Source organism: Salvia splendens, chromosome 17 (assembly GCF_004379255.2).
Source record: "Salvia splendens isolate huo1 chromosome 17, SspV2, whole genome shotgun sequence".
In the NCBI taxonomy this organism is placed as follows: domain Eukaryota; kingdom Viridiplantae; phylum Streptophyta; class Magnoliopsida; order Lamiales; family Lamiaceae; genus Salvia; species Salvia splendens.
In genome coordinates, this window is record NC_056048.1 from 21131702 (window position 1) to 21201607 (window position 69906).

The 69906-nt window shown below is 38.3% G+C and overlaps 10 protein-coding genes and 1 pseudogene across 21 annotated transcripts in view; 7 read left to right on the top strand and 4 right to left on the bottom strand.

Annotated features, from left to right (window-relative positions):
* The first annotated feature begins 816 nt into the window (after positions 1–816).
* LOC121774454 (uncharacterized mitochondrial protein AtMg00810-like) lies at positions 817–1425 on the top strand. The gene has a single exon (XM_042171326.1). The coding sequence runs from the start codon at positions 817–819 to the stop codon at positions 1423–1425; it is 609 nt and encodes a 202-aa protein (XP_042027260.1).
* A 7418-nt stretch (positions 1426–8843) lies between these two features.
* On the bottom strand, positions 8844–12033 carry LOC121774947 (serine/threonine-protein kinase WNK1-like). Its single transcript, XM_042171865.1, has 7 exons — positions 11507–12033; positions 11353–11390; positions 11001–11228; positions 10648–10868; positions 10415–10572; positions 9888–10332; positions 8844–9635 (listed from the first exon to the last, which is right to left on the bottom strand). The coding sequence occupies exons 1-7, from the start codon at positions 11579–11581 to the stop codon at positions 9283–9285; spliced, it is 1518 nt and encodes a 505-aa protein (XP_042027799.1). The 5' UTR covers positions 11582–12033; the 3' UTR covers positions 8844–9282.
* Positions 12034–19171: 7138 nt separating this feature from the next.
* Positions 19172–20362, top strand: LOC121774948. 3 transcript variants are annotated; one of them, XR_006045069.1, is made up of 3 exons: positions 19172–19980; positions 20050–20145; positions 20233–20362. XR_006045069.1 is itself a non-coding variant. In XM_042171866.1 (3 exons), exons 1-3 carry the CDS (start codon positions 19580–19582, stop codon positions 20242–20244), a joined length of 498 nt encoding a protein of 165 aa, XP_042027800.1. In that variant the 5' UTR covers positions 19172–19579; the 3' UTR covers positions 20245–20362. The 3 variants fall into 3 exon arrangements, 2 of the variants coding, with proteins under 2 accessions (XP_042027800.1, XP_042027801.1); XM_042171866.1 differs by having other exon boundaries at positions 20061–20145; XM_042171867.1 differs by having other exon boundaries at positions 20085–20145.
* Positions 20363–25230: 4868 nt separating this feature from the next.
* On the top strand, positions 25231–26859 carry LOC121774686. Of its 9 annotated transcripts, none has more exons than XR_006044982.1 (3): positions 25231–26039; positions 26109–26204; positions 26292–26421. XR_006044982.1 is itself a non-coding variant. In XM_042171545.1 (3 exons), exons 1-3 carry the CDS (start codon positions 25639–25641, stop codon positions 26694–26696), a joined length of 492 nt encoding a protein of 163 aa, XP_042027479.1. In that variant the 5' UTR covers positions 25231–25638; the 3' UTR covers positions 26697–26859. The 9 variants fall into 9 exon arrangements, 5 of the variants coding, with proteins under 5 accessions (XP_042027479.1, XP_042027483.1, XP_042027478.1 ...); XM_042171545.1 differs by lacking the exon at positions 26292–26421 and adding an exon at positions 26691–26859 and having other exon boundaries at positions 26120–26204; XM_042171549.1 differs by lacking the exon at positions 26292–26421 and adding an exon at positions 26691–26859 and having other exon boundaries at positions 26144–26204.
* Positions 26860–28928: 2069 nt separating this feature from the next.
* Positions 28929–32570, top strand: LOC121773326 (annotated as a pseudogene).
* Positions 32571–34597: 2027 nt separating this feature from the next.
* Positions 34598–37957, top strand: LOC121773819 (phosphatidylinositol transfer protein 3-like). The gene is made up of 8 exons (XM_042170733.1): positions 34598–34654; positions 34721–34850; positions 34930–35047; positions 35271–35359; positions 35438–35484; positions 35562–35650; positions 36954–37087; positions 37418–37957. Exons 2-8 carry the CDS (start codon positions 34764–34766, stop codon positions 37871–37873), a joined length of 1020 nt encoding a protein of 339 aa, XP_042026667.1. The 5' UTR covers positions 34598–34654; positions 34721–34763; the 3' UTR covers positions 37874–37957.
* A 9114-nt stretch (positions 37958–47071) lies between these two features.
* LOC121774455 lies at positions 47072–47980 on the top strand. The gene has a single exon (XM_042171327.1). It carries the CDS (start codon positions 47072–47074, stop codon positions 47978–47980), a length of 909 nt encoding a protein of 302 aa, XP_042027261.1.
* Positions 47981–48783: 803 nt separating this feature from the next.
* Positions 48784–56016, bottom strand: LOC121774735 (chloride channel protein CLC-d-like). 2 transcript variants are annotated; one of them, XM_042171609.1, is made up of 23 exons: positions 55363–56016; positions 54761–54833; positions 54405–54626; positions 54284–54330; positions 54105–54203; positions 53579–53653; positions 53254–53342; positions 52924–53064; positions 52765–52835; positions 52598–52677; positions 52360–52509; positions 52116–52172; positions 51962–52036; positions 51680–51831; positions 51103–51238; positions 50691–50822; positions 50510–50587; positions 50373–50428; positions 50183–50269; positions 49940–50099; positions 49729–49830; positions 49597–49643; positions 48784–49339 (listed from the first exon to the last, which is right to left on the bottom strand). In XM_042171609.1, exons 1-23 carry the CDS (start codon positions 55549–55551, stop codon positions 49264–49266), a joined length of 2394 nt encoding a protein of 797 aa, XP_042027543.1. In that variant the 5' UTR covers positions 55552–56016; the 3' UTR covers positions 48784–49263. The 2 variants fall into 2 exon arrangements, with proteins under 2 accessions (XP_042027543.1, XP_042027544.1); XM_042171610.1 differs by having other exon boundaries at positions 49940–50096; positions 55363–56015.
* A 5451-nt stretch (positions 56017–61467) lies between these two features.
* Positions 61468–63957, bottom strand: LOC121774456 (zinc finger MYM-type protein 1-like). The gene has a single exon (XM_042171328.1). The coding sequence runs from the start codon at positions 63955–63957 to the stop codon at positions 61468–61470; it is 2490 nt and encodes an 829-aa protein (XP_042027262.1).
* A 1858-nt stretch (positions 63958–65815) lies between these two features.
* Positions 65816–68305, top strand: LOC121774457 (zinc finger MYM-type protein 1-like). Its single transcript, XM_042171329.1, has one exon. It carries the CDS (start codon positions 65816–65818, stop codon positions 68303–68305), a length of 2490 nt encoding a protein of 829 aa, XP_042027263.1.
* Positions 68306–68352: 47 nt separating this feature from the next.
* The window catches only part of LOC121773674 (cation/H(+) antiporter 4-like), a 2260-nt gene continuing 706 nt past the window's right edge, over positions 68353–69906 (bottom strand). Inside the window, exons 2-3 of the mRNA XM_042170580.1 lie at positions 69079–69906; positions 68353–68988 (exon numbers count right to left, since the gene is read on the bottom strand). The exon at positions 69079–69906 is cut by the window's right edge and continues 174 nt beyond it. Of these exons, the coding sequence (XP_042026514.1) occupies positions 68353–68988; positions 69079–69906 (1464 nt within the window). The remainder of the gene's footprint in view (positions 68989–69078) is intronic.

A 69906-nucleotide genomic window follows, 5' to 3' on the forward strand; every position in this document is an offset into this window, starting at 1 on the left:
TCCTGAAACAAATATTGAGCCAAACTCTAATGACCAGAATGAGGCGGAAATCTATGATCTGATGGAACAACATGTGAGTGAAGGAGTAGGAGGATATAAACTACCGCCGAGACCCAACAGAGGAGTTCCACCAAAAAGGTACAATCCTGAGGTTATAGGGAAAAATGCCAAATACTCAATAGTCAACTTGGCTAGAGGACAACTCTCAGAAATGGCCCACGCATTTGAAGCTGCATTGTATGAGGAGGAAGAAATCCCTTGCATTGTCGAGGAAGCCTGGAGACACAAACATTGGCGGGAGGCAATGCTGAAAGAGATGGGTGCTCTAGAGCGGAACGACACGTGGGTAAAGTGCAAGATACTAGACGGAAAGAAGGCAGTCGGTTGTAAGTGGGTGTTCACAATCAAACAGAGACCAGATGGTTCCATAGAAAGTTACAAGGCTCGGTTTGTAGCAAAATGGTACACACAGACATATAGGGTAGATTATGATGAAACCTTTTCTCCAGTGGCGAAGATGAATACCATCCGAGTACTATTATCAGCTGCTGCAAACAGAGATTGGCCACTACATCAATTCGATGTCATGAATGCTTTCCTCATGGTGAACCTGGATTCTTAGAAGGGTATAAGGAGGGAGAAGGATGTCGACTGAAGAAAACATTGTACAGACTCAAACAGTCTCCAAGAGTCTGGTTCGGAAGGTTTACTGAAGCCCTGACCAAGTATGGGTTCAAACAAAGTCAATCGGACCATACCCTATTTCTGAAGAAGTGAGATGGTCGACTGACGTGCCTAATTATCTATGTGGATGGCATGATTATTACTGGAGGTGATACAGAGGAAATCGAGAGACTTAAGGGGAGCCTATTCCAGGAATTCGAGATGAAGGGCTTGGGGAACCTTAAGTACTTCTTGGGGATAGAGGTGTTGAGATCTGAATGGGGAATTTTCTTGAGACAGAAGAAATACACCTTGGATATTCTGGCTGAAACAGGACTTCTAGATTGCAAACTGGTTGACACACCAATCCTAGTGAATCACGACTTACAAATCTCAGAAGGCGCGGAACTAGCAAATCAAGGCAAATATCAACGCCTAGTTGGGAAACTCATCTACCTTTCCCAAACTAGACCTGATATCTCCTATGCAGTGGGGATCGTGAGTCAGTTCATGCATAGATCACAGAAGGATCACTATGAAGCAGCATTAAGAATCGTCAAATATCTCAAGGAAACTGTTGGACATGGAATAATGTTCAAGAAGAACAAACAAGGAGGGGTCTACGGATATACTGATGCTGATTGGGCGAGTAATCCAGTAGATAGGAGATCGAAAGTTGGCTATTTCACCTTTGTTGACGGTAATCTAGTCACTTGGAGGAGCAAAAGCAGAAGGTGGTCGCTCTATCCAGTGCTGCAGTAGAATTTAGGGGATCAAAAGTGGACTAATGGATATACTATGGCCGAGAAGATTGATGAAAGAAATTGGACTCACTCCAGAGAAGAGGCTACTTTTTTGTGACAATAAAGCAGCAATCAGTATCTCTGAGAACCTAGTGCAGCGTGATAGGACCAAACATATCGAAGTTGATAGACACTTTATCAAAGAAAATATCGAGAAAGAAGCAGTGGAGCTACCCTTTGTTCGATCAGAAGATCAGTTGGCAGATATACTCACCAAGTCGGTCAACTCAAGAAGCTTCACGAGTGTACTTCGCAAGTTGAGCTTTGGAGATCCCACCACTCAACTTGAGGGGGAGTGTTAAATAAGGAAAAGAGTGTAGGAGGTCAATCACAATGATTCTCCTAGAATAGATTGATACAATTAGGGAATTGATTGATACCATTATTATTAGATTGATATCTTCCATTTATACATTAGTGTAAAACCTATTTAAAGGGACACAATGTAAAGCAATAAACATCAAGAAATAATATCGATCATCATTCTCCCTACTCATATTCTCATTTCTCCCAAACTATGCCTGATACACCATTCAAGACTGGTAAGATTCAGCTTCACCAACAATTAATTCCATATTCTTTGATTGATATATTTTATATGATTGTAGAGAATGTGGATATATTCCATTTGGTTGAGACATCATCTCCAATTCTAGTCATGTTTTTACATATGTTTTCATCTACTGTAAATGGAAAATTAAAATTTCCATACAAGTTTGGCCGAAGAAGGTGAAGTAAAGACTTGTTTAAAGAGTACTGTCGAATTTGCATACCAAGAATGTTTGACGGCTATACTCATTTTATCCCAAGTGTTATTGCATGACAGTTTGGATTGATTTTGTTGCTGTTGTGTTTTATCGAACAAGATCCTATGTTTTGTATTCATGTCTTGGTCTTTTGTCTGACTATTAGATTATTGTCACTTATATTTTGCGATGGATTAATGGTTTTCATTTGTGGTGTGCCTAACACTTTTCATTTGTTTTCTTTTAATTTCCTTCTTTTTCAATTCTCTTCCTCTTCTTCTGAATCAGTTGTGAAAACGTGGATATATATTATTATGGACTACAAATTATAGATGTTGGATAATCTCAAACTCAAACACAACTAGTCTTCCATCCCTCTCTGTCACATACAACCCCCTCCCTGTCTTTCTGAGAAACTATTTTTTGTAGCTCACATCATTGACCCGACTTACACGAAACTTCATCGTACGAGTGTGAAGCAACTCCAACACCTCGACACATTCAACCAGATCCGAATCAGTTACCAGCAACACCCATTCCTCCTCGTCGTCAAGCAGTCGCGGATCCAGACCCCAGAAATGGCGGGGGTGGAATTTAATATTATTTTAATAATAAAATATATAATATTATATTAATATTTAAGTAGGCAGCTTCGTTAATAAAATATAAACATGCATTAGCTTGCAAATACGTATTATTCATTTAAAAATATAAAATTGTGGTAAATATTATATACACAATCATCATAAATATTACATACAAAAGTTTAAGTAGAGTAGTAAATATTTAGATTTAAAAAATATTTAAAATGTTTATTTTGTTACATAGATAATAAGAGGCATGGATCACAAATTATAAGTATGTTAGGACAAAAAAAAATTTAACACAAGATTAAAAATGATTTTAGCTAAAGAATATATATAACAACATAAAATATGCAAATTAGTAAATATTTAGATTTCATAAAGTATTTAAAGGTATTATTTTGATAATAAGAAGAAATATGAGTTGATAAAATAAAAAAAAGTAAAGAATGAAAAGGTATTATTTTGATAATAAGAAGAAATATGAATTGATAACATAAAAAAGTAAGGAATGGAAAAAGTATGTTCTTGTTGAGGGTTGAACACTAGACCTCTTAGTTAAAAACCAACAAACAAACCAATGGACTACTACATTTTATAAGACAATTGTTGAAAACAAATTCATTTCTACACTCCACGGAGGGAGCGGATATGCTATTTTCAGCTCGATTCAAGGGAAAGTTTAGGCTCTCCGAACGGCCGGGAGGTGGCGACCGCCCCCTATATCCACCAGTGTCGTCTAGATACCTGAGCTGGAACTCCCCTGTCCCAAGTTCGAACCTCTTCACCACCTCCGAGTACAGTTCAAAGCACCCTGCCAACGCCTCAAACTTGAACCTCACTGTGTTTTCTCCATACGTAGCTTTCACTGTGATTATCGCAGCACCTCTTTTCACATGTCTAGTTTTATCGAAACTACCAAAGCTTGATGAACTGACGTTCATCGTCGGAACAGATTCAGAGATGTCCGACGATGCCTGGTTTCTCGTACCAGTCGTACCTTGTCAATCTCATCACCAGAGCATGCCTTCCAACCACTGTTCCCAACTTGGGGAAGGAACAGATCGTGTGGATCCATTGATGGAGTCATCCAAGGAATCATGTTCAAACTAGCCGGCCATGACAGACTCATGTCTAATGCAGCCAACTTAGATCTATCGCCAACACCGCAGTTCAATACGTCTTCCGTATCTAGAAGACATTCTTTTTCCCTTTCAACATCAATGACTACACAGGCTGATGTGGTTTCGACAACGGCACCTGATTGTGCGGACAAACTAGTTCGACCGCTCAGCAAAAGATTTCTACCACAGTCGAGATCTACACCTGGAACAGATTCAAGCATGCCCCGTATCTTCTTCAAAGACCAATCGACCTTTTTTATTTTGCGGAAAGGCCATCGAGCGATTCCATGTTGCCTGCATATCCTTTTGAGAGTTGTAGGACACACTACAAAGATTTAGGACGAAATCAAGTAAGGCTCCATTGGGCAACAACAGCCAACAGCGGCGCTGCTGAGCAGTGGTGACTCGTCAGTGGGAAACAACCAGTAGCGGGCTGCTCGGTGTAGGGCAGCTGGCCAGCGGGCTGAATCAGGGCATGCTTTTGCGGTTGTGTGATAGGGCCCTCGACTTTCAGCCCAACGAGGCCCCATTCTCATCCAGTCTAGACTGCAATCGGCTCATCACAAGGCACAACCCAAGCCTTGGAGAAATAGATATCATGAAGATGCTGCATATCTTTTATTTTAGATCCATATCTTTATGCAATCTTAATATTTATTTAATCACTAGTTAGCATTCATATAAATAGTACGCACATCATTATGCAATTGAGAAATAAAGTTAATTACTTGTTCTCATTCCCGGTTCTAGTGGAAATCGCCCCTAGCACCTCAACTAGGGTTTATCTTTTCCTCTATTTGTTCGTTCGAATCGGGGTCCTCAGGCTCAATAGGTCAAAGACCTATCAGCTGGTGCTTCCATTGATTTACTTTTTTCCCACCACAAACCATCGCCTCCAAAAATTCTGTCAAATTCTCTCAAAGGTTCACACCACTTTCTCTCAAATCTTCATCACCCACACGTCCGATGGCGACGAAATTCGATCACGAATCTTTCGCACGACAACAAGATTCAGTTCACAAAAGAATTGAGGAAAGCCTCGCCAAGCTCATAGCCGCTGTCACTGGGGAGCAAGCGAAAGAGCCACCCGACCTAGTCGCGATGCCTACGCAAGGTTGGTCGTTGCCGCCATCGGTCACAAAAGCACTCCTGGGTGTCAGGCCCGAATCCCTACCATGGATCAGTCTCGAACCACCACGTTTCGATGGAGAGAACGCCCAAGATTGGATCCGTAAGAAAGTACTATAACCACCACTACACACCGCTAGATGATCGTCTCTATCTTACACAATATTTATTCGATCACCCAACATCAGATTGGAGAAAATATTGGGAGGTTACTAACGAAGGTAAGAGTTGGGATGATTTCTTATTGGCACTAGAGCAGCGCTTCGATCCTGAATTTTACAAACCCTACGCGGCGAATGCCTCACCTAGGCAGTTTATGGGGACGGGATGGACCGGTCGTGACCAGCCGAAGCCCAAACGCACAACGGCGTGCTCAGACGCGAATCGGGAGCCCGATCATCGGCAACCGCAGTATAAAGAGGAGGTCTCGCAAGTAAGTGATGTCACTCATTTTGCTGCTCAAACTTTGAATGCGAATTCTAGCCAAAATTTTGTTAAGGGAAGTGGTCCCAAGACATTTTTTTGCGATGGGAGTATGAACAAGAACATGTAATCAACCAACACCATTGTTTCTAACAAGAGTTGTGCTCACACAATCATCTATGATCAAAGTTTAGATCCAAATAGCAAGGGCACATGTGAAGTGGAAGACTATGTTACCGATAATGTAATTGATTCTGGGAGCGTGGTTGTGAAGGCTAAGAATATTATTTTTAATGCCGCATTCAGTTCTGGGCAGCTAGAGGAGGACGTTGCTATGGAGGAAATAAATGGTGATGATGCCTCTCTTTCTATTGAATCTGCTTATTGTATTAAAGATCCAAAATATACAGCAGGTCCGAAACCATTATTTAGTGATGATAGGAAGTCTTGCCTAGAGCCAAATACTTTGCTTGGTGTTGGAAGTCAAGACGTGTTCAGGCAGGAACAAACACTTGCTTCTGATGCCCGTTCGATCCCTCCGCGCAATGCGGTGACACGTTTGGACGAAAGCTTTAGTACGAGTTGGACACCGCCTGGTTTCCGAATAGCCGACTCAGATTCATCTATATCCTTGGGAGATGATGATGATGTTAACAATGCTTTGGGCACGCCCCATGCGGATTCAAAGTTATATTCTCTTGCTAATTCCTCCAATGTTGTTTCTGTTGCACTATTATATGAAGGTGCTTGCATTTTGGACTCTAGTACAATGCTTGAAGCGGAGAAGGGTATATTGGATATCGAGGAATTTAGTGAGCGAATTGGAAAATCGTCGATTGGGCCTTCGCTTCTGTTCAATCTTGCGGTGGAGAATTGCCTCTTGGATTTGATGGATTCCAAGGCAATAGAGGTGACGTATCGTGGAGATGTTGCATGGAGATGTGCAACTCTTCAATCGAGCATCACTCTTATTCGCCCATCATTTTCAATCGGTGAAAAGTTTTTAGGGATGGATGCTAAATGGTGTTTGGAACCTTTATGCAGGCATGCTCACCTTCAAGTCAGTTTACATGAATCGGTTGATGACGTTCAGTGGGATCATGACTTCGATCCAGGAGGTTCTTTGGTCGTCAAATTTGTTTATAAGATCATTCATCGAGAGCAAATATTCGGAGTTTATTGTCTGATGCAAAACGCCTTGGAGTGGTATCGTGATGTTTCAATTGGTATCAGGAGTCGAGTCCTTCAAGTTCGGTCTTCCTTGTGTCGGTTGCATTCGGTCTCAATTGGTTTAAAGAATAAGGTTACTGCAATGGCTCCTAGATGGGAAGAATATAAGGGTGTCATAGTTAGAAATACACCCCGAAATTTGCTTGTCATGTTAATGCAGCAAATTCCTTTCGGACCTCACCTCCGAGCTATGTCTTTTGCAACAATTTCTTATTAGCAAACGTATATGCAAGGTGACATACCAGCTCCATCTACCATTTGAGAGTAGAATCTGCGATCTTTTTCTCATCTCTCTACTCCGACTAAATGTGTCTCCCTACACATCAACACCTTCGCTGCCTCTACCCAACGAATTCCCTACTATTCGCCTTGAGGACAAGGCGATTTTCAAGGGCGGGGGAGTTGATAGGGCCCTCGATTTTCAGCCCAACGAGGCCCCATTCTCATCCGGTCTAGACTGCAATCAGCTCATCACAAGTCACAGCCCAAGCCTTGGAGAAATAGATATCATGAAGATGCTGCATATCTTTTATTTTAGTTTCATACCTTTATGCAATCTTTATATTTATTTAGTCACTAGTTAGCATTCATATAAATAGGAATAGTACGCACATCATTATGCAATTGAGAAATAAAATTAATTACTTGTTCTCATTCCCGGTTCTAGCGAAAATCGCCCTTAGCACCTCAACTAGGGTTATCTTTTCCTCTATCTGTTCGTTCAAATCGTGGTGCTCAGGCTTGATAGGTCAAGGACCTATCATTGTGCTCTAGGGAGTCCGTAAGTCGACGCTCCATATAGCGGTGCTAGATCAGGTCCACCAGTGTAGGGCTTCTGTTCAACTGGCTGGTAGTTTTGGTGGGGTGGATTTGCGACGGTGGTCGCTTTAAGCAGTGGTTCCCAACACGAAGGCGGGCGAGCCGGGGGCTGATCATATAGCTGAAATCCGAGCAACTATTGCTGGATAGGCAGATCCGAGCAAGTGGTCTGTCGAAGCCTAGTGTGATGCGGCTGCTGGTATGCGATCGACGAAAGCCCAGCAGAATTAAAGGTTGGGAGATTGTGCTGCTGAAGCAAGATGGGTTGATAACCGTCGATAGGGTAACTCAGGGGTGCGGCTGAGAGCGGCTGACGTTGGGCCAGTGGATCCCAGCAAGTCGACTGTCGGGGCAGGTTGTGTGGTACGATTGCTGGTAATCGGGCTGGACATAATTCCACGATTGTCCGTTGGGCGGGTCTGGTAGAGGACGCGGCTACGTGACAACAGTTGCAACAAGCCAAGAAGGTTGTTCGTGGTAGGAAATCGCTGGAGTTGTATACGACAAGGGAAACTCGTCATACTCGTCCAACATCTTGTGCATTCTGTTGCAGGCAACCAATATCTGGTCACATAGGTAAGATAGATAGATTTCATCGTTAGAAGTCATGGTGAGATCGCGATGAAAGCACCAGTTGATAAGGGAAAAACCCTTATCAAGGGAAGAAGATAAAGAAAGTCGCAGAGAAACGTCGCTCTGTCGGCAATCGAGGATTTTAGACGGAAAACTAAATAAAGATAAAAGACAAATAATTATGATTTCATTCATTCATTGAAAAGAATAACAATAGCCCTATTTATAATATTAATACTAACTTAATGAACAAGAAAACTAATATATGGAATAGATATGCAAATTCATAATTAACTAACTAAATAATAATAATAATCATCGAATCACATGCACCACCATTAAGAGAATACTTGAAATGATATTTAGTCATTCATTGTGTATCATTTTAGTGATTTTAGTCATTCCCAAATTTGATAATAATTGGAGCTCGAAATAGCAAGAATTGGCTCGAATTAGGGCTCAACACAATTGCCGCTCAGTCTCGGCGGGCGTCCACTGACTGCATCTCAACAGACTGCAGACTGGTTCTCGGTCTCTCGGCACAACTCTAGGCAGACTGTTGGGCGTGTTCCGAAGCGGACCGATGGCTTGTGTTCTGATGGGTGGTTCCAAACGTTGCCTCTTCCATTTCTTCACCCTTTATAGTCTTTTAACCATCACAACTCAATAAAATGTCAAAATATCAAAGTATACCATATAGGCCATATAAGATCACTATTCATATGTTATACATTTAAAACAAGTCAAATCTTAGCCTTAAAAACATATAAATTCCATATTTATCAACCAATCTTTGATTTGGATGAACTGCATTAGTAAATAGACTGATCAAATCAATATCAGTATTTAATGTTATCATATTAATTGCTGATACAAAATTTTCATATTCTGAGCATTCAGTGTGTGTACCTTCTTCCACTCAAGCTCACAATCTACACAGCTGCACCAAAACTATCATAATCTGAGATCTTTCCCTAATCCTTAGTACTTGTATATGCTTTACATGCCCGTCGCCACGTCTGAGCGAGCAACGGGTGAGGACAGAGATGCGCTGCAACGGACTACAAGAGCTCGTGTGCTGGCTCAGAACCACCCTCCCTTCATTCCAGCCTCGGTTGAGACGAATGGCAAGCCTTTTGCTTCCTCAACTGTCAAGTTGTTATCACATTTCATCTCCGAAGTCAGTGTGCTACTGCGGCTCGTCCCCTTCAAATGGGTACGTAATCTCTTCAAAACGTCCGTGCACGGCCCCACATCCGTGTTTCGGGCACTGAAGGACTTGCAAGGAGTAGCCTGCTGCATCGGAGCCATCTGAGGTGCAGATGTGGCAACGGTTTATGGTCTTGTTGTTGGGACTGCTGTCTTCAAAACCGACCCCACTCCTCCACTCGGGCACCAACAAGGCGATCTCCCCGTCTATCATCTTGGCAATCTCAGTCACGTCCTGGTCCATGATGTCCAGCTCCGCCACCATCTCGGTCGCCACACACAGAGCTGTGTCCGTCTCAGTGTCGAACGGGAAGTAGATGTTGCGAACGGGGCCTGAAATGTATAGATCAAACATCCATGCTCACCATCAACAAAAATGAACTAAACTACTAGTACTTCTTTTGGCAGCAAGAAACAAGAATTTAGCAAGGTTATTCATCTCTTCCGTTGCGATTCTTGATTCGTGCCACAGTTACAACGTTATCCAAAGTTTGGGATTTCAAAAAATACCATAAGTTGATGACAGTTTTAAGAAAAACATTTAAGTTGATAAAACAGAAACTATACTTGTCACAAATATTTTACCTTCTTTGTCTGCGATCCTGAGACGGAGAAAGATGTTGTCGTCATCTGTTCTCCTCCCTTTGATCACCACATCTACATTCCCCCAGTGGTCTTCCTCCTGGCTCGTGAACAGTTCGATCTCGTTACCCTCATACTCCACTGAATTGCAGTCCAGGTCATTCTCCGGCTCATAGCCAAGAAAGTTGTTGCAGCCATTGACTAAAGAGCTGTTGGTGCTATGATAAGTACTCATAAGATGTTGGCTCAAAATGGGGCCTAACTCGTCGTAGTCCCTCTGATAACCTATTGGCGGCCTCATGTCATAAATGTAATCATCTATATGAAGAAAGGGATCATTGAGAAGCTCCCACGCAGACAACCTATTCGAGACGGTTGCTAGGCATTTCTCAACAAATGTACGAACCTCAGCATCCTCGACCTTGTATAGAGCCTCAGGTTTCTTCCCCTAAAACATGAAGTTAGAAAGAACACTTCATCACACGATACAGCAAACAACATTCATTCCCGACACAGGTTTGAGTCCTTACAGAGATCACTTTCTTATAAATTTGGGCTGGGTGAGTGCATTCACTATACGGATACTCAAACGTCACCATTTCCAAAATGCACATTCCAAAGGAGTAAATGTCAACTAATTCGTTGTATTCCTCCTCGTACACCTCTGGAGCCATGAACTCCGGTGTCCCTATTGAAGAAATTAAGCATCAACACATTTCATCCCACCAACGACATTTTTCAAGAATCTTGGAATTTTTTTTACCTACACAACGAGCAGCATGCGATTTCCTGAGGATTGCAGCGAGGCCAAGGTCGCCAATCTTGACCTCCCCTTGGTTCCCGTTGATGAAGATGTTGTCGCACTTGAGGTCTCTGTGAATCACGGGAGGATCATGGCTATGCAGATAGAGTAGGCCTTGAAGAATCTGCCTACACCAATGCTTTATTGCTCTTATATTCACCCTCCTATGCTTCAACCTATACCTATTTAGTCCAGATCAAGAAGAAACATTAACTAAGCAACCTAAGACACATCACATATCAACATAAACATTAACTAAACAACTCAATCAATACAGATCAAAGACAGCAACCAAAGACAAGATCACCACTCACTGTCTGAGGGTGCCAGAAGTGAACATTTCGGTCACGAAATTGATGTTTCTGTTAGCCGTATCGACCCATGAAGTGCATAGCTTCATGATATTCTTGTGTTTCAGAGTCTTGAGAAGATGTATTTCACAATACAGCCTTTCAAGATCCTCAGGGCTCTGCAGAAAATCATATAGCTTAACTTGGTTCCAAGCTACCTCTATCCCTTCATACTCATCAAAAGCTCTATAACTGCAACAAATAAAATAATGAAAAATCTAATAAGCCCAGAAACTAAATGAACTGTGATATATCTAAATGATTCTCTAATTTCTGCAGAAAAGGGCTAATGTGATGACAATCATGATATACATACACAGTCTTTGAAGCCCCTTTTCCAAGAATCTCATTATACTGCAATCATAGACAAAATCACAACTCAAATTAAAGTTTTTGTTGTAAAGATTATACATTTCACAAATTCAAGAAATCACCAAGAAATAATGACATTCAAGAATTTGAAAGCATACCCTTCCATATCTCCCAGTGGGATCAACTTCCACAAACTCAGAATCTTCTGAATCAAGATCAATAACACCATTCATTCTCCACACTTATCTAGAGTCTAGAGCCTAGAGAGAGAGAGAGAGATTTCTAACTCAAGAATCAGCACAAGGGATCTACTTCACAAATGGGGGCTAAAAATCAAATATTCAACAAATGATTATTGAAAAAGGTTACACCTCTAAAAATAGAAAAAGGCACCCCCTTTTTCAACTCCAACGAATAACTCTATCCCTCCACTCCCACCTCTCCAAATCCCCACAAAAAGACAGTTTTTTTTTTCCTTTCCCTTTCCTAGCTTAGCTCCTTCATCACTTTCTATCTCATCACGAGCAGCAAAAACAAAAAAAATATCAAACCACACACGCACTGCACACACTGATTGACCCACGACTACACCTTTTTCTTGCTAATTTGTGTGTATAAATTTTATATATACATAATTCTTCAAGATAGACAGGGCTGAAACAGCTTGCTAGAAGTGGACCAACAACGTACAAAGGAGCAGTGAATTAAATGTTTAAATTAATCTTCTTGTGTATGTGCCATCTGGCAATGACACAAGTGGCTTACCTTAAAATATTGAAAATTGTGTAATTTAAGGAAATGAATTTTGCATTTCCATGAAATTATGCTTCAAAATTTTCAAGATTAAGTCTTGATTGGGATGGCTGTACTTCAGCTGTGTACCTTGTCCATCTGTCTCTAGATTGTGTTTCAAAAATGATTTTTTCCCTTTTATTTTGTGTTTGATTAATTTTTTATTTTTCAATTGTGGATTGGGGTGAATTTCGCATTTCCATGAAATTATGCTTCAAAATTTTCAAGATTAAGTCTTGATTGGGATGGCTGTACTTCAGCTGTGTACCTTGTCCATCTGTCTGTAGACTGTGTTTCAAAAATGATTTTTTCCCTTTTATTTTGTGTTTGATTAATTTTTTATTTTTCAATTGTGGATTGGGTCATTTCACAGTTCACACATTTACAATTTTAAATATAATTCGATCATTGACCGGATGTGAATGAAAAATGAATAGTCCATTCATCCCAATAAGTATTAAACGTTTGGTTTTCGGTACGAAATTTTATATAGTGTTGTTTTGTGAGTTAGAGCATCTCCAGTGGGCGGACATCCCACTAGGACATCCACTAGGACATCCCAAAAACACCTCCTGCCGCGTCACTAGGACTTCACATCCCACTGCCATATTAGACTAACATTCTCCTCGTTCTTACTTTACAAATTGTATACTTCGTCCATCCCAACTTAAGAGTCCTAATTAGTTAAGGCACTGGTTTTAAGAAATGTAAAGAAAAATGAGTTGAATAAGTTAATGGAATATGAGTCTCACTTATATATATTGCTTTTATAAAAAATAGTTTAATTTCTAAAAATTAAAGTTTATCTTATTCTTTACCTATTTTTTCTATCCTCTTTTACACTTCACTCATTTTTCTTCCTCTCTTTTATTTTACTTATTTTTTCTCATTCTCTCTTACATTATCAATTTATCATTAAAACTCGTGTCATCCAAAGATGAGACTATCTTTCATAAGAAAGGTAGTATAAAGAAAACAAGTACTATCATTTTAAAATGAAAATGATCAAATATTTTTAATTGAATCTATATACTAATTTCCATCATTGTTAAGTAAAGACAAATAAATACTTATATCCAAGACTTCAACCCAAGATAGTTGAGTCGTATTTCTTTTCAATCATAACAAAATAATTAGTTTTCTTTTTGGCAAACAACTTTGGTTTCCATTTCTCTCTCTTTTGCTTGCATACTTTATTCTGTCCTTATTATACCCTTTAAACATCAATTTTTCATATAATAAAAGAAACGTCTCAACTAACTTGGAACGGATGAATTACATAATTAATATTGTGTTTGGTATTTTCAATAGATAATACTTCATCTGTCCTGATATAGAAGAAGCGTTTCGTTTTGAACACTCGTCTTGAAAAAATGATATAACTAGTTAAAGTAGAAAGAGTAAAGTAAAAGAGATACTCCCTCCATCCGCGAACAGGAGTCCCGTTTTTTTCATTTTAGTCCGTTCGCGAATAGGAGTCTCGGTTTAGTAATATGGTCCCACATTCCACTATCTTATTTCACTCACATTTCATTTAAAACTAATATATGCAAGTGAGACTCATATTCCACTAACTTTTTTCCACCCACTTTTCTTAACCTTTCTTAAAACCCGTGCCACCAAGAAATGAGTCTCCTAATGGCGGACATATGAAGTAATAATGTAGATATGAGTCTTGTCTACATTATTATCTCTCCTCTTTTACTCTCTCACCACTTTAGCATATTTTTTTGAGACGAGTGCTCAAAATAAACGCTTCTACGGAGTATATTTATTTTGTGACGTGAACCATTAAACTCAATGCTATAAAATCAAACAAAGAACAATTAAACACCAATCTTTTTTTTAGAATGACATATTAGACTAACATTCTCCTCGTTCTTACTTTACAAATTGTATACTTCGTCCATCCCAACTTAAGAGTCCTAATTAGTTAAGGCACTGGTTTTAAGAAATGTAAAGAAAAATGAGTTGAATAAGTTAATGGAATATGAGTCTCACTTATATATATTGCTTTTATAATAAAATATGAGTGAAATAAGTTGGTGGAATATAGGGCCTACTCAGTGACGGAACCAGAAAATCAAATAAGCCGGGGCTGAAAAAAAATAAAATAAAATTTAATTTAAAAATAAAAATAAATATAAATATAATAATAATAATTATTATTATTATTTTCAAATAATACTCCCTCCGTCCGCCATTAGGAGTTCCAGTTTACTCCCTCCGTCCCAACTAAGTTAAGTCGTATTCTTTGGGATGTCCCAACTAAATTGAGTCATTTCCCTTTTTGACAAAAAACAAAACATCTAATCACTCTTAATTTATTTCATCACCTACTTTACTCTCTCTTTATTTCTCCTACTTTATTCTCTCTTTATTTCTCCTACGTTATTCCTTTTCAAACCCAATTTCTTAATCCTCGTGCCCAAAAGTTTTGTCTCAACTTAGTTGGGACGGAGGGAGTATTATTTTAATCCATCGACCATTAAGAGTCCCGGTTCACTTTTACTAAATATGGTAGATACACTTCACTTTCCACTCACATTTTATTATAAAGCTAATATATAAAAATGAGTCTCACATTTCAATATCTTTTCTCAATCACTTTCCTTTATATTTCTTAAAACTCATACTGAACTTAAATGGAATTTCTAATGACGGGCGAAGTTTAAATTTCTTAAAATTTATATTGAACTTAAATGAGACTTCTAATGACGGGCGAAGGGAGTATTCTTTTAAGATTTTGAAGATAGTTAGATTTGAAAAAAAAAGATAAGTATTTGTCGAGCAATCAAGTAATTGTAGTTCCATTTCTATTGCTTTACAATCAACTAAATAATAGTTAATAGTCCAAACTCAACAATTGGACAAAAGTCATGTGCAATGTATATTTCAATACTAAGATGAGTATAAAATATACGGAGTATAATTATTTATTTATATTATTTGATAATGCCTTCCTCATCATTTTTTTACTGTTGAAAAAATTCTATGTTGCAAATTTGGTTGAGATATTTGCAATATGCTTTTTATTATGACGATATTAGTATATTTTGATTTATAGTATATTCTGATTTCATAACTCATTAGGTAAACTATTAAATCTAAAATTAATCTGAGTAAAATATAAAGTAGAGTACTTACTAATTAATTTAATATTATTGCTTGTTAAAAGTTAAGATAGCTTACAGTGCGTCAGAGACTCAGACATCATTTCCAAAAATTCAATTCTCTTTCTTTCTCTTTCATGGTCTCCATATCTATTCCTATCTCTATTTCACGTACCTTTCTTCTTCCCCATCTCTCTACAAATCATACAACAAGAACAATATTATGGGTACTCTATTCAATATTCACCCCAAGAGCGGGGGCTTGTCCCTTACTAGTTCCGTCGCTAGGCCTACTTACCATTTATTGTAAAAGTGAAATATGACTCTTAAGTTGAAACGGACAAAAATGGCAAAACATGACTTAAGTTGGGACGGAAGGAGTGTTAAATTAAAAATCGTGTCCAATTAAAATTGCACTCTCTTGCGGGATGGTGGGAGTATACGTAAATGAGATCACTTTAACGTACAAAATGAAAAATAATACATGCACGTTTGATTACTATCATCATACAAGATGGAATATACTCCACACCAAAGGATGGAATTGAACCCAAACCCTTTCGTTAACGGATAAATTCGTGATAGTGTAAAATGTGCTTCTTACGAGTCAGCTCATGATGGAATCAAATCATAATATACTACTCTTTTCGTCCATGATGTATAGTCCCAATTTGATTTTGCACATGTTTTTAAAATTGTGAAGGAAAATAATGGAAAGAGTTAGTGGAATATAGATCCTTCTTTTATATAGTACTTCCTCCGTCTCAGCTTAAGTGATTGACTGCTTTTCAACACGTGTTTGGAAAAAATGATAGTAATAAATAGTTAAAGTGAAGAGAAAGTAAAATAAGAGAGAGAATAATGTAAATAAAGCTCTTTTCTACATTATTATATCTTTTACTTTGTTTTCTCTCTATTTTAATTAATTTATCTATCATTTTCTTAAAATAATGTCCAAAAAGAAATCAATCACATGAGTTGTGACGGAAGGAGTATTAATTTTATAAGAATTTAGTGGAGTATGAGCGCCCATTACCTAAATTATAAAAAAAGAAAATGAGATTTTAAATTGCGAATATACTTAGATTAGCAAATTGGAACATTATTTTGTACATATAAAATACTCCTAGATATAGCTAAAAGATTAAGATCCTAATCCTACCTCAGATTTTTCAACCAAGTCAAGTGGTGAAAGTTTGAGTTTTTGGTTTTCGTACATTTTATTGATTAAGTAGTAATTGTATTTAAGTCTCCCAAGTCCCAACCATGCTATTCAAATAAAATAAGAATTTTCCTTTTTAGGGAAAGTAAATATGATTTTAAAAATTAAGTTTGGTAGATTTTCTGCATGTATCATCATCAATCAATTCTACCTTTGGAAAATCCTACCGAATCTTAATTTAGTGTTATCCAAGTATTAACGTCACCTTTGAAGTAATATTTTAGTCTTTTAGTGACAATTAATTCAACTTGGAAACTACAGTGAGTTTATTTATTTGTTTAATTACTTATTTGATGAACTAGAGTTCAATTAATAAAGACATGAGTTTGACTGTTGATTAGCCGTTCATAATTGCAACGTATGGGTTTTTTCTTCTAGATAGCTCAAAAGATTTGAATTTACTTTTTCGTTTCATAATAGTATTTTAAATTTGTCCTAATTTCTTAAACTAAGCAATTATTCAATAAGTATCGTGTTAATTCACATAAGTTGGATACCGTCACAAAATAAAAGTTACATTTTACCATTTTAGTCCATCTCACAATAAGAGTCATATTTCACATTTATCATAAATAGTAAGTAAGTTCATATCCACTAACTCATCCATTCACATTCTATTATAAAACTAATAATATAAAAAAATGGACCTCATATTACACTAAGTTTTTCAATCTACTATTCTTTATATTATTTTTTAAAATTCATGTTCACACCAAACGTGATTTATATACTCCGTCCATTTAAATAAGTATGGCCTTTTCTCATTTTCACTCGTCTACAATAAATGTGGTGTTTTTGTTTGAGTATATAATCACACTCATTTACTTATATTTTAAATCTTATTTATTCACACTTAATATTTTAAAAAATCAGCGGTTATTTAACAGTCGACACCACACTTTTTGATGTTTTCCATTCAAAGTTGATATAGGAGTACCAACAATTTATTACTAGTATAATATATATTTCTATATCTTCATTCCACATTTGTCTTATCATAGATGGTGAAGCATGTAATACAAACCACATACATACCCATGTATGTATTATTGCACATGCAAGATGCAACTTCACATGGCTTCACATGAACACAACATGACCCTTGAAAATTGGATATTTTATTCCAAAAAATTGTCGACATTTTACCTAATTCACAAAAAATGCTTGTTTATATCCTGTACAATAATATTAGTAATATACACAACTATATATAATGAATGACTTGAATCTCTCAATTTACTGATGGGAGGATAAGCGTGGTACTAATTGAAAATGTAGTTGTCATCTAGTACAAATGTATTATGTATTTATAATAATAATAACAATAATAATAATAATAATAATAATAATAGTAGTAGTATACATGTGTTATGTCACGACCGCATTTTCTAAGGATAGAAAACACGGTTGATCGCGACTAGGGGAGGATTAAAGAAGCGGGGAAGAAAGGGGAAAACAACACAAATCGACCATAGCTCGAAACAAACGGGAATAGCTCGAATTAAAATCAGAGTTTTGAACAAAATAGACTTGAGTCTTTTAAGATGCACAACGGAAGCAAATGAACGCGGTTCCATGTATGAAGACATGAACCTCCGAGAGTCAAAATCTGACTGAATTAAATGTCTTGTCTCAATAGCACTTCCTCCACCACTTCGCTGCTCAACCTGCACATTTAGAAATATATGCAGGGCTGAGTACAAAAAGTACTCAGTGAACACATTGCCGAAGAATACACATATACATTTGAAAATATTGTCAAGCCATCATCACAGTAACACTCGGGGTGTTGTTGAAAAGACCCGAGCTTACTAAAAATATCACATTGGGTTGCAACCCCTTTTTCCGGTACTTAGCCATATCTGATCACATTGTGCCGTCGAGATGGTGTTCTCACACGGTCACCTTCTCTGCCCATCATGTCAGAGGATTCCATGTACCGGGAAGGTGGCCACCTTCCACGGTCATCTTCTCTGCCGTTCACAGTCAGAGGTTCCAAGTAGGGACACCACCCTACTAGGACTCAAAATCGAATCGATTCACATATATCATCTTTCATAATTCACTTGGCCTTAGCCAAACAGATAGGCACCATACACAAAACATTTATGGCAAGACTACATCTTTAAAAATCATGAACATGTGTTCGTGTTTTCACAAAATACGATTTGTATTTGTCGTATAAGAAAGCTCACCTCGACTGCTTAAAACCCCTTAACTTGAATTTTCCTGACTCCACCCTTAACTCACGGAGATAGCATTTTGAAAACAAATAACGTACTAATAAGACTCGAGAATTCACATACTTATAGGAATGCATGCTCCTACTTTATTTCTTTTATCATTTGTTCACCGTCAGAAGAATTTTAGAAACTTGCATATTAATTAAATTAGAAAATTTAATTAACAACACTTCTTTATTAAATTAATTATTTCTGTGACTTGAGAACTCCGTCTCCCTCTTTCTTTCCATTTCCTTAGCGGCCGCCCGAGGCGTCGCGGGGCGATGCTGGTCGGCCGCTTACGCCCATAATTCCTCTGTTGGCTCCTCGTATTTTCCATCACGATGTCAAATTAGTTCCCAAAATTTATTCAAGCGCATAACTGAATTATCGCAACTATTTCCCTATTGTTAAGAAAATTATATATTCCGGACTTGGGATAAATTATTCATACTTCAATTATTATTCCGGAATTTAATTAAATAATTTCCCACAAGGAATTAAATTATCAGCCCAAAGATTTATTTTAACCTGGCCCAAGTTCTTATTTTATTTTCCAGGCCCAACTAATTATTTCACCCACCTTAAAACTTCTAAAGCCTAAAGAAATTTAAATGAAGCCCATACTTTAATAATTCATCCAATTCCAATTAATGAGGCCCAATTCCTAAAAGAAAACAAAAGGCCCAAAATTAATTATACTCCCCCATTCTCCCTCACGCCTATCTCTCTCTCTTCTTCTCCCTCTCTCTTCTTCTCTCTCTCTTCGGCTAAGCTGGGAATTTCCCAGAATCCGTCGCCGTTTCCCATCTCACCAGCCACCGCTGCCGTTGTATAGTCGCCTCGCCGGAGCTGGCTACTGATCCTTTGATTTCGCCGGAGATGGCCACTGATATCAGCGATTTCGCCGCCGATTCGTCGTCATCGTCCAGCCACTGCAGCCGCTGCTCCGTCGCCGCAGGAAGACGCGGTTGTCGTCACCGGAAGCCGCGACGCCACTGCCGTCGTTGCTGCGCAGTCACCTCACCGGGAAGACGCTGCTCCCGTGCGTCCAGACCCCTCACCATTGCGTCGACCCCCACGCCGGCGGCCTCTGCTCGTCGGTCAGCTACTGCTCGCCCCTCCGTCGCACGCCGTGTGGGGTCACCACTGACGTACAGCAGCGCCGAGTCCGGTGCGTGCTGTCGCTGCCTGTTGTTGCTGTCCGGTGGCTGCTCGATGGTCCCCGAACAGCTCCAAAACGACACCGCGCAGCCCCGAAACCAACCCGAACCACCCCGCAAGTAAAGTTCTTACATTGATTTTATGAAATTAAAGTTCGATTCTTTGATTTGGTGATTCAGTTTTATTAGATTGGTTACAGAGTTATGATATGCACAAACTCTAGGCTATTGCAGAGGAAATTGATATACCTTTGTAGATTGGGAACGAATTGGCATGAAAAAGAGGTTTCTGCTCTCGTTCTCTCCTCTCTTAGTTTTCTCATATTTTCTTAGCAGAAGTTGAAAGAATGGGTGTTGGTTTTCTTGTTGCAGAGAGAAGAATAAATTGATTTGAAGTGAATAATACAGGGGAGGGGAAGTGAATAATACAGAGGGAGAGGTGGTTTGGATGTAGTGAGATTTGCATAAAAGTACATATACATGAAAGATGGCAAAGTGGCGTGTATCTATATGCGTACTTACCAAGTTAGTGAAAGTGATGGTATAGCAAGTGGTCTGACAGAATTTTATCACAAATATTCTCATTTGTCACGGAATGATTGTATGATACAAATTTTATCTTCAGCATTAAATGAGCTGTCAGAAATCATTGATCCTCTAGGATCTGCTTCCATTTTTTTTTAATTAATTTATTTTTATTATTATTATTTTTATTTAATTATTTAAGTAATTGTTTATTGATTTGTTCACTTGTTTATTAAATTTTGGTGTAGGTATAATCGGTTCAAGTCCGTGGTTGTCCGCGCTGAAGTACCCGATTTTCTTAGAACGCAGGATGTATAAATTAAATTTTGTTGGACTTTTGATGGATGTATCGGACATCAAGATTTTGAATTTTGGGATCTTATTTATTTATTTATTTATTTAAGTTTATTATATTCATATATGTGTAATATATTTACATGTTCTATTCACTTGCCTGACGTCAAAACAAACAACAACTACAATCTATCGTAGCTCAGATTTAATTACATAAAAGTCACTTATATAGATAATCAAGCTAATAATATTGTTTCTAATAATATCGGCTTAGCGGGTCGTTACATTCTACCCCTCTTAAAAGAAATTTCGTCCCGAAATTTAGGAAGTACTTAGACAAAAAGTTCGACATACTTCTCCTTCATTTTCTCTTCTAGTTCCCATGTTGCCTTTTCATGTCCGTGGTGTTTCCACAAAACCTTCACTGTAGTAATCGACTTGTTCCGAAGCTGCTGCACCTTTCGGTCTAGTATTTCTACCGACTTTTCTTCGTAACTCAGGTTAGGCTCTAGGGAGATTTCCTCGTGGCGAATCACATGTTTTGGGTCGAACACGTACCTTCAAAGTTGGAAGATGTGGAATACGTTGTGTACGTTCCCAAAGTTGGGTGGTAATGCCAAGCGAAATGCTACTGGGCCCACTTCCTCCGAAATTTCATAGAGTCTCACGCGAGGAAATATAGAGTTGATCTAACCGTTTTAACTTTGATAGGAACTGAATTTGGGATTCCAAGAGAAATATTCGAATCGTTCTTGCTTTGTGTAGGCTCCAAGGTAGTCATAAAAATAAAACGATTATAATTATTTTAATTACGTGAGTGTTTGGTTCACCACAAACTTTCACCAGTAGCTTGCAACAAGGGTTTTCATGAAGTGCAAAGACTAGGCTCAATTGGGCTCATTATGCTCACTCCCAGAAAAGAAAAGATACAACTTCAAAGGGCTTGAGCTATACCCATAGAACTTGAGAATTTTATTTTGGGAAGAGCTTGTCAGATGGAATAAATTGCGAAAGTGAGGGTATGAGGAAGAGAATGTAGATGTCAACAATAGGTTGCCAATAATATTCAAAATGAACAATCAAGTAGAAAAGTTTCAAGTATCTCCAGATGATAACAGGAAGACCTGAGATGGTTGGTTACAAATGGATTTGAAAAGAAGAGGAAAAACAAACAATTGCAATTTGCTCGACAACACTGTGATAGAAGATCATATCAATGAAATTTTTAGAGTTTATAAGCAATTCAGGGAAACTAACTAATAAAGAGAGCAACAAGAGGAAACTAGCCAAGGGATAAACAATGTGCCAGCTTTAACATGGAGCTTGCAGAAAAGCTCAAATCAAGAGACAACAGTCATATTTGAATTCAGAAGATGAGAGTACTCATGTAAAACAAAGAGCTTGTCCATAAGTATGTCTGAAAACACAAAGGGTCAAATTAAAAGGTTTAAGGTCTCACCAGATGGCTGCTTCAATATAGTAAGACTGAAAATGATTGGGATCAAGTGGATTTGAGAAAGAAGAATAGCAAGGAACTACTCTTTTGGGTCAACAACATCGTGATACTATATCACGTTAATGAATTCACAAAGTTTATAACCAAATCACGGAAATTAACTAGTAGAGAAGACAACCAGAGCAAACTAGTTCGGGGAGAAAACAAATTGCTAGACTTGGAGTTGCTGAAGAGCTCAAAGCATGATGGAATAATTGTAGTGGAATTTAATAAGAGGGAAATACTCATATAAAATAAAGAGCTTGTCAAGAAGCACTTTTGAACACACAAAAGTCCACTAATGATCTTTGAATAACATATTATCATTGAAGAAACAATTGCTTAAGAAGCATGATCATTCTGAAGGCTATAAATAAAGTAACTCCTAGTATAGGAGTTTGGTGGCAAGAATTCAGAGAGTCAAAGTATTACTTTTATACAGAACGAGTAAAGAAGGACCATAGTCACTGGAGGTTATCAGGAAACATGAGGGAGCAAGCTCAAAACTGAAAGTGATTCACAACCTTGACATAGAAGAGGGAAAATAATTACCTTGCAAAAAAGTCATTTAAGTTCTTAATTCAACAAAAGTATTTTGATCAAGGGGGACGTGAGAAAATGGAATTCATGGGAACCCAAGTAAGCGCTGCTGTTGAATCTTCTTGGTTAACTACAATAGTGATACTCCCTTGTTTAATTCTTTATAGAGAATGGTAACTGAGTTATGAGAAACTTTGGTCACAAGCTATTTTCACTTTACGATCACGTCAGATGACCATATGTGGGGATTACGACTCTTGGTACTCTCGGTTCGTCATAACGCCCATCCTCGTAACACATCGTTTCTGTTAACTTATTATTTGCAAGACTAGATTCTTTGTCTACGTTGCAGTCAATTCTCTTGCTAAATATGTATATATCACTTAGTTGGGTCGAAGGTACGACCCTTGAGAGTGATTGGATTGTCACAAAAGACAAAAGTTAACCTAGATTATTCATGTCATTGGGACGTAGAGAATGACATCTAACCCCTACCATCTTTCTAGAACATTGTTTTATTCTATGTCGGATTGCTTTTCTCGTGACGAAGTTTCTTTCTTATCCCGTCCTTTTCTTTTCGTCGCTCAGGAAAGCGAGAAATGTTCATACTGTACTTCTAAGTTCGAGTTCATATTATGTTCTAGAAGGAACTCATAACTAAGTATTCTAAGTTCTTGGAAATTTTGATTTCCCCATTCTAGCAACATGATTGAATGACTAACTCAAAAGAGATATCATTTCACCAACTCAAAAAAAAAAAAAACATCATTTTAACAATTGGTACTAGACTCATATACTTTATACTTTCATATTCCATTACCTTTTTTTTTTTTTTTAGGAAAGTTGCTCCTTTTATTCATACATTCACAATCTTTAGCCAAGAAAAGACATATTAACTCTTTCTTTAAGCACGTTACCCAATCAAGAAACATCAACTCTTTCTTTAAACTCAATATTTTCATATGTTCACTCAAATTAACTGCATGAGCTATTTCTCCATTTCACACTTTTAAATATCTTGACTTTCTTTTGAAAAAAGAACAAGTTACCTTTTTCCTCGTTGAGCGCAATGGGAGGGAAGTGCTAAGAGCATTTTCATCGATTAGACAGTCTACTGGAACAAGTCTAGACCAAAGATTTTCAAAGAAGACTCTCGGTTTCAGAGCGAGAAAGATCGCTCTGATACCACTCTGTCACGACCGCATTTTCTAAGGATAGAAAACACGGTTGATCGCGACTAGGGGAGGATTAAAGAAGCGGGGAAGAAAGGGGAAAACAACACAAATCGACCATAGCTCGAAACAAACGGGAATAGCTCGAATTAAAATCAGAGTTTTGAACAAAATAGACTTGAGTCTTTTAAGATGCACAACGGAAGCAAATGAACGCGGTTCCATGTATGAAGACATGAACCTCCGAGAGTCAAAATCTGACTGAATTAAATGTCTTGTCTCAATAGCACTTCCTCCACCACTTCGCTGCTCAACCTGCACATTTAGAAATATATGCAGGGTTGAGTACAAAAAGTACTCAGTGAACACATTGCCGAAGAATACACATATACATTTGAAAATATTGTCAAGCCATCATCACAGTAACACTCGGGGTGTTGTTGAAAAGACCCGAGCTTACTAAAAATATCACATTGGGTTGCAACCCCTTTTTCCGGTACTTAGCCATATCTGATCACATTGTGCCGTCGAGATGGTGTTCTCACACGGTCATCTTCTCTGCCCATCATGTCAGAGGATTCCATGTACCGGGAAGGTGGCCACCTTCCACGGTCATCTTCTCTGCCGTTCACGGTCAGAGGTTCCAAGTAGGGACACCACCCTACTAGGACTCAAAATCGAATCGATTCACATATATCATCTTTCATAATTCACTTGGCCTTAGCCAAACAGATAGGCACCATACACAAAACATTTATGGCAAGACAACATCTTTAAAAATCATGAACATGTGTTCGTGTTTTCACAAAATACGATTTGTATTTGTCGTATAAGAAAGCTCACCTCGACTGCTTAAAACCCCTTAACTTGAATTTTCCTGACTCCACCCTTAACTCACGGAGATAGCCTTTTGAAAACAAATAACGTACTAATAAGACTCGAGAATTCACATACTTATAGGAATGCATGCTCCTACTTTATTTCTTTTATCATTTGTTCACCGTCAGAAGAATTTTAGAAACTTGCATATTAATTAAATTAGAAAATTTAATTAACAACACTTCTTTATTAAATTAATTATTTCTGTGACTTGAGAACTCCGTCTCCCTCTTTCTTTCCATTTCCTTAGCGGCCGCCTGAGGCGTCGCGGGGCGATGCTGGTCGGCCGCTTACGCCCATAATTCCTCTGTTGGCTCCTCGTATTTTCCATCACGATGTCAAATTAGTTCCCAAAATTTATTCAAGCGCATAACTGAATTATCGCAACTATTTCCCTATTGTTAAGAAAATTATATATTCCGGACTTGGGATAAATTATTCATACTTCAATTATTATTCCGGAATTTAATTAAATAATTTCCCACAAGGAATTAAATTATCAGCCCAAAGATTTATTTTAACCTGGCCCAAGTTCTTATTTTATTTTCCAGGCCCAACTAATTATTTCACCCACCTTAAAACTTCTAAAGCCTAAAGAAATTTAAATGAAGCCCATACTTTAATAATTCATCCAATTCCAATTAATGAGGCCCAATTCCTAAAAGAAAACAAAAGGCCCAAAATTAATTATACTCCCCCATTCTCCCTCACGCCTATCTCTCTCTCTTCTTCTCCCTCTCTCTTCTTCTCTCTCTCTTCGGCTAAGCTGGGAATTTCCCAGAATCCGTCGCCGTTTCCCATCTCACCAGCCACCGCTGCCGTTGTATAGTCGCCTCGCCGGAGCTGGCTACTGATCCTTTGATTTCGCCGGAGATGGCCACTGATATCAGCGATTTCGCCGCCGATTCGTCGTCATCGTCCAGCCACTGCAGCCGCTGCTCCGTCGCCGCAGGAAGACGCGGCTGTCGTCACCGGAAGCCGCGACGCCACTGCCGTCGTTGCTGCGCAGTCACCTCACCGGGAAGACGCTGCTCCCGTGCGTCCAGACCCCTCACCATTGCGTCGACCCCCACGCCGGCGGCCTCTGCTCGTCGGTCAGCTACTGCTCGCCCCTCCGTCGCACGCCGTGTGGGGTCACCACTGACGTACAGCAGCGCCGAGTCCGGTGCGTGCTGTCGCTGCCTGTTGTTGCTGTCCGGTGGCTGCTCGATGGTCCCCGAACAGCTCCAAAACGACACCGCGCAGCCCCGAAACCAACCCGAACCACCCCGCAAGTAAAGTTCTTACATTGATTTTATGAAATTAAAGTTCGATTCTTTGATTTGGTGATTCAGTTTTATTAGATTGGTTACAGAGTTATGATATGCACAAACTCTAGGCTATTGCAGAGGAAATTGATATACCTTTGTAGATTGGGAACGAATTGGCATGAAAAAGAGGTTTCTGCTCTCGTTCTCTCCTCTCTTAGTTTTCTCATATTTTCTTAGCAGAAGTTGAAAGAATGGGTGTTGGTTTTCTTGTTGCAGAGAGAAGAATAAATTGATTTGAAGTGAATAATACAGGGGAGGGGAAGTGAATAATACAGAGGGAGAGGTGGTTTGGATGTAGTGAGATTTGCATAAAAGTACATATACATGAAAGATGGCAAAGTGGCGTGTATCTATATGCGTACTTACCAAGTTAGTGAAAGTGATGGTATAGCAAGTGGTCTGACAGAATTTTATCACAAATATTCTCATTTGTCACGGAATGATTGTATGATACAAATTTTATCTTCAGCATTAAATGAGCTGTCAGAAATCATTGATCCTCTAGGATCTGCTTCCATTTTTTTAATTAATTTATTTTTATTATTATTATTTTTATTTAATTATTTAAGTAATTGTTTATTGATTTGTTCACTTGTTTATTAAATTTTGGTGTAGGTATAATCGGTTCAAGTCCGTGGCTGTCCGCGCTGAAGTACCCGATTTTCTTAGAACGCAGGATGTATAAATTAAATTTTGTTGGACTTTTGTTGGATGTATCGGACATCAAGATTTTGAATTTTGGGATCTTATTTATTTATTTATTTATTTAAGTTTATTATATTCATATATGTGTAATATATTTACATGTTCTATTCACTTGCCTGACGTCAAAACAAACAACAACTACAATCTATCGTAGCTCAGATTTAATTACATAAAAGTCACTTATATAGATAATCAAGCTAATAATATTGTTTCTAATAATATCGGCTTAGCGGGTCGTTACATGTTATCAATAAAACATGTATATACGTTTATTTTTATTTTAGGATATTGACACTTAATATTACAAAACTTTCCAAAATTTTATTTTTTTACACGAACTTTAAACCTAACATATAATATCACGAACTTATATAGTTATTGCATTTTTATCACCCATGACAAAATCCGATATATTCATTTTGTACAGTGCGATATAATTCGACTTTGTATCAATAAAATATATATCATGTGTCATTTTTTAGCTGCAAAATCTTGGCGTAACTCATTATTCTCTTAAATATAAATTATAAATAATTAAAAATAACATTTTTCTGTGTCATGTCATCTAAAGAATTAAATGTATATTACACAGTGACATCTGACCAGCCAAATCAAGATTTTCGTGGTCAAGAAAATGAATGCATGGCATTTGTGACATAAAGTTATCGTTTGAAGTTTGATTAAATCTTCTTTATAAACTTTTAAAATACAATTACGTGCCGATAATAATTAATTAAGAACATAGTTTGATTAGTACGTAGAAATATAAGTACGAGCTTATAAGCTATAATGTGCTTAGGAATATCACTTTTTTTGGGAGGTGAATGTCGTTTGAGATTTTGTTTTTCCTTTATAAGCTACATGTAGTAAAATTTGGACAATCATCAAAACATTAAAAAAAAAGACAATCAGTCAGAATAAATTAATAGTTGGGTAATGCAATTTCATTTCAGATACCTGGCAACTTTTTTAAAAACAGATGCATATTTCTAATATTACCATTTTCATTATCATATCAAAAGATTTACTTATGTCGATTTGCTCAAATATTAAGTAAAAGATCTTGTAACCTACAAGGATTTTATATGTATATATTAATGAAAACAATCATTTTTGCCACTCTTACACTCCAACTTTGCGTCCACATGTTCTATGAAGAACTACAAAATTGGTTATTGAATTGGACAATACTTGGTTTCATTTATGTGGTACTTAATGGAAAAATATTATCAAGATCTCAATGTATAAGTTTTGGACAGTACTTCAGTTTCATTTATGTGATACTTCATCTTTTCAAAAAGAAAAAGGCTCAAGCATGAAGGGAAGGTGAGCCGGAAGCCATTACAGAGAAAGTTACAAAAACAAACCCGAACGAACTATCCACTAGAAAGGATAGCCACAATCTGAAGACCACTCCCTAATTCTTCCGAAACAGCCAACATGCCCTCAAAGCGTCACGGAGAGCATCGAGCTAGGGGTAAAAATATATTCAATGATCTCGATGTATTGGTACAAAAGGAAATATCTTATCAATTAAGTTGCATTACATACATCAACATGTCCAATTGTGATGATGCGCTCTATATAAAACTAACGCAGTAACTTCATTATAGATTCCAGTCATATAGTTTAACAATTAAATCAATCTAATTCATGTAAAAGTTTGTCGTATTAGAATTTAGTATTCCGAATCCAAAATACTCCTTTCATCCCAAAAAGTAGTCAATTTTTATTATAGTGTTTTAGACCATTCTCTAAAATTAGATTATTCTAATTTCAGTAAGTTTTTTTAAATGAGGTAAACCTTTTTCTTTACTAACAACACACCCATCATATTTTCTTTCTATATCTTTTACTTTATTAATTTTTTATTAAAATTTGTGACTTTGCTCTTAGTATGTTTTTATGTAGGATAGAAGAATATAAAACCAACTTATTTTACGTAAGAGGCCGCCGTTTTAAATTTAATGCAGCATGATCTAGAGAGTTATGTTTACTCTTTCATAGTCGCCTATAAAAATAATTGTATACTAGTACTTGATTTTAGACTTTTAGTTAATCATCTAATCTTGTTAAATAGTAGCATAATTATAAAAGGAAGAAATACAATTGGAGTGATTTAGATAGTGTCAGTAGAAATGTAAATGTAAGTTTTTGGCGGCAAAAAGCAAAAGCTCAAATCGAAAAAGGAAGAAGAGAGATAACTGTAAAATCAATTGCCAAAATGATCAGCGGCGGCGGCGGCGATCGCCCGACGGTGATGGTCACGAACGACGACGGAATAGATGCTCCAGGAATTCGAGCTCTCCTTCATGTCCTCGTCTCCTCCAATCGATTTAACGTCTATGTTTGCGCTCCTGATTCGTATGTTTTCTAGCTCACATTGGTTTCTCCGTCTGCAATTGTATGTTATCTGCGTGGTGTGTGTGTGTGAGAAAGAGAGAGGAACTGTGCCAAACTAGGTTGAAATTATTGTAGAATTATTCTTCAGTGTATGATACAGATACACTACATTTTGATTTCCTTTTCCTGTGATTTTTTTATTGTTTTAGTTCAATTTTTGCTTCCTTTAATGGCACTGATCGTTTGAATCCCCATAATTTTCAATCAAATTTTGTGTAGAAAAAATAAATCTCATCTGATAATTTTTACATTGATAATTCCCAGAGAAAAGTCTGCAGTTAGTCATAGCATCACATGGCAAAAACCTCTCTTTGCCAAGCCAGTCGAAATTGGTGGGACAGTTGCTTTTGCAGTTTCTGGTAGGTTGCAATGTTTTCTGAATCTATATTTGTTTAATACTCCCTACGTCCCTATATCGGTTTAATACTCCATACGTCCCATTTTAAGTGACAGGTTTTTTTTTAATGTCGTACTCTAATGGACACATTTCTAAAATGGAAACGTCTTTATCTCTACTTTATTCTCTCTCCAATCAACTCACAAAATAAAACTGCATAAAATCTCGTGCTGAATAGGAATAATTGCTTCACTTAGAATGAGACGGAGGGAGTATAAGAAGAGAGCGAAGTATCTTTGGAAGCTTTTGTTTTATTTTTTTCTCTTCTTTAAGGATGGGAAGGAACACTTATAGTTATTTAGTCCACATAAATGTAATACCAAATGTTGCAGGTACTCCTGCTGACTGTACATCATTAGGACCTGATCTGGTACTTTACTTTCTCAGCATTTGAATGACATTTCATAGTATATGTTGCTTCGGTTGCACCATGTCCTCTTATATGGAGTATCAAATTAGGTTGCCTCTCATATGACCAAGCTTATACCAATTGTACTTTTCACATTGTAGGGTAATATTTTTCTTTGCTACTATGTGCTCTGCATTCCATTACTCCACTTTTAACTTGAAAAATACAGGCCTAATACATGTATAATTAACCTATATCACTACATGTGTATCGTTTAATAGGCTTCTCTACAGTTGTTTATGTGTGCATGTTCCAGTAAGAAGTTTTGCATATATAATTCCACATTCCAATTCTTAATCCTCTTTCCTGCAGGTTATCAGTGGGATCAATATGGGTAGCAATTGTGGTTATCACATGTCAGTAACAATTCTATATCTGACTTTTGGATCATTTTGATAATTTGTTTTTTGGATGTAGAATTGCTCCTAACTTCTTTCCATGCAGTTTTTCTATATTGAGCTAGTATTTGTTTTTATATGAAATGCAGTAATGTGAAATCAACTGGTACTTGACCTAGATACCTTTATGTAAGTGATATTGTAAATGTTTCAAATAATAAGTTGTGACTCGGAAAATGTCTAAACATTCTATATAAATATAAGGAAGGAGCAACCATAACAGAAATGTCGACCGTTCTGAGTCCTATAAGTCTTAAAGTTTGATGTCCTAGCAAAGATTATAATATGTTTACCTGATAACCTTAATGCAATGACTCTTGTATCTTGATGAATGCAGTATATATTCTGGGACTGTAGCAGGGGCTCGAGAAGCGTTTTTAAATGGAATAGCTTCGATCTCTATATCATATGATTGGTATGTATAGAATATGTTACTTCAGAACCCTGCTCTGCATATATTTGCTACTATAGTGTTTTGTAATCTATACTGCTTCTTCATCTTAAGACAGGAATAATAGTCACACAGTGCTAGCTTGCAGGGTTGGAGGGAAAAGTACTATAGGTGATTTTAAACTTGCAGCAGAGGCGTGCTTGCCCATAATCTGTGGCCTGTTGCATGAAATCAAGAAAAAAACACACCCCAAAACTGTTTTCTGAATGTAGATATACCGACAGATGTTGCGAATCATAAGGTAAGTGCGGGGTAGGCTTTGGCAAGTCACTTGAGCTGATATGAGGTGTTAAAGTCAATATGTTTGCGACTGTTTTAATCTATACACATACAATATTACAATATTGACCAACTTGGATTTGTGGGCAACTGTTACGACCACATCCCTTGAATTTTATTGTTTTCCGATGAATGGTGGTACTAATATGTGATCCCGCTCTCCTGCTCCTATATCTCAAATCCACTGCTTTGTTTTAGTGAAGATTATAAGTATATCAATGTTTGTTTGCTGGTCCGGAACAGGGTTATCGACTTACGAATCAGGGCAAGACTATGGTAAAAATGGGGTGGAGACAAGTTACTTCTGAATCTGAAGGAAGGAAAATGCTGTCAACTATGACTATGGAGACAAGTTCATCATCGGGTTCTGAATCAACGTTCACTAATTTAAAGCATGAACTTGCATTCAAAAGAGAAGTATGACTCATTATCTTATAGTTGCTCTATTGTATATATGAATGGCCTTTTTGCCTCCGACATCTATCTAGTCAATACAACTACCTAATAAAGATTTCAATATTTTCTGAATATGTGATTTATGATAAGTTTAGTATTAAGTCAAATATATTAGACTAATATATTAGACCTAGTAGAGTATTTAGTAATTTCTGAAGTTCTGCAGTTATGCGTTGATAACTGCCCCTATGCTTATATGCACAATGAAATTTGATTTCGAGCAATTTGAAGTTACACTATAAGATGCATTGAGTTATGTATCGCTGTATTTCTGAAAACAACTATCTATCAATTCCTTCTATTAATTGATGTGTTTACATTCCACCTTTTACTACAGAACATGGTATGAAGATTATGCTGTTGTTGTTTTATGCTGTAACAGTAATTATCTCTGCATCCTTTTTTCAGGTGAAGGGATCACAAGTTGACAATAGTGATACAGACTACAATTGCCTTAGAGAAGGATTTGTATGTCCACTTTTCCGTAAGTAGATAGTTAGAATGATACTTGTTCGTGTGTAATTTGCCACTTGTTTATCTCAGATAACTGTGAGTCCTTTAGGAGCCTTGTCTCACGCAGAGATGGAAAGCCAAGCTTATTTTAAGCAGTGGTCGGCAGGTGTTTCAGCACTGTAAAGAGGTAATTTCTTCACATCTCTACAGACCTGAAAATCTTTGATCAGGGTGCATTTTACTTGTTTCATGTCATCGACATATCTTGAACTAATATATTCAGTTTTCTAAAAGGTTCCTAGTCCTGTCTCGGCCTTTCAGGATGTAGGATGTATGGAAGGATCTAGATGGTTCGCTTATCATTTCTGATCACGAGATCCCTTTTAGAGGTATCATCTTCCCCTAGTACGGGATCACTTATCAGCCCCACACATCCTTTATTCAGTACCTATAGTAGTTAATCACAATCTCATTGGTCCTGTAATTGGGACAAATCTGATTAGCCATGTATTTCGGAATATCTACGTTGGTTATGATAAATAAAAATTTCAATAGCTCGTTTCTTCCTGAGAAGTTTGTTATGCCTTGAAAAATCAGTTTGCCATTTCATGTTCATGATGCATCAAATTGTAGTGACTATGAGTGACCCAAACCAATGCCTACATGTCTATAACAACAATTAGTTTCAATCGGAAGTAAAGACTCTTTTTACCTGGAATAATGCATAAGTGTATTTGCTCAGTCAAATATATGCAAAGATTTATAGTCCATTAGTAGCTATTGTCAGTTGAGCTTCTAGCTCATGAATATTTTGAAGAACCTTCCATAATTCTGCCATTTGCTGGAACTTCACAAGGTAGGTAGGCAGATAGAAGCAAGATAGCAATGCCAAACTTCGTAGATTAGAAGTTCTTAAATTCAACAACTCGATAACTTGAGTAATTTATGTTGGTGGCATGTACATATCCGGGAGTATATAGAACCATGAAACCAAAATGTGAAGAATGGAGATAGAAAACCGTAACGAATGTACATTAATATATATGTGCATGTGGAATGATCTCATTTTGCTGTTGGCAATGCTGGTGCACAAGACTCCACTTATATGGACCATAGTATGTGAACATCTTCTCCGTAGGGGCAGGATTTTACGTCCTCGTACAGGATATATATTCCACCGCCTGAAAATTCAATAATAAAAATATAACTTTTAGCTATCAGTTCAGCCCCTAAGTATGTAGTCATACAGCTCGGGCAGGATGGGACAGAATAGATGAGTTATGAAGGCCTATTAGATTCTGCACAGATAGCATTGCATTAAACACTAGAAATAATGAAACAAAAAGGAATGGAGTAGATCATGGGAGGTTGATGAAGTGTGGTGAGCACATACTCTTCTTCTGAATCGAGTGGGGACGCAACAACTTCCGCAGGAAAGACAAGAGGGGCTTCAGGTGTTGGTCATGGTAGGTGAGAGAGTGGGAGTGGGAAAGAGATAAGAGACAGATAGCAAGGTCATACTTATATGTTGAAATCTCCATTTTTTCAGTTGAAGCATTTGCTTTTGCACTTTTGTTCTCTTAGTTCCTGCATTAATTAATGGCTGGAAAAAGGCTAAGGACCGGCAATTGAAATCGATTTGGGTATATATGTGTGGCACTCAGTGGCAGTGTGGAAAAACAACCACATTGAGATTATTCCAAACTATCTAAAAACCACACCATGCCTTCTTATGTGGCTTTCACCCGGACCGGTCAGTTCATAGGTGACTTTGCTAAGAAAGAAATCATCACCGTGCCGTGTTGTATTCGTGGATGTGTGAGTTAGATTTTGGGAGAAATAATTTTTTTTCTTATCATAATACTCAAAGATAATCTTCTAATATTGCAAGAATGTAATTGTAACTATCATAATTTTTGTGTATTAAAGATAATCAATTTGGATTTGCGTATGTTTGTTTGTGGGAGGATATTTTTGGAATTAAAGTAGCAACTGAGGTGAACTGTGGGGGTGGGTTGATGCCTAATGGTTTATGACTGCAAGATGGGGTTGCAGCACCCAATCAAGCTCAACACACAAGTTAATTTTCTTCAATTTTGTATATTTTTGAGTAAAAAATATACTATGTAGCCTATATCAAAGTAAATGCAAAGGCAAAATATAATGAAGTGGAAAAATGAAAAGTTTTTTTTAGCTCTTATGATTAATGAGGGAAGTGAAAGGTTTATGAGAAAAACTAGATAATTTAATCTGAACTATAAATATATGGCATTTGGTTGCTATAAATCCACTTACTCTGGTACTTAATTTTCCAATACATTTTTCATTGTATTTTTGGCAAAACTCTTGTCTTAGTTTTAGATACTCTTGTATTTTTAATTGAATTCCCGTAACTATTTCAGTAATCAAAGTTTGTTGTATTAGTGTTTTTGAAGTTGCATTTTAGGGAAATACAATGTGTTGTGGAAATAAGTCATTTTTTTTATTTGAGTGGAAATAAATGAAGTATTATTCACGCCTATAAAAGGAGCTCCTTCGCTAGTAGCATCACTTTCTCTCTCCACATTAAACCTACATAGCATCAAAGAGTGAACACTTAGTAGGTGTATTTAAAAGAATCAAGATTTGGTAACACAAGTGAGGTTTGCTTTGTTTCATTCATTTCAATTTTCATACACACTCTCTCTCTTGTAGGAGTATTCTCTTTCAATTGCAGCATTGAAAGATAATCAAAGAAATGGGATTTGAGGGAGACGAAGATAATCAAAGAGTTCAATCCGTTATTCAACTTCTCAACAAACAATCTCCACTTTCCCTCAAACAGGTATCTATATATGTATACTTCCATATCATTTCATTCATTTCTTCTCTCTCTCTCATATTATATGCATATAATTTTGCAGGAGAAATTCTGCAACAATGCATGCGTGGAGAGGTTTTTGAAAGCCAAAGGCCTAAGTGTGAAGAAAGCAGCTAAACATCTCAGGAATTGCCTTTCTTGGAGAGATTCATTTGCCCTTGGTAAATTTTCTCTTTTTCTTTCCACACATCTATATTAATTACTTTCTATTTTTTTTTCAAAAACCCACCTTTTCTTTGCCTACATCTCCTTTATTTCATCCAACTACTTGTAAGATTCTTGCCTTGTTTTTTAAACTCTTGTAACTTAATTTGTAGGTAGATAAACACAAAAAAGGAAATAGTACAACATATTAATTGATGATTTTGTGTGAAATATTTGAAGATCATTTGAAAGCTGATGAATTCTCTCATGAGATTGCTCAAGGAATGGCGTACGTTGCTGGTCATGACGACGATCTAAGACCTGTCGTGGTATATATTTAAGCCAAATTTTGTAACTACTAAAATACTTAATTCTTCATAAGAGTTTTTTTAAAACATAACTTGCAGATTTTCCGGATCACTAAAGAATACCAGAAATTCCATTCTCAGAAGCTGTAAGTCTATTTTTGTGTATCTGATCATCATCACAAATATAAATTTATTTATATGTAATATTTTGGTTTTTTTATAGATTTAATCGGTTGCTAGTGTTTACACTGGAAGTGGCAATTCAAACCATGCCAAAAAATGTCGAACAATTTGTCCTCCTCTTTGATGCAAGTGAGTTTTTATTTGCTAAGTTTAAAGAAATACTTAAAAACTTTTATTACTTTTAATTAATCTCGCAAAAGTACGTAAAAATGACTTAGCTTCAATTTAATCGATGTTTATTGACAAAACTTTAATTAATTTGTAGCCCACGTAGATATTATTTATAGACAAGTACACCACTATAAGATTAATTAATTATAGCCGTGCTAGAAATTTGACGATAATGAATAGTTGATAGTTCATCCCTAGAGCCTATATATATTTTCATCTATATATTTATTTTCATCTAATTAAATTAGGCGTACCTTGTAAAATGAATAAAGCTATGAAGTTGACTATCATAAAAGGGTATCTTTGTAAAGTGAATAAAGATAGTAAAACATTAATACTTTCATTTAATTCTCACATCTTTTAATATACTATATACTAGTATTAGTCATTCATACTTATTCTAGTGATGCTCATTTGACTCAAATGCGAATCTCTTTACGTTATTATTCATTTATATTTCTTTATATGCTAATCTAACTCAAATGAAAGGTATAATAATCAGAATTTTTTATATTTTAGTAGAATTAAATTTTTACTAAACCACTAATAAATAAATTGATTTGTATATGAATCCAAATCAAGACAAGTGATTTTGTACTTGAATATTACTAGTATAATTTTACGAGTTGGAAATCACAGTCAATTTATGGAGCTATTAGCACTACATGACATCCTAAAAATACCTTTATATTAAGTCGCTCTTAAAATCTTTCCAAAACCATGCCTTGCAATAAATAACTAATACTCCATTTAATTAATCAATTCAAGTTAATATCATAAATAACTAATAAATCTGTCGGAAGCAGAAAATGAGTCTGAAAATCCCTACTAAATTGACCGGAATGCCCCTGATGTGTCATGGTCAGATTTGTTGACAGAAGGGTATATGAGGTCATTTGTTTTCCGAAATTGGCGGGAATGCCTCTGATGTATCATAAATAATTTAACTACTCCCTCATTCGATTGAGTCTTTCTTCTATTTTGAAAAGTTTTAATATAATTGAGTCATTTCTATTTTTGACAAAAAATAACTCTTTTTTTACTTTATTCTTTTTTCATCTCTCTTATTGTATTTTCTCTTACTTTAACACACTATTATTAAACTACGTGCTGAAAAGAAATGTTTCAATTAATAAGTAACGGAGGGAGTAGTACCTGCTATACACCACAACAAAATTTCTCATTTTTTCGTATTCTCTTTGAAAATGCTGCCTTTTTTGTATCAAAATTAAATTTTAATATTGAATAATGTGAATTATAGGCCTTTGCAGATCAGCAGGTGGATTTACGAACATGTTGGTTGGAAGTCTGAAAATCATAGGTGAATATTACCCAGGAAGACTTCACAAGGCTTTTGTGATTGACCCTCCACCCCTCTTCTCTTACCTCTGGAAGGTACCATCAACCCCGTTTTTTTCTTTCTTTTTTGCTATAAATATAATTGCATTTTACTTGCTTGTTTTTATTTGATGTGAAAAAGTAGTTGGTTGACATTTTGGGATGCCCATATTTTAAAGTTTTATTTTAAGTAAGTGAGTTCCACAATTCACTAAATCATTATACTCATATATAAAAATGAGACATACATTCAATTATAAATGAGTATCATTTTGTGCAAATTGTTGTGTTTGTTTTGGCAAACTCATGGCTTGCACGTGGTCTGGTTTGAGCATTTTTTCGTTCCATTGATTAAAAAATAATTATTTTAAACTTGTGATTTTATAGGGAGTTAGGCCATTCGTTGAGCTTTCACCGATCACGATCACCATATCGTCGCTCGATTTTGAAGAATCGGCCGGATTGGATGATCTAACGCGACTGCGCTTTAACTCTTCCTCATCAAGATTCTCGGAGTTGAAATTAGGTGCGAAGATATCTCATCTGAATTTTAGGTCTCACTCCTTAAGGGTGGTCGGAAAGGGCTTCTTGCCGGAAACGACACAACCCAGAACTCCAAAACCCTCCTTCTTCGTCCAAATCCATTCGTCATCCTTGTTTTCAAGGAGTAGAGTGGAGAGAAGCACAAAATCGTTTATGCCATATATAAAGTTATATCGACAGCCCTATGACGAGATGATTTATAGATCAAAGATGAGGCCTCCTCTTGGCGGCCTCATCTCCGTTGTGTGTCCACATATCACCCGCACTCATGTCTTTCACTCACAACGTTTTTTCATCTAAATTATCTATTTTGAAACACTCTTGTTTTGGTATTATTAGCTCACAAATCTCCATTAGTTACATTGTCAATTTGATTTTCCTTCATTTTATATACTCCGTATTAGTAATTGACAATTGATCATTTAGAAAATTTGCATGGTTCTCCACTAAATTATACAAACAATTTAGTAGAGTAGAAGTAGATAACTCATCTATCTTTGAGTTATATGTTAAAAATTATTTAAAATATGTATTCTACTTATCACGTTTTGTTTATTTATCTTACCCAAAATAAAATATGAATAAACAAAAATATGTTATCAAGTAAAGCACGAATTTGAAAGAATGTTTTAGATAAAAACAGTAGTATGCATTTTAGCATGCATGCATTAATGTAGTGGTACGTTGTAAACTAAACTTCGCATTTTTTGGCTTGTGCGTGTTAAAATGTTATCCGGTAAATATTTGTTTATTTTGAATAATGAATAAGAGTAACTAAATTCAACAATTGTCATAAAATATTTAACATATATCAGTCAAATTAGGAAAGTCTCCATCACACTCAACTATAATCAGCATTTTCATTAATTAATCTAAGAGAGCGAATTGATTTTTAGCAATCTGCTCACGAAAGATGGAAATATGCGTTCAATATTATTCAGGTAAACCTAGGGCTGGCAATTTTTGACACGACACGATAACACGACACGAACCGGCACGAAAATAATGGGTTTGAGTCGGAGCTTATTGGGTTCGTGTCCTTATCGGGTCGACCCGTTAAGGACACGAAAATTTCGTGTCGTGTTCGTGTCGGGTTCGTGTTATCCGTTAACAATACGTGTTCGTGTCGTGTTCGTGTTATCCGTTAACAAATAATATTTTAATATTATTAATTCTTATTATTTTCATTTTTAATATGATTAACCGTTATCAGGTCGTGTTGTTATCGAGTCGTTATCGTGTCATCTCGTGTACGTGTTGTTATCGTGTCGTGTTGACCCGAATTGGTTCGTGTCGTTAATGGGTTCGTGTCGTGTTCGTGTCTGAGGATTTCGTGTCGTGTTCGTGTTCGTGTTTGAGGTTTTCTTAACGGGTCGTGTTCGTGTTTGTTGTTATCGTGTTCGTGTCGTTATCGTGTCGACACGATAACGACCCGACACGCACGATTTGCCACCCCTAGGTAAACCCGCATGATAATTACATTATCTATACAAAATATTTGATAATTAAAAAAAAGTTCGTTTAAATATACAAAATTGTATTTGTGCTTCTTTTAATATATTCTGTTAATTATATTTAGAAAACGCAACCTTTTTGCCCTAATGATATTGTACAAAATATTTCATTATTATTTCATGTTAAAACACAATATTTTATTGTTAGTTCATGTTGTTACCTGATGGGGTACGTACTAAACAAAGCCCAATAGCAGTGGGCCCATCAGCCCAAAACCCAAGGAAGAGTATCAGTTCGGCATTACCAAAGAGTTCGGCCCCAGCCTACAGCTCGGTAAAAGCCGACCAATCAAGCTCTACTCTCAGATCGGCAAAAGCTGCTCGGCAATAGTTCAGCAGTTCGGTCTCAGTATTCGACCGAACTGGGAGATAGTGGACTCATGCAGAACCTCCACGACCTCCACTACACGATCTATTTAGTGGTGTCAACTCATGCAGGATCTCATGCAGGATAGCAGACCAAACAAAGAGATAGTGGACCCATGCAGGATCTCATGACCTCCACGACATCCACAACCTAGTTAGTGGTGATGTAAGCCACGACCTAGTTAGTGGTGATGCAAGCCACGATCTTAGTTCAATGTATAAATAGAACTTAGATCAGATAGACTGAGGGAGGAGAGAGAGCGCTCTAGACATCAAATATCATATAGCAAGTCTGTATTTGTAAGCTGGTAAACCAAATCAAGCAATACAATCTTGCCCTCCTTTCTTCCCGTGGACGTAGATTTACCTCAGTAAATCGAACCACGTAATTCCTTGTGTCGTGATCTATATTTATTACCTGCATTTACTACCATCAAAAATTCGCCCAACCATCACTGGCGCCGTCTGTGGAAAACAGAGAACCAAATCTGTGATAAAAGCGAGTTTTTGATCCTCTTCCACCAAAAAAATGCATACCAGATCACATAATACCCGTGCTTCCGTCCGTGATAACCATGAGGAAGCTAGTCCAGCCCGCAGGTCTGGAAAACAGCCTCGGGAGAAATCTACTTCCAGTTCTCACGGAGAAGGAACAAACCGCTCAAAGACTCATCGCACCGAGTCTTCCCAGCAGCCCGATTTGAACGAGGCTGTCAAGTTGTTTTTGGCCGAGAAGCAGGAAGAGTTCTTAATTTTCCTGCAAAAGGGCCAAAAGCCGGAGACGAAAACGGTGGATTCTCCCTCCTCATCCAGACATGAAAGTCACTACCGCAGTAGTGCCGTGTCTTCCAGAAAGAAGAATCCTCAACCCCGACATGTTCCTGTTCCTCCTCGGTACCGGAATCACAGGAGAACTCCATCTCCTCCATACCGAAGAGATGTCGGGTTCGCCATGTACGGAGCATTGAAGACTCCGTTCTCGGACGATATCACCCGAACTCCCTTGCCACAGAACTACCGAACTCCGTCGATGACTTATGACGGGTTAGTGAATCCTCATGACTTCCTGGGACGCTATCAGTATAACATGGCGAACCAGGGTCTCAATGAGGTCCATATGTGCAAGCTGTTTCCCGAGCTGCTTATCGGGAACGCAAGAAGGTGGTTCGATAGCCTCCCCCAAGGCAGCATTAGATCTTACCGAGATCTAATGGATGCTTTCCACAGGAGGTTCTTTCAGAAAGCGGAAGCCCGAATCACTTCGGCTCAGCTGCTTTCTATACGTCAAGGTCGTGACGAAAAGATCAGCGACTTTATGACGAGATTCCACAAGGAATGCCTACAAGTAGATGATCTCAATGATCTACTTGTCATTTCGGCATTCCAAAATGGAATCCTGCCCGGAGCTCTCTACAGAAAGCTCGTGGAATGCAGTCCGCAAACAGCTCAAGAGATGTGGGACATTGCGGACCAGTTCTCCCGTGCCGATGAGGCAGACCGTCGCAAACGGTCTTTAGACAGCTCATCCCGAGGAGACAGGAGGAAGCCCGATCATAGCGATCAGGGACATCCTCGCCGAACTCCTTTTGGCGATCAGGGACATCCTCGCCGAGCTCCTTTTGGCGATCAGGGACATCCTCGCCGAACTCCTTTTGAAAGGATTCAAAGGACTCCGGTGCAAGACCGATTGGGGCCACGTCTCAATCCTGAGAAGCCGCCCGCTCAGCTCGGTTAGAACAAACCAAAGGACAATGGGTAGAAAATCTCCCTCAAGTCCTATGGTCCTACCGAACTACACCCAAAACCTCCAACGGTGAAACTCCGTACAGTCTGGTGTACGGCACTGAAGCCGTGATTCCGGTTGAGATCGGCGTACCCAGTCCCCGAACTCTAAATTTCTCCTCAGAAATGAATGATGACGGACTGAGAGCCGAACTAGATCTGGCCGAAGAAAGAAGAGAATTGGCCTGCATAAAAGCAGCCAAGTACAAGGAGCAAGTAGCCCGGTATTATAACCAAAGGGTGAAAAAGCTGCAATTTCAAGTGGGAGATCTCGTCTTGAGAAACAACGAAGTAAGCCGAGCAGAAAAGCTGGGCAAACTCGAACCCACATGGGAAGGTCCATATCGGGTGTCAGAAGTCCTCGGCAAAGGGTCTTACAAATTGACTCACATGTCAGGAGAACAAGTACCCCGAACATGGCACATTTCCAACCTCAAGAAGTTCCATTTGTAAGAGACAGTCCGGTCAGTCAGTCTTGTGTCTAGTTCGGTCCTAGGGGTATGTGCTTTCTTTGTTTTTTACTTGTTTTTCATGTTTGTCTATGTGCGTTTTGTTTGTCTATGTGCGTTTTGTCTGTCTATGTGCGTGTCGTCTCTTACAAATGTTACTGAGGTATCTTGTTCTTCGAAGGCTGATCCCCTTTTTAGAACATATATAAGCCAACGATTGTGAGTCCAAGCTTCTAAGGAGGATACAAGACCACAATTCAGCTTAAGAAACAAGCAGTTCGTCTGAAACGAACTGCAACAAAGGGAAAGTCCGATCCACGAGATAAAACTCGCCGAATTAGGACAAGGGAAAGTCCGATCCACGCGATAAAACTCGCCGAATTAGGACAAGGGAAAGTCCGATCCCCAAATTAGGACAAGGGAAAGTCCGATCCGAGCGATAAAACTCGCCAAATTAGGACACAAGCTTAGTCCGGTCAAACAAGTTTACTTCATAAGACCAAAGACGAGTCCGGTCAAAGAAGTTTATTTCATAAGACCGAGGACCAAGTCCGGTCAAAGAAATTTACTTCATAAGACCAAAGACGAGTCCGGTCAAAGAAGTTTACTTCATAAGACCAAAGACGAGTCCGGTCAAAGAAGTTTATTTCATAAGACCGAGGACCAAGTCCGGTCAAAGAAGTTTACTTCATAAGACCAAAGACGAGTCCGGTCAAAGAAGCTTACTTCATAAGACCGAGGACGAGTCCGGTCAAAGAACTTTACTTCATAAGACCGAGGACGAGCACGATGAAATTTTTTCGCTGAGCTGTAAATACGCAGTGATAGAAGCGAAATGAAAATTTCATTTATTAAATCTTGTTCGGCATACAACTCCGCTGCCCTACGAGAAGGCGTTACGCTATTACAAAGGACTATTCTACTGTCCACGGTTGCTAAAGTTGAGCCACCTATTCAAAAAATCCTCGTGAAGCCGAGTTCGGGCGTTCTCGGCAGCTGAAGAATAAGCAGGTCGACGAGATGCTCTGATCGACCTACCGCCTCTTCCCTGAGTCCGGGAAGTTCTGGCACCTCGGCGGCGAAGAGTCTCTTCACGAAGCATTTGTTGATCTTGCTCACTCATAATCACAGCTCCTCTACGAACTTCAGTCCGTCCTTGTCTTGACGTTTCCGGTTGCTCCTGAGTCCGTTCTCGTCTTGACGTTTCCGGTTGTTCCTGAGTTCGTTGCTGACTGGGAGTAGGGTTTTGAGCAAGTGAATCAGAGGTTTGAGCTAGAGTGAGACCATCTGTTGGCGGGAAATGCCTAAGGAATCTCTCGATTGAGGGACGCCGGGAAAGAATGATGTCGTACCGAGAAGCCCAGCGCCGCAATGATTTCACAACTTGTTGGCAAGCCGAGCTCTCCAGCGCATTGTTCCTCCGGAGTACATGAAGCTCCTCCCACAGTTCATCAACTTGATTCTGAACTTCAGAGATGGTCATTCCCCCGCGCCTGCAGATGAAATCCTCATACGCAGTCCTCTCAGCGACGGCAGTATTCAGCTCGGCCTCCAGATCTTTCTTTTCGGACTCTAAGTCCTTATTGTCGGCCTCCAGCTTCACTAAACAAGCCAAGAGTTCGTCATTCTTCATCTGGTCAGCTATGGCTTTTTTCTCAGCTTCGTCTAAAGCGGAAGAGTACAGCCGCTTCCAGTGAAGTACCTCCAGCTCCTTAAGAGTTAAGAATACAAAGCAGCTATGTCAGTTCGGCATTTCATTTTACTGAGCAGGTAGTAAACCACAACAGGAGTAAAAGAGAGTACGAAAAGCTATACGAAGACACAAGTGTAGAAAGAAGAATTTTTTCATTCATAAGAAAAAAATTTTTTTTACACAAGGAGGGCTTCAAGGCCATTTTACAAGAAGGAAGAAACTAAACTAAGAGAAGGGAGACGAAATCATACTCCGCCAGCTTCGTCTCCGGCTCCTCGGTGAGGTTCAGCTTCCTTCTCCTTGACTGCCTCAGCTTCAGCCTCGGCCTCCCTACTCCCCCCAGCCTGCTCGGTGCCCCCATCACCGATCAGCAGCACCTCTTGCTCGGCCTGCCCGTCTCCGGTCTGCTGATCAAGCTGCTCGGTCTCACCCTCTCCGTGGAAAATTGGAGCGGGTGAAACTGGCCCTAAGGAGGCAAAGATAGCCTCCATATTCTCGTCCCGGTCAGCTCGGCAACTACGAACTCGGTCAGCAGAAACAGGACCGAGGACGAAGCAAGCTCCTCAAGGAGCGGCAGACTCTGGAGACGAGCTGCTATCTCTCGGCCGTACAGCGGCAGGACGACTTCGGGCCCCTGCTCGGCATTATCGGTCATCAGTTTCAGCAGATCACCGACAAAGGCCGAAAATTGATTGCTCAGAAAGAGTTTCTCCGCGAAAGCACGGAGAACCTCCCCTTGGGCAACCACGGCGGCAGCATCCCTCCGTTTCGTCTGCTCTCGCTGGATGACGAGCTGGTTTTTGGCAAACTGGGCTTCATCCTGGGCCGAGATCCTAGCAGCTCTGGCCTTCTCAAAGTCTGCCTTAGCCTGTTCGGCCTGGTGACGAGCAGCCGCCAACTTCCTCTGCATCTCAGCATAATCGTTGGACGCTTTGGAGAGTTCAACGGCGACGAGCTTGGAGAGCATATCGTTCCTCTGAAAATGGAAAAAGGAAAAAGTCAACCGAGGGGCCACAAAAAATACAGGAAAAAAAGCAAGGCCAGAAAATCAAGAAGAGAATTCACCTCGGCGAAGTCCGTGGGCCATAAAAAGGGCTCACAGATATGTTCCGAAGGAGGCGCCAAGACCACGTCTTTCTCCGGCGCTCTTGGGGGCTTCTGGGTCTTCCCCTTCCTATTTGCCGAAGTCGACTCCGGCTTCTTTGGATCCGAAGAGGTCTTTTGCCTCTTCGGATTCTTCTCGGCATCAGACGCCGAGCTGGTGGTTTTCGGCCTCTCCGGTTCCTTAGATTCGGAGGATTTGCGACCGAGCTTGTTTAGCAAGTTCACTGCCAAAAAGCAAGAAAACAAGGTTAGTTTTCGTCGTCAAGGCAGTAATGCATAAAAAAGAAATCCTCACCCTCAGTCTCTTCGTCCGAAGACGAGGAGTCGAACACGAAGTCGCCCTTGACGAGCTCAGACTCCGAGTACTGCTTCCTAATCATGGGAATCTTATTGAGCTCGGCCTCGAGCTCGTCCAACGGTTCTACCCGAGGATGAGGAATAACGGACTTCGGCCCTCTCCAGGAAAAGTCCGAAGCCGAAGTCCTATTATAAAAAAAGAAACGATTTTGCCATTTCGGCCATTTGGTTTTACAAAAGGCTCTAAAGGGCTGTAAAGGGATCAAGTAAAACCAAGATCCCTTCCTCTTAAACTGGAAGAAATTAAGGATTGCCCTCAGAGACAGATCCTTATCTAGCCTACGCAGTTCGGCAGCAAAGGCCGATAAGTGCCTCCAAGAATTCGGAGTCACCTGACCTAAAGGGAGTTGAAAAAAATCTAGCAGCTCTACAAAGGCAGGGGGAAGAGGGAAACGAAGCCCGCATTCCAAGCCGGCTTCGTAAACGGTGGCGTAACCCTCCGGCGGCGAGTCAGCCCTATGAAGGTCGTCGGGAATCGCAACCTTCCCCCCAGGAAAAAAATATTTTTCGTGTAGGGATATCACAGTATCCTTACTCAAGATGCTGTGAAAATACTCTACGGTCTTCTCCCCGGATTCTTTCCGGATAGAAGACCCCTTATCCCCTTTCCTACCGCTACCTGACTCAGAAGAAGAAGAAGAAGACATAGTTCTTACTCTTTGAAAGTCTGAAGAAATTCTGAAGAAATTTTTGAAAGCGGAAGGAAATTTTTACGCAAAAGAGAGAGAATGCAGAAGAAGCAATAGCAAAAGTGTTCAAATGATGAAGAAAGGACGTATTTATCAGATTCGGAGAAGATTTCAAAATCATCGCACCGTTTCGAATCCCACCTTTTCAGGATTCAACGGCCGGATTTTACTGTCGCATTTAATGCAGTCACGCGCAAGGCACGTCCCCTAACGTCAGCCTCCCCCGTACCTTTATCCAGAATGCCGAAGTGACTCGCTTCGCCGAAGTGATTCACTTCGCTTTTCGGGGGGGGGTAGTGATGGGGTACGTACTAAACAAAGCCCAATAGCAGTGGGCCCATCAGCCCAAAACCCAAGGAAGAGTATCAGTTCGGCATTACCAAAGAGTTCGGCCCCATCCTACAGCTCGGTAAAAGCCGACCAATCAAGCTCTACTCTCAGATCGGCAAAAGCTGCTCGGCAATAGTTCAGCAGTTCGGTCTCAGTATTCGACCGAACTGGGAGATAGTGGACTCATGCAGAACCTCCACGACCTCCACTACACGATCTATTTAGTGGTGTCAACTCATGCAGGATCTCATGCAGGATAGCAGACCAAACAAAGAGATAGTGGACCCATGCAGGATCTCATGACCTCCACGACATCCACAACCTAGTTAGTGGTGATGTAAGCCACGACCTAGTTAGTGGTGATGCAAGCCACGATCTTAGTTCAATGTATAAATAGAACTTAGATCAGATAGACTGAGGGAGGAGAGAGAGCGCTCTAGACATCAAATATCATATAGCAAGTCTGTATTTGTAAGCTGGTAAACCAGATCAAGCAATACAATCTTGCCCTCCTTTCTTCCCGTGGACGTAGATTTACCTCAGTAAATCGAACCACGTAATTCCTTGTGTCGTGATCTATATTTATTACCTGCATTTACTACCATCAAAAATTCGTCCAACCATCATTACCAAATATTTATTATTTCATAATTATATATCACGCAGATCAAAATTTATAATATTTACATTAGATGACGCAATAAATTAAATTGAAAACGCTATTGAAATACTGTACTCCTACCACTATTATTTATGTAAACTTTAAACTCTTTATATAACTATATATGAATGGTGTAATTTATTGTAGAAAAAACTATTTGTAAAATATTCTAAAAATTAACCGTGGAAAAAATTAGTTTTATTCAAACAAAATTCAAAGAGAAAGGAGCGAGCGTATTTTGGTCCTAATCCAGAGCAGCACTTTGTCCTTTCCTTGAAAAAGATGATTCCTTGTCCCTCAAAGAACAATTCCTCTTCCGCATTCAACTCCAAATTCTTCTTGTTCAAATAGTTCCATTTCCCTTGAATTCAAATCCCTCACACAGATATAATTCTTGGCTCTATCTACCTTGAAAAGAGTCAATTTTATTGGTATGTTTACCTGCCCTCTTCAATTCCTCCATCTTTTTTTTTCATGCTCTTCTAAAGGGGGCATAAAGATTAGATTTTTATTTAGGTGTTCTTCTGAGTTTGTGTACAATTTTGTGGGAAAAATGAGGGATTTTCCTTCTTGTTTCGGAGAGAGTGGGGTTCAAGTTGCTGATGTTTCGTGTTCAAGTGCAATTATGAGTAAAGCCTCTCAGAATTCTGTGACTTGCATGTATAGGTGTAGACTGTTTGGTAAATCTTGCTTGATTAGCATTGTTTGGAGCAAGAATATGATGGGGCAATGCCTCAGTGTTGAGATAGATGCTGCATCTCCTCAATTTGTATATAAAATGGATGTTAAGCCCTCCTTGTTCTCAAATAGGAAAGGCTCCAAGTGTATAGAGCTGAACTCTTGCAAAATTGAAGTGTTTTGGGATCTTTCTGTGGCGAAATTTGGACCAGGGCCGGAGCCATTGGGGTCTTATTATGTAGGTGTTGTGTGTAGAGGAGTGATGGTTTTGCTCATTGGGGATCTTGCAGAAGTGGCATTGAAGAAAACTGGAGCAGCTGCTGTAGTTTCTAAAGCAATGCTTGTTGCCAAGAGGGAACATACTGTAGGGAAGATGGTTTTTGGTACCAAGGCTCGATTCTGTGAAATGGGCCCGATCCATGACCTTAAGATCGAATGCAAGACAAGGGGCAGTGATGATCCGTTTCTTGTGGTTTGGGTTGATGCAAAAGCAGTTATGAAGGTGCAGCATTTGCATTGGAAGTTCCGCGGGAATAGTACAATCTTGGTTGATGACAGGCCGGTTGAGGTGTTTTGGGATGTCCATAGCTGGTTGTTTGGTTCGGGCGTGGGGAGTGGGGTTTTCATGTTTCAAACAAGTTTGTCAGCGGAGAAACTGTGGAGCAGCCCTTCTTCGCTCTCTGATCCATCTGGCTGCTCGTTGAGCTGCTCCGAGAGTTTCAAGGAGTCCAAATCGAGAAGTCTTGGATTTTCGCTAGTTTTATATGCTTGGAAGAGTGAATAGGTATATATTGATTCTTCCTTGGTTGCTAACTTTTGATATTCTTTGATCGGTTTATCTTTGATGGCGAATTTGGTTGCTTTAGAATTATCATTTTGTCACCATAGAATGTTAGCAAAACTGCATTATGATGCTTCAATTTGAGTCTTTGTGAGTCATTTCATTGAGAATTTCATCTTGATTCGTCGGTCTTTTTGGATGAACGACTTTGTAAATTATCTTTTTTTCACAAGAATCATTATATAATATAATCTCTCTTCCGTACATTATTTGATGATAGATTCAATCAGAGCTTCACATTTTGTAGTTGAACAAACAATTTTCTTCTTAGTTCTACTTAGTTGGAGACTAGGTTGCTGAATACTACTAGCATTTTTGTGGTAAAATTTGTTACCAGAGATTGAGTTATCTGTGATATAACTATTGTTGAATATATTCATGCTAGCTTCTCACTTCTAAGCAATCTAATATACATATTCTTGTTACTCTAAACCAGCATTTCTGTGTTTCTGCTTAGTTTTGGCTTCTAAATTGCAAAATTTTCCATGTTTAGTTAAAAGAATGAATTGGCTGATGCTTTGACTATATTAGGTGACAGCTATTATAAATTTGTAGTTGAACTCGATAATGAGTTGTCTGTTTCAATCATGTCCTAATTTGGTGGTTGAGCAACATGTTATTGGTAGTAGTATAAGAATTTAAAATTGTTTCTATTGTTTATATAATGATAAATGTGTGATCGTGTGATTTTTTAATTTTGATGTATGAACCCAAACAGATAAATAAAAACTATCACACCTTTACCCTTCATAAAAGAAATCAAAATACATTATTTTTTCAAAATAGGTAAACCAACATGCTTGATTAAAATACTCGAATATAAAACTTCAAATTTCATAGTGAAGAAAAAAATGAAAAGGGAGAAATGTGACCTGTAATCCTTCCTATCTCAATATATGAATATACAAAGGCCTAAACTCAGAACTACCTACAGTATCCCTCCAGATTACAAAGTGATACAGTTTGCATCTTACCAAATCAAGAATCACATACCACAGCTTGTATCGCATTGCTCCTCGCCGCCTTATGCCATCATCGTCCCTTTCTATTTTACGACACTTTCGTCTTATTCTATGTATTGGGAACACAAGAAACACACTACACACCTATAATGAATCTCGAGATACTAGGAATGAACCTCTTGTTTAAAGAATGGAGGAGGCTGAAAAAGCCTTGTCTTCGAACAACATGTGTAAACGAACCGCCATGAACGGCCTTGTTGTAACTTAGACGATAAGACCATCAAGCAGAGGCTGCTCAGCATCTTTCCTCCTCGATGCTCTTCTGTCATTTTGATGATCCCTGCCGAACCATAAGGAGAATTTATGCATATACATACTGTCAACTACAATTAGAGATAAACGATAAAAAAAAGGTCTAACCGAAGAGAAGAATTTGCCTGAATTGATGACATTCCAAATTGTACACATGCTAGCTACGAGGGATAATGGTGATGTGTCCTAATGTATCTATCTTATAAAGTTTCAAACGCAGCATATCAATGAATCAGATTATGATGCTTTGGAGTCGAGCAATAAAGTTAAGAGCAGATTTGAGACCTTACACTAGTGGATTGAAGCTCTATGGCCGTTGTATCTTCTTGGTCCTGCGAAGCAGAAGGGAACATATATCTGATTACAACAAAGTGTTATCACATTCAACTGGGTAGTAGAATATCTGTACTAAAATACCTCTATCAACAAATCCTTCCTTGTAATCATTCCGATAACACGAGAAGCACGTGGAACGACGAGTACATGCCTTAAACCTAATTGCCGGAATAATGTATATACCTGAATCACCACCACCACCATCACGATCAACATGGTGACAATTTCAACCTCCCTTCTTTAAATGAAGTAATATAGTGACCACAAAAGTAAGATAACATGCGATTTTCACCTTAGTTAATGACATATCTTCTGGAACAACATAAGGAGACGGGTTCAAAAATGGAACAAGGTCAATGTACATTTCCAGATCATCGGGGGTTAGGTGGATGTCATCAATAGAAATCCCCTTACTGGAAACAGGCTTGACGAATTCTGTTAGATTGTGCCTGCTATGTGGACGACCAACCAGAAAAAATTAGCATATTCTTCATGTAACTAAATGAGTAAATGAAATGAAACTTATTTCCACCACCTGATCGGTACAGGCCCATCTCTCGAATTAAAGGGCAAAGGACTGTGTTGAAAGTCGACCTTTGACTGTAAAAGTACTAGTAGGTGACTGCAAGAATGAAAAAGATTTGATGTTGAACAACAAGTTATTTTGAATGCTCATAAGCAAAATAGTTAGGAAATTATGAAGTTGAAAAAGTTGTAAAGCCCACCTTCTCAATATGAGCCCGATGACAAGCGTCTCTCCGCTTCTTGTGTGATCAATGACCTGGAAGGCACATAAGAAAATACATCAATAATCAAATATGGCTCCTAGAGACTAAGAACTAAAAATAATGCACCAACTTACAGGAAACCCATTGTGATTGTTGCTCCTTAAAATAGAAAGTACATCCACAACCTTCACAACACGAGGGAAATAGACAACCTACAAAAAAATATATATGAAACGAACACATTCGAGGCAATGAAATGGGATAGACCCATATAGTAAGTGGTAATAAACAGTAGCTGGGGATGATACCACCGACCTGTTGATTTCCAGAAGCCTCCTTCGCTGTCATATTCCGCATTTGGTATTTTGGTCTTGATTCCAATAAAGGAATACCCCTTAGTCGAGCCTGCTCTTCATACAGGCCTTCATTGAAAGCGTCACCAACAGCCTACAGACAGCTCTGTCAAATCTAAAGAATGGAAAGGAATAAAACAACTAGAGACTGTCTTTTATACAGCATTTGGCTTTGCTTAAAATTCTCTTGAAAACATGTGAGTACGAGTAAGGTTCTAGAAGATTCTAGGATTTCATTATAGATACATATATACACAATGGTGTGGGTGACTTGAGAATGATATTAACAGAATGAAAAAAGAAAGAAGCAAAAAAACATATTTGTTCAAAACAGCGGATAGTTCTTAGCTATATAGGTTTCAGGAAGATCATACCTTGGATATGAGGAGAACCAACATGATGAGAGGTAGAAACTTCAAGTTGTTTGAAATCTCAACCATGATTACACAAAGGGATACAGTCATTCTCATTGAGCCTCCAAGAAAAGATGCAGCCCCTAAAAGAGCATACCTAATTCCAGAGATGAAAAATTTTAAGACCTTTGAAAAGACTGAAAAAGCATTATCAAAATTGCAAAGGCGTATGATGTATCCCTATGTTGACCACCTCAAACTTTATAGCTACCATTGCCATTTCATGAATAACAATGTCTTTAACTCAATCATGAGAACAAGAATGAATAATGTCATGGTACACCCTTCAACTCAAAATCTGAAAAGTAAATGGACTACGGAGCATATATCAAAATTTTAAGAACCAGAAAATAATGTCAAAACATTTTGTGTTCAACTTAACATCTCAAGCATTTCTAATATTTCAGCAATCAATGGGTAAAATTTTATGGCCCATACTCCAATCACTTAAAGAAGGAACTGCAATCATTCAGTTTTGGCTGTTGAGAGCGACGGCGAATAATTGGTCAACTAGTAGAGAGTGGGATTGGGCACTTACGTTCCTTCTTCAATATTCAGCTTCTGGTAAAAGTTTACAACAAACATGCCAACAAGCCGACCATAAGTAGAGCCAATCATTATGCCAGGAACAAATTGACCAGCTGGAACAGCAGTGCCAAAAGTAACTACCGCTAAAGAGTAAAACATGACCTGGACAAGAACACAAAATAGAATTCCATTGATCGAGTGGTCAGAAGATCAGAGTTATTAGCGTTTATAGTACAGAGAGATGCTATATTTTTCTCATACTAAAGCACCATTTAGAAAAGTAGTGCAATACCAAAAACGTAAGGAGACTCTGTGCACTAAATTCATGAATTGTTTTAGCACTGAACAAATTTCTGATTGCATCATCCTGCAAGCATCACTGGTCATTAGCAAGGATCATATTATAACCATCATAGAGATAGAACTGCAGGGTAATTGTAATTGACCTGAGTGTTGAAGAATATAGTTGCAAGGTCATTGTATTCCCTGTCACTGCAATAAAACTGTAACATAGAAGATCCAATATCAATTCATTGTTCATACTTCATACAAAACCACAAAAGAACAGTAGTCGTTTTTATCTAGTGGAGAATTTCCACATGGGCACATAGAATTTACACATAAAAAATTATGCATAAACCAAACCAACCCTCCATCAGAAGAATGAGCAAGCAGCTGAAGAAATCTTACATTGACGTAGTTCCCATACATCCCTGGGCGACGTGGACACTCAATGCCAGAATTAGCATCTGCTTCAGGGCAGGGTGTGCATTTTCTAAAGAGTGGCAATCCAAACGAAATAAGAGACGTTATCAAAGAGACAATGCACGCTTCAATAACCTACAATATGAGGTGGGAAAAGTCAATTTGTAGTTCACCAAGATAGTTCCAACTGCCAAAGCATAGTACTCTTATTTCAGGAAATTACCTTCACACGGTTCCCTCTCTTATGCAAATAATTTCGGCGCCAGTATGCTATGTGAAAAGTAAGTTGATTGAACAGTGCTCCTGCAAAGGCAGCAGTGAGGCAAGACTACATCAGCAAGGACCATCACTCTAGTATTTGTAAAAAATTTCTTACTTATTTGCACATACCAAGAAGACCCCCAATAACACCTATAACTGCCATTGGCAACAGCTCCTGAAATGAGTAATCTTCTTGACCACTAAAAAGAACCTTTGTCAGAATGGATGTCAACACAAATGGATCAGAAATAAACTAGACATAATCAAGTAAAGCTTTCAGATCGTCACCCTGAGATGTCCCAAATAATAAAGCCTCCAGAACCAAAATGTCCACATTTTCCACTCTTACACCACGCCATTGCTGTCCGTACAACCACACCCACAATGGCAGATGTGAAAAAGACACGCCACATGAGCTGACTCCTCCACCTTGAATAAGAAAGACATAACTGGGTTCAGGAAACAATCATACTCAACCAATCCAAGCAACTGTCAAGATTTAGGGAATTCAAGTAGACTGTTGAAACAAATTAGCCATAGTAATTAATGCCCACCAGCATAGGAAGACTTGGCAGATCATACTAAAAATCATTTGCTGACATCAAGTGAGCATATTACCATGATGTTACTTCTTCTAGTGCAAACAATACACCACCAACTGGAGCTCTAAATGCAGCAGCCACTCCTGCTGCACATCCACAGGTGACCTTGTTCAAAAAATTAAAACATTACAAATGAGCAAGCCACAGAGGCCTTGTCGCCTCTTCGATGACAACAACAATGTACCCTTTTAAAAAAAACACATTCAATTGGCCACATAGGTTGCAAAAAAGGTTTGGATCAATTCAATATTCACAAGGGGAAAAGGAATACAGAACTTAAACAACAAGTTCCACATTAAATCCATCTCGGGGTATATCTAACATGTTAAGATCATACTCACAAGATCACGCCGATCTCGTTCACTGGTAAAGATCTGTAGCCATCTTGTGCGCAGATGATACTTTGTGGATCCACCCTGTAGCAATAAACAAGAGGGAAGTTAAGAAAGCAGCTTGGTCCAGCATCAGCACATTAGAAATAGAAAAGACTCCTTATGTGGTCACTGCAATTAATCTTCCCTTGGGAGTTGCCTAGCAATAAATAAAAAAGCATTTAAACATGTGATCATTTTATTTGACAGGTTTATGCATAGAAGTTGAATGAAATTTGAGGCTTCAATTTACTATGGAAACAAGTTCCTCAAGAAATTCACACAAACATTTAAACACTTGCATGTCCAAACGTGGAAGCAATACAAGCGCCAATATGCACAAGTGAACCTTCTTTACCAATAAATAAAAAAGCATTTAAACAAGGGATCATTTATTTGACTGGTCTATGCATAGAAGTTGAATGAAATTTGAAGGCCACAATTTACCATGGAAACAAGTTCCTCAAGAAATTCACAGAAACATTTAACCACTTGCCTGTCCAAGCATGGAAGCAATACATGCGCCAATATGCACAAGTGGACCTTCTTTACCAAGTGCTAAACCACCTCCCACGGATCCTATGCTGCCAAAAATCTATAGATGGGGTAAATTAATGTAAGCATTCACACAGCAATCATTTAGTATCAAATAACATGCAGAGAACGATACCCTACCTTGCCTACTAAAGTCCTGAACAATAGTATACCATGTGTGTCAATTCCTGCACATGTGGAGGACTGCCATGAGATTCAACAAGAAAGTAACCATCAAGAGATTTGTCTCATTTAAACTTGCCGTTTAAATAACCCTTTATTTCAGGGATTCCTGATCCTGCAGCTTCAGGTGAAAATTGTGTAACAATATAAACTGAGGATAACACTAGAGCCAAGTTGATCAGTGTATAGACCAAAAATCCAGCAAAGTATGACTTCTGAATCAGATTGAATGTCCAGGAATATTTCCATCCGGCAAAGTTCTCAACAGAAAGATTGATAAACACGGCAGCTAGTGCAGTACCTGATGGTAAATATCAAGACAGTCAATGAAAGAAGTTACTTTCTGGGCCCTCTGTTGGCTCTGGAGATTCACTCCAAGACAATGAATATCTAATCAACCAGTTGATCAGACGAAGATAGAGGTAGCAAACTTACCGATCCCAATAAGTAATGCCATAAGCCATTTTACCACCACACTATATGCCATATAAACCTTCCCTCTTTTTGCCTGTAATTCAACAATACAGACTGAACCATTACGATAACAGGACAAAGAATGTGTAAGTCATATTCATGGATATATGACCCAGTACTGAATTATTTTTCCACTAAAACTGATTTGTACTTCATTCAATTTCTTGACTAGCATCGATTTTGGTCTCTCTGCATTTGCACAAACTATTCTTTTAACAAAAAAGGATCCTATTGATAAACTGGAATGTAAGATACCTTCAAAGAAGATATAAAATTGAATGCAATAGTAGCATAAAAAGGCCAATTGAGTTAGCACCATGGAGTACAACAAGCTTTTCTCACGTTAATGCTAATAATCCAAACATAATTCTCCTTTTGAAAAAATAAATCAAACTAACAAATAGTAAATTCAGCTCAACAAAATAAAAATCAGTCACAAATACCATCTAAATCCATGATCCAGTTTGTTCTTAACAAATCTACAATCAAGCTACATGATTCAACCCATAAATCTGATAAAGATCAAATCTTCACGCAGTAACGCAAGTGTTATGATGCTGCACCTGTTCTTGTCTGTAGGCGTAATTTTCAATTACTTCATAGTCAAGGCTTTCAACAGTGCCTCCATCGTCCTTCTTAATCCGGTTGAAATCTCCGGCAGCAATCCCATCTGCTTCCACCTCCGAGTTAGGCACCCGTGACCAGATCAACTTCGCTGTCTCCATCCCATTCTGCGAATGATTCGACAGCATCCTCTCTCTCTCTCTCTCTCTCTGTGTCACTCAATATACGAGCATGAAGCGAAATTCGAACGTAAAAGCAAGCCACAATCTGATCAAATCCAAACACTTAAATCTCGGGGGAATTCTTCAATTAGAAGAAGAAATACTGGATTCCAAATCAAAATGCTTCGTGACTAGGCAGAATCAAGTTCTTTCCCGGATCAAATCAAAACCCTAACTGAATAAGACTGTTTCCGGAGTAAAATATTTAGGGGTTTCAGCGAATCACACGATTCAGAAAAAGGAACAACCAAATTACAGAGATTTAGCGATGCTGCAGCGCCCACGAATTGAGAGGAAAGAGTTATTGTGGAATTGAATTGAGTGCCAATTTTTCTTAAAAAAAAGAAAAAAGAAAAAAGAAAAAAGAAAATAGTTATCTCGGCGGTCAAGAGAAATCGAGAGTGACAACTGCACCGAATGAGTATGAAAGAAAGCAAGACGGTTAATTTTACTTTTTAATTTTTCTAATTTCTAAGTAAATCTATTCATTTTGAATTGAATAGAATAGAATAGAAATATAAAAATAGAATATACATTAACCCATACACACAATGACAAAAAGGGAATATATGAAATTGCATTTAATTGAGATGTTCACATCTATCATTTAAAGTTTCTCTTTTGAAATAGAATATTTATTTAAATTGCAATGCATACTATTAAATTTTGTCATTATCTTGTAGACCTAAATACAAAAATCATGAAAGGTGTATTGTCTAATCTAATTGGATCCTCTTAAAAATTCCAAGAAATGTCGACCACTATGAGTGAGTGGGGCATTCGTAGATCTACACTACTATGTCTAAACCATCAAATTATAAAATTATGACACAACATTCCCCAATACATCAAAGACCAAATCTCCACTTAATTCCTAAGGCCATCCACAACGATGTTCCTATACCGTTCCTTAAACCACTATTTGAGGGCCCCACTGTACTTTTTTACTCCATTCCTTAACTAAGGAACGGAACCTGCAACCCTTCGTTCCTTAACCGTTCCTTAAATTACTATTCATTCAATTTCATTTTTTTTATTTCCAACCCAATTCAATTTAAATAAACACACTTTAATAAAAACAAACACACTTTATTAAAAAACACACAACATTAAAAAAAATTCAACTTAAACTTAAAAAAAATTAAAAAAAAAGCACACAATTAAAATCCTAAAAACATAAAAAACACAAAATAAAAAACACACAATTAAACGTGGGAAAATAAAAAAACTACTCCGCCGGCGAATCATCCTCCGGAGGCGGTCGAGGTTGAGGGGGAGTCGGAAGGCCAAGTTGTGATGCCATATACACAATTCCGTTCCACCAGGCCGTGAATTGGGCGTACGAGAAGCGGGAAGTGTCCGCCATTGTGGCGGTCATGTACGCCACCATAAGTGTGTCCGAGCCTCCCCGCGAGCCCGATCCCGAGGCCGACTGGCTTGATTCGCCTCAGCCCTTCCTCGCTCTAGCCGTCTTCGCCGCCTTCGTCCCTTGCGGCCGACGGCGCCCACGGCTGGATCCCCCGTATTCGTCGGGCATTAGATCCCCCGTACCCCCCAAACACCTGCGGTGTACCCTCGCTGGCCTCACCGGTGTCACCAGACGAGTAGCGGCCGCTCGCCGTGTGCTTCGTGCGGGTGCCCTAATATGCATTCAGAAGTAAAGAGCACTTCGTAAATTATTCTTTACCAATCGATAACCAACAATCGGAATTTAGTCATTTAACAAGTTTGAAGCTCAACCTTACAAAGAAATTCGCACTCTCTTTTTTGTTTAGTATTAAATAAATCCGATAACATTTCAACTCAGTTTTCTCACAATCTGAGTAGGGCTGACAAGCCTAACTTAGAGCATCATAGATTGCTCATACATGCAGTTATTACTTATTCTTCCACCATGTTTGACAACTCATTCGATACGTTAATTATAATCTTTGTAATATGAATAATTGCACTGCCACCAGTTAGTAGTTTAGCATATGCTTTAAACATGGCTACTAGACTACAAGCTATCTCATACCCCTATTATATTAAACCATGTATTCAAAATTGATAAGGAGCCGAATTAGCATATCGAAGTGTATATTAACGTCTAGTTGTGAAATTTATTTACCATTCCCACATCAAGCCATATATTGCCTATGTTGTTGGGGTCGTCAGTCAGTTCATGTGAAAAATAAAAAAATATTTTTGTTTTTGTTTTTTTAGGTGATTTCGGTTCTTGTTGGGTAACCGAGAACCGAACCACTTCTAACCGATCGGTTTGTAACCGAACCTTAATAGGTGTCGGTTCCGGTTCCTGATTTTGTCATTTTTGGGAGTCGATTAATCGGCTGTTCGGTTCGGTTAGAAACCGAACTGACCGATTCCCAGTCCTAGTCAAATAAGTACTATCTAAAGAAACAAGAGTTTTGGTTTAACTAAGCAAAAATAAATAAAGCAAATAAATTAGACAAAGAATGGAATTCCAAGAATATTGGTTTCACAATTATGGTTACACAAAACACAGTTATGATACCCTAGCACAGTTCATACTTCACTAGAACGAGTCACATAAGTATTGCTCATGCGGCACAAAGTAGATTACAGACACTAGGGGCATCAATCCTAAATTTGTAATTCCTAAAAGCTCAATTAGACCCTCAAGATGTCCCCACTCTCAATTAACAATGTCGTTTTAAGGGAAGTTAATTTTAGTGTCAACTAAGCACTTCTAACTCGTCAACCTCTTCTCACGATTACGTAGCAAGTCAATAGATCATCACATAATGTGTCATTCAAATTATCCAACACTTAGAATAGAAGCAAAGTAATGAACAAAACGAATACCAAAAACTGAAATTATATAAACCAATAAAAGTTACTAACACATCCTAAGAATTCTTATAGTTTAGCTACTATAGACAAATAGCAATAACTACAAATTAAAGTACAAAACATAAAGAAAAAGCAAACAAAACCCAAAGATGAATTATTGTGCAATCTTTAGTCTTCTCTTGCCTTGCTCCAATCTTCAAGAATGGTGATGAAATAATGGATGGAGGAATTAGGGTTGGAGAATGGAGGAAGTGGCCATGGAGGCTCCCCTTTTGAGGGCTATGAATTGGTGAATATTATGAAATAGGTTATGGGGTATTTATAGGCTTGAAAAGTATTTAAACTTGGTAAAAAGTTTCCTCCAAAAAATAGTAAATATGGAATTTTCGTGCCCCATAGGTTAAGGAAAAGATTTGGCTTCACAAGGTTATGTCTTCTTTCATTCCTTGAATTTCCGTCTAAATTCTGCACTTGACAACTTTGCGTGACCTTCGTAGAATGGTCATAACTTTCTCTACAGAACTCCGATTGAGATGATTAAGGTACCATCGCGAAGATCTTTCTAAGACGAAGAGAATGACATGTCAACGCCCTTATTGGACTTCAGAATCGCTGAAAAAAATGAGTTTGAACAGAGGCTGTCGTGAGTGACCGGGCACAACTGGCTGCTAGACAGCTCCAGAACTCTCTAGACTCGTTTCAGTGACTGCTGGCATGGGTGCAGCGGGCCGCTGGGTTGCGCTTCATTTCCAGCTTCCAGATTTGACCTTTTTATGCCATTTTTCAGCTCTATTTTGCACATTTCTCACAAATACGTCAAAATATCAAAATGGATAAAATATGCAAATAATGGACATGTAATGCAACTTTGACACTCAAAACGGAAAATAATGACCTTAAAACAGTGCAAAATCCGAGCGTATCAATTATTAGATTTTTCAGTAACTAATTGCTTCTTACTTTATGCTTTAATAATTGTTTCAAAAAATTAGATATTACATTTTTATTATTTTTTAATTTTTCATTATTGATACTCCTCCCGTCCCATAGAAATAGGTCATATTTCCTTTTTCATCCGTCCCATAGAAATAGTCCATATCCATTTATGGCAACCTTTTTCTCCTTCCCTTTATTTTACCATTTATGAGTCCCACCATTCACTATATAATTTCAGCTAGTACTTTTTCCCCTTCTCATTTACTTTACAAATTATGCATTAAAACTCGTTCAAATCAAGGGTCAAGGTAATTTAGCATCGAGTATCAATACATTGTAAAATAAATTACTAGTTATAACTAACTTTTGAGAAATATCTCAAAACTTTAAATGCATACTCCCTCCGTTTTTTAAAAATAGCAACTCTTTCCATTTTAGTATGTTCTTTAAAAATAGCAACTTTTAAACTTTCTATTTTAGGAAATCTTTACACTCATATACATCAATTTATTTATCACTTATACCACTACAATTAACAATTTAAAGTGGGCCCTATAATCCACTAACATTAATTCCATTACTTTTTTCTTTTCCTCTCTCATACTTTACCAATTTTTTTTTCTCTCTCTTACTTTACTAATTTTTCTCCCCCTCTCTCTTACTTTACCATATTGTGCAATAAAACCCGTGTCGTTTCATATGTTCCTATTTTTTAAAAAACGGAGGGAGTATAACTATCTCAAATTTAAATTATTTTTTCGCACAACATAAATCAAAATAAACATAATTTTATAACGATTCCAACGAGATCCTACATGCTTATATTTCGATTTTAAAATTTGAAAATTTTTCTTAAATGTTCATATATTTCGTAAAACAATTTTATAACAATACAACTTAAATAATATGTTAATATAGTGTTTGTACAATGTCAATATGAAATTGTGTTGACATTGTCATATCTTCGTGTTAATATATTTATTACACTATATTGACAGTATGTTGGAGAATCCTAAATTTGATGTTATTATCTTTATAATATTAAAAAATAAAAATGAAATTACACATGACAATTTATAGATCATTAGATCTCTAAAATTCTATGGTCTTAAATTAGTTGTACTCCCTATGTCCCAAGATAAGCGAGTCATATTCCTTTTTGGGATGTACCACTATAAGTGAGTCATTTCCCATTTTAGCAAAAAAATCATCTCTCTTACTTTATTGTTTCTCATACTTTACTTTCTCAACTATAACTCTTTAAATTTCAATTCCTTAAATCTCGTGCTAAAAAAATTGTTTCGCTTATCTTAGAACGGAGGGTGTAGTTAGGATTTAAGGGATGGGTTGACAATTGATCGCACCTTCAATACATATAATTATTCATTTTTTCCTCTTGTAATGTGTAAAACATAATCTAGACGATTGAACGATTTTCAAAGTTTGTAAAAGTCTGCAAGTAAGATTGCAATAAAATTTCTAATTGATATTAGGAAAAAAAAGGTAAACATCTCCATGAATAGCAAATTTCTAATAGATATTAGAAAAAAAGTATACATCCATTAATACCGTGCTCAAATAGATTTGATATTCTGGTGCTGCACCACCAACACTGAGACAGGCACAGTCAGATCCGGCGAGGCCAGCATGTCCCCAACAGGTCCCAACTCCGCCAAATCATTCCACTCACTAAGCCCCAACAGCTGCGGCGTGTCATCTTTATGCCTCCTCCCCACCATGATCAGATCAAACGCCTCCTCCATCGCATGTATCAGCAGCGCCGTCTCCGCCCCATCCTTCACCCTCTCCTCCCTGTATACAATGTTGTCCTGCTGCGCCCCCTGCATCCTCGTCTCCTTCAATATCTCCGCATCCAGCACCGCGTCCCACTGGCTGTCCCCCGCGTAGATGTCCCACGGCACGAGCCTCACCACCGTCAGGCACACGTCGGGCGACAGCGCCATCCGCCTCGCGTACAGCGCCGGTCCTCAGCTTCCAAAGACCCGGGGCGAGACTAAAAGTTGAGGCCCTATTTATATATTTTTTCCTTCCATTTTATAATAAGTTTCATCCAACAAAAAACTAATAGCATATCAAAAGAAATTCACTTCAAATAATTATTACATATTACCTTCAAAAATTTCTTCTAACATTTCTTGATGCGAAGTCGTTGATGATGGTGTTGCTGTCAACCTCGTCTAATAATTTCTTCTCAATACATAAAGTGGCAAGCCCGTTCAGCCGTTGTTGAGACATCGTAGATCTTAAATAATTCTTCAACAGTTTCAACTTTGAAAAGCTTCTTTCTGCCGATGCCACAGTCACAGGCACAGTAAATAATATGCGATAAGCAATTGAGATATTTGGATAAGAATCCATTTTTCTAACATACTCAAAAATGTCCATAGAAGACATTGGCCTTTCCGGCAAACTTAGCTTCAAAACCTTCAACTCAGATATTAGATCATTTACCTCCACATCAGATGTGTCATGCGAAGAGAATGTTTTCGCAAATTTGGTGCAACAATCTTCTAATTCAGTATCATTTAGTGACTTCAAAGTTGTTGAGCTAAGTAAAAACCCAAATATACTTTTGAATGTTTGTAGTTCTTCAAATCTACTTTTCAATGAGGTGTTTGCCATATCAACCACGACCAAGAAGTAATTGACCTCAAAAGCCTTCTCAGCTTGTAGAATTTCTTCATTGGTGTCAATTTCATCAAAATGTTTCTTCCTTTGAGCCTTGCGCTTCACTGAAAATGATGGCTCTACACCCATTTCAGATGCAATACTTTTGGCAATGGTCATACTAGAAGCAAATCCTTCATTCCTGTAATTGTTGAAATAATTCCTCATGTCTTCAATTTGCTGCAAGGTAGTATCAATGCACATAGATGGTGATTGCAACCTCTTGCTTACAGTATTTACAGCAAATAAAATGTCATACCATATAACCATGCCAAGTATAAACTCAAAGCTACCAAGAGCCTTCAATAAGTTGTTTGCATCAGTCTTATCACTTAGTTCTATATCACTAGCTTGATGTAACTGAGACAAAGCTGACCTGAGCTGAGGTGCTTGATATCTAATTGCTTGAATACTTTTTATCCTGCTCTCCCAACGAGTATTGGATAATGATTTCACTGTTAAACCTAGAATATGATCAAGCAAAACATTCCATCTTTTAGTAGAACCAGAAAATAGTATATATATCCGTTGCACAATTCCAAAAAAGCTAGCTGCTTTAGCACAAGATTTAGCCATATCACAAAGTGTAAGGTTAAGACTATGACAAGCACATGGCATGTATAAAGCTCTTGGATTAATATCAAGCAATCTCCTTTGTACTCCCTGATGTTTTCCTTTCATATTAGAGCCATTGTCATATCCTTGACCCCTAATATCATCAATATCAAGACCAAAGAGCTTGATGGAATCAACCAATACTTTAAACAGCCCTAAACCAGATGTGTCATCCACCTTCATGAAACCCAAAAAGTACTCTTGAATTTTTATTTTGTCATCACACATCTCAACACATCGAACCAATAAAGTCATTTGCTCTTGATGACTCACATCTGGGGTACAATCAAGGATAATAGAGAAATATTTGGCATCTTTAACAACCTTTATGATAGAGTCCGTAATGCTAGAAGTCATAAGATAAATCAGCTCATCTTGAATTTTATGACTCAAATAATGATAACGAGTCTCTTTGTTTTGAATACGTCTAAGGTGGTCCTGCATGACAGGATCAAATTCTGCAATCATCTCAACACAAGCGTAGAAATTACCATTTTGATCATTATAAAGCTGCTCATTAGATCCTCTAAAAGCCAAGCTGCGTTTACCAAGAAACTTCACAATGGCAACTAGTCTTAATAAAACTTGCCTTATGCGTTCTTGCTCCCTCTTGATTTCTTTTTGTATCTCTTTGTCAATTGTTTCATCTTTGCCCATTCTAGCTCTCAGTTCATTCCAAGTATTCATATTGGTGATATGCTCCACACTAGTTTCATGATCTTTCAGTCTGTCAATGATATGCTTCCAATCTCCAAACCCATCATGTGCCAAAGAACTTTTGCAACTTCTTGAGTTGAAAATCTTACAGCAAAAACAGAACACTTTATCAACATGCTTGGAATAAACTAACCATTTTCTGTCACACACCTCTCCATTTTTCATTTTCCTAGAGTAGTGGGCATATGAAAAATGTCTTGCGTTGCCATCCTTGGGGAACACAATATTTTCTTCTCTAATAGGACCCTTCTCCACTAATATGTCTCTAGCTTTGTTATCAAGACTATTCCAATTTCTTGGATCATAAATATCCGTGGTATAAACAAATTGTTCATGACTACTAGCAGGTTCTGTAGCAGGCTGGTCATGATCACTTACATAGTTGTCATCATTATCCTGCATCGGGACCTCATCTTCTAAATTAGGATTAGTTTGCTCCTCCACAACAATAAGCGCCAACTCATCTGGGTTTCTGGATGTGCCTGTACTTGTTCTGTTTGAAAAAAATCTGTCCATAGCTCCTCTTTGCGATTCTATCAATTCATCTACTCGCTTCCTCTTTTTCCTTTTTTCACTACCTGATGCATACTTCCTTGTTGACATGATCTTGCTAAAATTTAGAAGAAAAAAAGAACTGATCAAGATCAATTAATCAATCAATCGGTGTTGAAGCCAAAAGACATAATTGATTCAATTAAACACCTGATTTAGCTCTCCACAAAATTGAAACAGTAAAATTGACACCATTATCCCTAAATATGCAAATCAATCCAATTATTAAAACAATAGCATGCATTGCTAGATGAACTAAAATATAGCATGCACTGCTCAATTCTGATGCAATCGAACAGATAGAATTTCAAAAAAAGAAGAGGAAGACATCGTTGTCGAATTTTTAGCGATCTTACTTTCTAGCGATCTTCACTGAAATTGTTGTTCCTGAATTTGAGAGAGAGAGACTGGTTGGTGGTTGGCGGCGGAGAGAATTGGTCGGTGGCTGATCGGTGGCTGGAGGCTGGCCGCTGGCGGCGAAGAGGAGAATTGAGAATTAGGGGAATTGAATGAGAATTAGAGGAATTAGGGGAATTAGGAGAAATGAGAATCGAATTGAATTAGGAGAAATTGACATTGTTATTTTTTTTAGATAGACGTTTATGCTGGAAAAATAAGGATAAAGAATGTAATTACCTTAATTTTATCGAGGCTTTACATATACAAAAGCCCAAATAAATTATATTGAGGATTTACATATCACAAGCCCAAATAATAATAAATTCCATACAACAAGATTAAGGCCCATTGGACTAGTCCACACAATTATATACATACACAATTTACATATATATAATATATATATATATACCTGAGGGAGGGGCCTTGCAAATTTGGGGGCCCAGGGCGGCCGCTCCACTTGCCCCCCCTCAGGTCCGGCCCTGCTCGCGTACGCCAGCGCCTCCCTGTCGTCCGCCCCCCCGAAGAACGCCACCGCCACGTTGTACGCTGAGGCGGCCCCGCGGCGCACCTTGTGGCGGTCGACGAGGATGGCGACCGAGCACGGCGCCAGGTCGAGGACCTGGCAGTTGATGGACCTCATCGTGCTGGAGTCGAGTATGAACTTGCCCTAGTGGCAGGGCCGGACCTGAGGGGGGGCAAGTGGAGCGGCCGCCCTGGGCCCCCAAATTTGCAGGGCCCCTCCCTCAGGTATATATATATATATTATATATATGTAAATTGTGTATGTATATAATTGTGTGGACTAGTCCAATGGGCCTTAATCTTGTTGTATGGAATTTATTATTATTTGGGCTTGTGATATGTAAATCCTCAATATAATTTATTTGGGCTTTTGTATATGTAAAGCCTCGATAAAATTAAGGTAATTACATTCTTTATCCTTATTTTTCCAGCATAAACGTCTATCTAAAAAAAATAACAATGTCAATTTCTCCTAATTCAATTCGATTCTCATTTCTCCTAATTCCCCTAATTCCTCTAATTCTCATTCAATTCCCCTAATTCTCAATTCTCCTCTTCGCCGCCAGCGGCCAGCCTCCAGCCACCGATCAGCCACCGACCAATTCTCTCCGCCGCCAACCACCAACCAGTCTCTCTCTCTCAAATTCAGGAACAACAATTTCAGTGAAGATCGCTAGAAAGTAAGATCGCTAAAAATTCGACAACGATGTCTTCCTCTTCTTTTTTTGAAATTCTATCTGTTCGATTGCATCAGAATTGAGCAGTGCATGCTATATTTTAGTTCATCTAGCAATGCATGCTATTGTTTTAATAATTGGATTGATTTGCATATTTAGGGATAATGGTGTCAATTTTACTGTTTCAATTTTGTGGAGAGCTAAATCAGGTGTTTAATTGAATCAATTATGTCTTTTGGCTTCAACACCGATTGATTGATTAATTGATCTTGATCAGTTCTTTTTTTCTTCTAAATTTTAGCAAGATCATGTCAACAAGGAAGTATGCATCAGGTAGTGAAAAAAGGAAAAAGAGGAAGCGAGTAGATGAATTGATAGAATCGCAAAGAGGAGCTATGGACAGATTTTTTTCAAACAGAACAAGTACAGGCACATCCAGAAACCCAGATGAGTTGGCGCTTATTGTTGTGGAGGAGCAAACTAATCCTAATTTAGAAGATGAGGTCCCGATGCAGGATAATGATGACAACTATGTAAGTGATCATGACCAGCCTGCTACAGAACCTGCTAGTAGTCATGAACAATTTGTTTATACCACGGATATTTATGATCCAAGAAATTGGAATAGTCTTGATAACAAAGCTAGAGACATATTAGTGGAGAAGGGTCCTATTAGAGAAGAAAATATTGTGTTCCCCAAGGATGGCAACGCAAGACATTTTTCATATGCCCACTACTCTAGGAAAATGAAAAATGGAGAGGTGTGTGACAGAAAATGGTTAGTTTATTCCAAGCATGTTGATAAAGTGTTCTGTTTTTGCTGTAAGATTTTCAACTCAAGAAGTTGCAAAAGTTCTTTGGCACATGATGGGTTTGGAGATTGGAAGCATATCATTGACAGACTGAAAGATCATGAAACTAGTGTGGAGCATATCACCAATATGAATACTTGGAATGAACTGAGAGCTAGAATGGGCAAAGATGAAACAATTGACAAAGAGATACAAAAAGAAATCAAGAGGGAGCAAGAACGCATAAGGCAAGTTTTATTAAGACTAGTTGCCATTGTGAAGTTTCTTGGTAAACGCAGCTTGGCTTTTAGAGGATCTAATGAGCAGCTTTATAATGATCAAAATGGTAATTTCTACGCTTGTGTTGAGATGATTGCAGAATTTGATCCTGTCATGCAGGACCACCTTAGACGTATTCAAAACAAAGAGACTCGTTATCATTATTTGAGTCATAAAATTCAAGATGAGCTGATTTATCTTATGACTGCTAGCATTACGGACTCTATCATAAAGGTTGTTAAAGATGCCAAATATTTCTCTATTATCCTTGATTGTACCCCAGATGTGAGTCATCAAGAGCAAATGACTTTATTGGTTCGATGTGTTGAGATGTGTGATGACAAAATAAAAATTCAAGAGTACTTTTTGGGTTTCATGAAGGTGGATGACACATCTGGTTTAGGGCTGTTTAAAGTATTGGTTGATTCCATCAAGCTCTTTGGTCTTGATATTGATGATATTAGGGGTCAAGGATATGACAATGGCTCTAATATGAAAGGAAAACATCAGGGAGTACAAAGGAGATTGCTTGATATTAATCCAAGAGCTTTATACATGCCATGTGCTTGTCATAGTCTTAACCTTACACTTTGTGATATGGCTAAATCTTGTGCTAAAGCAGCTAGCTTTTTTGGAATTGTGCAACGGATATATATACTATTTTCTGGTTCTACTAAAAGATGGAATGTTTTGCTTGATCATATTCTAGGTTTAACAGTGAAATCATTATCCAATACTCGTTGGGAGAGCAGGATAAAAAGTATTCAAGCAATTAGATATCAAGCACCTCAGCTCAGGTCAGCTTTGTCTCAGTTACATCAAGCTAGTGATATAGAACTAAGTGATAAGACTGATGCAAACAACTTATTGAAGGCTCTTGGTAGCTTTGAGTTTATACTTGGCATGGTTATATGGTATGACATTTTATTTGCTGTAAATACTGTAAGCAAGAGGTTGCAATCACCATCTATGTGCATTGATACTACCTTGCAGCAAATTGAAGACATGAGGAATTATTTCAACAATTACAGGAATGAAGGATTTGCTTCTAGTATGACCATTGCCAAAAGTATTGCATCTGAAATGGGTGTAGAGCCATCATTTTCAGTGAAGCGCAAGGCTCAAAGGAAGAAACATTTTGATGAAATTGACACCAATGAAGAAATTCTACAAGCTGAGAAGGCTTTTGAGGTCAATTACTTCTTGGTCGTGGTTGATATGGCAAACACCTCATTGAAAAGTAGATTTGAAGAACTACAAACATTCAAAAGTATATTTGGGTTTTTACTTAGCTCAACAACTTTGAAGTCACTAAATGATACTGAATTAGAAGATTGTTGCACCAAATTTGCGAAAACATTCTCTTCGCATGACACATCTGATGTGGAGGTAAATGATCTAATATCTGAGTTGAAGGTTTTGAAGCTAAGTTTGCCGGAAAGGCCAATGTCTTCTATGGACATTTTTGAGTATGTTAGAAAAATGGATTCTTATCCAAATATCTCAATTGCTTATCGCATATTATTTACTGTGCCTGTGACTGTGGCATCGGCAGAAAGAAGCTTTTCAAAGTTGAAACTGTTGAAGAATTATTTAAGATCTACGATGTCTCAACAACGGCTGAACGGGCTTGCCACTTTATGTATTGAGAAGAAATTATTAGACGAGGTTGACAGCAACACCATCATCAACGACTTCGCATCAAGAAATGTTAGAAGAAATTTTTGAAGGTAATATGTAATAATTATTTGAAGTGAATTTCTTTTGATATGCTATTAGTTTTTTGTTGGATGAAACTTATTATAAAATGGAAGGAAAAAATATATAAATAGGGCCTCAACTTTTAGTCTCGCCCCGGGTCTTTGGAAGCTGAGGACCGGCGCTGCCTGGTGGTTCCATTTCCTGTGGAATGGGAGAATTATCAACGAAGCCAGTTTGTTGAATGCGACGGTGCAGATGTCGTGGTGCATGAACTTTGTTAACGACATCGCGGTGAATTGCTGAACGGTTGCGACGCCTGAGTATTGGTGCTCGAGCGAGGAGAGGATGTCGATCATTTTCTGCGTGCGGGATGTGCTGTTGGATGATTTTTGGCCTAGTTGGTGGTCGATTAGCTGCGGGTGGGCTCGGCCGGCGAGCTCCACCATGTGGAGAGCGTACAGAGCGATGGGGCTTTCTTTGCTCGGGAATGAAACTTCAACGACTTTCCGGATCGCTAATGCGTCGTCCACGCGATGCGCGCAGGCGAGGACACGCAGCTCGGAGTTGATTGATGTGTGTTGGATGTCTCGTTTCTGGTAACCAGTATACAGTCTTGAGTAGTCGTAGAGAGACTTCACCACCAGACTCGACAGAGCGGATTGTATCAGGACTGATGTAGTCAGCATAGAGAAGGTTTCTCCATCAAATGTCTGTAGTTCAATACAGGAAAATATTAATATTTTTGAAATAGGAGACAGTGAAAGAGACTGATAGCAGTAGACGCTGGCGACGCAGCTGACCTGGTTAACATAATTGTAGTAGTAAAAGGACATTTGAACAACTCCTTGAGCACTCATGATGAAGGCAAGAGCAACAGCATCTTTAAAAGGCACTTTACAAATGATGGCCGGCACGAAAACAGACACTAGCTTCATTGCCAAACAGAATCCAACAACAGACCAGACTAGGCTAACGAATTGTAGATCGAAAACCTCAACGAGATTCACATTCATCCCGCAATAAGTGACCAAAAGCGGTGCCAACAAGCCCGAAACTAACGTCTCCAGCCTGTTCACCATCGTGGCCCCCAAAGGCGGGCCATCTGGCACTGCTAACCCGAGCAAAAAGGGGCCATACTGATAGTTGAGGCCGACGTTATCAGTAAGCAACACCACGATCAACACCATGAAAGACATGAGGATGACATGAAATCTATTAACTGGTTTCCCTTCAGGTGTATTCTTGATGATCCAAAGGCTGAGCGGACGCCCCACGCAGAAGATGAACAGAATTAGGCAGACGGTCAAGAAAGTAGAGTGGACCATGATGACATTTGCAAAGCTCATGATTCCGACTCTGCCATAGGTGATCACGGTCGACGAGAGGTTGCTAACCAAGTCACTAATCAGAGCCGAAGCCAGGGCAAGACGGCCAAGCTCAGAGTTCATGATTTTGAGATCAACAAGCATGGTTGCAATGACAGGAAAGGGGAATAAATTCTGAATGGAGATAGTGTTTTTGTAAGCCGGGATTCGATACTTGTGGATTTCGGTTTGTTGTAGCACGGTCATCATCAAGCTACCGCCGAGTGGAAGTGTGACAGCAAGAACGCCGATAGTCCACGCTTT

Coding starts and splice junctions, on each gene's coding strand:
- LOC121774454 (XM_042171326.1), top strand. CDS start 817: ATGATTATTACTGGAGGTGATACAGAGGAAATCGAGAGACTTAAGGGG.
- LOC121774947 (XM_042171865.1), bottom strand. CDS start 11,581: ATGAATGGTGTTATTGATCTTGATTCAGAAGATTCTGAGTTTGTGGAA. Junction 10,333..10,414: donor TTTATAAGAAAGTGATCTCT/GTAAGGACTCAA, acceptor TTCATGTTTTAG/GGGAAGAAACCTGAGGCTCT. Junction 9,636..9,887: donor CAGGATCGCAGACAAAGAAG/GTAAAATATTTG, acceptor TATACATTTCAG/GCCCCGTTCGCAACATCTAC.
- LOC121774948 (XM_042171866.1), top strand. CDS start 19,580: ATGGCCACTGATATCAGCGATTTCGCCGCCGATTCGTCGTCATCGTCC. Junction 19,981..20,060: donor CAACCCGAACCACCCCGCAA/GTAAAGTTCTTA, acceptor GATTGGTTACAG/AGTTATGATATGCACAAACT.
- LOC121774686 (XM_042171544.1), top strand. CDS start 25,639: ATGGCCACTGATATCAGCGATTTCGCCGCCGATTCGTCGTCATCGTCC. Junction 26,040..26,119: donor CAACCCGAACCACCCCGCAA/GTAAAGTTCTTA, acceptor GATTGGTTACAG/AGTTATGATATGCACAAACT.
- LOC121773819 (XM_042170733.1), top strand. CDS start 34,764: ATGGGATTTGAGGGAGACGAAGATAATCAAAGAGTTCAATCCGTTATT. Junction 35,360..35,437: donor ACGATCTAAGACCTGTCGTG/GTATATATTTAA, acceptor CATAACTTGCAG/ATTTTCCGGATCACTAAAGA. Junction 35,485..35,561: donor AAATTCCATTCTCAGAAGCT/GTAAGTCTATTT, acceptor GTTTTTTTATAG/ATTTAATCGGTTGCTAGTGT.
- LOC121774455 (XM_042171327.1), top strand. CDS start 47,072: ATGAGGGATTTTCCTTCTTGTTTCGGAGAGAGTGGGGTTCAAGTTGCT.
- LOC121774735 (XM_042171609.1), bottom strand. CDS start 55,551: ATGCTGTCGAATCATTCGCAGAATGGGATGGAGACAGCGAAGTTGATC. Junction 54,834..55,362: donor ACGCCTACAGACAAGAACAG/GTGCAGCATCAT, acceptor GTTGAATTACAG/GCAAAAAGAGGGAAGGTTTA. Junction 50,270..50,372: donor ATCGGGCTCATATTGAGAAG/GTGGGCTTTACA, acceptor TCATTCTTGCAG/TCACCTACTAGTACTTTTAC.
- LOC121774456 (XM_042171328.1), bottom strand. CDS start 63,957: ATGTCAACAAGGAAGTATGCATCAGGTAGTGAAAAAAGGAAAAAGAGG.
- LOC121774457 (XM_042171329.1), top strand. CDS start 65,816: ATGTCAACAAGGAAGTATGCATCAGGTAGTGAAAAAAGGAAAAAGAGG.